The sequence below is a fragment of the Acomys russatus genome, chromosome 23 (genome assembly GCF_903995435.1).
Source record: "Acomys russatus chromosome 23, mAcoRus1.1, whole genome shotgun sequence".
Lineage (NCBI taxonomy): Eukaryota > Metazoa > Chordata > Mammalia > Rodentia > Muridae > Acomys > Acomys russatus.
In genome coordinates this window covers 9,008,039-9,078,460 of record NC_067159.1, presented here as the reverse complement: position 1 = coordinate 9,078,460, position 70,422 = coordinate 9,008,039, and the positions used below count along the sequence as shown (strand labels likewise).

General features: G+C 45.5%; 4 protein-coding genes across 5 annotated transcripts; 2 read left to right on the top strand and 2 right to left on the bottom strand.

Moving 5' to 3' along the window:
* Positions 1-1,717: 1,717 nt before the first annotated feature.
* Wdr77 (WD repeat domain 77) lies at positions 1,718-9,894 on the bottom strand. The gene is made up of 10 exons (XM_051165842.1): positions 9,712-9,894; positions 9,268-9,453; positions 7,664-7,805; positions 7,361-7,410; positions 4,591-4,661; positions 4,442-4,496; positions 3,967-4,038; positions 3,238-3,346; positions 2,695-2,763; positions 1,718-2,086 (listed from the first exon to the last, which is right to left on the bottom strand). Exons 1-10 carry the CDS (start codon positions 9,824-9,826, stop codon positions 1,927-1,929), a joined length of 1,029 nt encoding a protein of 342 aa, XP_051021799.1. The 5' UTR covers positions 9,827-9,894; the 3' UTR covers positions 1,718-1,926.
* Positions 9,895-10,089: 195 nt separating this feature from the next.
* Atp5pb (ATP synthase peripheral stalk-membrane subunit b) lies at positions 10,090-22,253 on the top strand. The gene is given in 8 exon segments (XM_051165855.1): positions 10,090-10,253; positions 10,514-10,550; positions 14,203-14,348; positions 16,540-16,703; positions 18,819-18,944; positions 20,893-20,955; positions 20,957-21,073; positions 22,009-22,253. Coding segments are annotated over 8 exon segments (771 nt in total). The 5' UTR covers positions 10,090-10,213; the 3' UTR covers positions 22,087-22,253.
* Positions 22,254-33,417: 11,164 nt separating this feature from the next.
* C23H1orf162 (chromosome 23 C1orf162 homolog) lies at positions 33,418-35,351 on the top strand. The gene is made up of 4 exons (XM_051165856.1): positions 33,418-33,705; positions 34,202-34,353; positions 34,912-34,961; positions 35,205-35,351. The coding sequence occupies exons 1-4, from the start codon at positions 33,548-33,550 to the stop codon at positions 35,346-35,348; spliced, it is 504 nt and encodes a 167-aa protein (XP_051021813.1). The 5' UTR covers positions 33,418-33,547; the 3' UTR covers positions 35,349-35,351.
* A 4,358-nt stretch (positions 35,352-39,709) lies between these two features.
* Adora3 (adenosine A3 receptor) lies at positions 39,710-57,379 on the bottom strand. Of its 2 annotated transcripts, XM_051165847.1 has the most exons (6): positions 56,887-57,379; positions 45,466-45,539; positions 43,794-44,138; positions 41,936-42,002; positions 40,365-40,465; positions 39,710-39,882 (listed from the first exon to the last, which is right to left on the bottom strand). In XM_051165847.1, the coding sequence occupies exons 1-6, from the start codon at positions 57,237-57,239 to the stop codon at positions 39,737-39,739; spliced, it is 1,086 nt and encodes a 361-aa protein (XP_051021804.1). In that variant the 5' UTR covers positions 57,240-57,379; the 3' UTR covers positions 39,710-39,736. The 2 variants fall into 2 exon arrangements, with proteins under 2 accessions (XP_051021804.1, XP_051021803.1); XM_051165846.1 differs by lacking the exons at positions 39,710-39,882; positions 40,365-40,465; positions 41,936-42,002; positions 43,794-44,138; positions 45,466-45,539 and adding an exon at positions 54,290-54,954.
* Positions 57,380-70,422: the final 13,043 nt, after the last annotated feature.

Genomic DNA, 70,422 nt, shown 5'->3' with positions numbered 1-70,422 from the left:
CAGTCTTATATTTTGTATAGAATGTACAATCACCCAAAATTAGGTTTGTCATTATTTGTGGCTTTTGACTAGATTGTACATTGGTGGCAAGCATTAATCATTGTGATTTTACCAATACAGACCTAAAAGGAAACACTTAAGATTTGTATGTGCAGGCTGGAGAGATGGCTCAGAGGTTAAGAACACTGACTGCTCTTCCAGAAGTCCTGAGTTCAATTCCCAGCAACCACATGGTGGCTCACAATCATCTATAATGTGATCCGGTGCCCTCTTCTGGCCTGAAGGCATTATACGCAGGCAGAGTACTGTATACTTACTAGCTTTGTATGTTGTATGTGAGTGATGGTGCCTATGGAAGCCAGAGGGATCTGATCTGGAGTTACAGGTGTTTGTGAGACTGGGAATCAAACTTAGGTTCTCTAGAACAGCAAACGCTCTTATCCACCTCACTCTTAATGAAAATAGTTTAAAAACTTAGTTCTCTTTGGTATCTTTGTTGCCATTCTAACATATTTGTTTATTCAGGGTTTTTTCCCTCTATTATCCAAAAGTCCAAAAAGCAGGCTATGTAAGTGCACTATCTGCCCTTCTTCCCCAAGTGAAGAGCGCAAGCTTTATGTCTGAGCAGACACCGACTCCCCCAACTATCTCATTCCTTCCCAGAACTGAAGACCTTCCTTCCACAGTCCCAGCCCCAGGCAGCCAAGACCACAAATTTTTAAGTGTTTTACTTGAGTGCAATCACAACAGAGGCTCAGACTGGCAAGAAGAATGGAACCCCATACTCCTTCAGGGTGCCTATTTTATGTGCTTTTTCCTAAGCAGAAGTTGGAAAGTCTAGTATAATCAGCTTTGATCCATGAACTGTAAATGGAGTGGCTAGTCCACCAATGCCAAATATAACTAAGTCCTAGCTAACTAGCTCCTCTGGGAGCATTAGAATACAGACAGTGGGCAGTAAGACAACTGTGGTGGCTCACATAAGCAAAAGCAGGTAGTAGGTAACAACAGCTGTGGGGGGAAGGGGTAAAAAAAGAGGGAGGTCAACAATGCAAAGTCTTTATTTCACCTTACGATATTTCTGACCGTTTCCCTGATGCTGGATCTCAAATCTTAGGAGTCCACAAGTACAGCATTTAGACTTCATATCTCCAGAGGAAGGTGCCCAGAGGCAATCAGGCCTCAGGGTATCTTTAGATGGGAAAAATACAAAGATTCTCCATAACAATCCACGTCAGCTTGTCACTTCACTGAAACACCTTTAAGTGTTCCATCATCCCTAAAGCTTTTCTGTGAAATCTAGGATAGGAAAAGACTCACCTCTCTCACACACAGCACCACAGAGGGAAAGGGTGAACAAGCACTACATTGCAACAGCCAGATTATTCACCCAGAAAATGAATTTGATTCAGTTTAACAGGGACTTGTGGGAAAAAAAAAAAAAAAAAAAAAAAAATCTAAGTCCTGTGTGTCTTCTCAAGGTACACTGGGCTAGACTTTTATATATGTATTTCCCATAATAATGAATTAAACTCTATATAAAAATAAGTTACCCCGTCTCTGAGTAATGTGAAATATTCCTAAGAGTCTAGGGATACCCACATTCCATATCCCAAACACAGCCAATTCCCGGACATGGGAAGCATAACCCTCTGGTCACCCTGTGGGGCAAAGAGCAGTGCTTTGGGAAAGCCCCCACCCCAAACTACGTAACACTCACACACACACATCCATTTATAAAGGAAGGTTTTCCTCCTAGTCACTAGGGGATGCAGCCTCCCTCAGGCTGAGAATCTGCCTACTTACTGCACGGGACTAGGGAGTAAACATGCTCTACAGGGCTCCTGTGCTCTCCTAAATGGAAGGCAGGGGCAAGCAAGTAGACTCTTGCAGGTGGAGGACTTGCTGTTTTTTCTGAAATCCATTCTACTCCACAACACGCTCAGGTCCAGGGGCTGAGAGAGGCTCCAAGGGCACAACATGGTGGATGACCTGATGGTCCCAGCCAACTGTGGTAACAAGGGAGTGATTGAGTGGAGACCACGTAGCATCTCTTACAAAGTCTCTGTGTGCTCGACTTCTAAACCTAGAACAAAAGGGGAAAAATGGGAGTGTGGTAAGAGACAAGAAAAAAACCCATGTGGGAATACAGAAAGAAAACCTAACATACTCAGAACACAGTTTTTGAAACATTTCAGCATCTGAAGAGCCTTATTACTAGGACAGTGAGTGATCAATCATCCGATCCAGTCTACTTTCTCCACGTCACAGAAGGGGTCCCCTACATGAGGCTGGAATGCTAGCTAGACCTTGCCTATAATCAGACTGCTTCCAGCACTCAGTCTCTGCAGACACATAGACACAATTGGGAGATTTTGCGCGCGGGGGGAGAGAACCTCCACAGACAAAATTGGAGAATTTTCTTACATTTACATTTTTTAAAAAATAGTGTCTCCGTGTGGATGTGGATACGTAAGTGTAGATGCCCACAGAAGCTAAAGGCATCATGTGTCTTGGATCTGGAGTTACAGCTAGCTGTGGGTGCTGGGAACACAGAGGAAGTGTTCTTAAGTGCTGAGCCATTTCTCCAGACCCAACAAAGGAAGAATTTTGCATGCATGTTTCTGAAGAGAAAATGAACCGGCTTGCCCATTGCTCTTGATCCCTCTACACAGGATTCTACTTCAAACTTACACCTCAGAAAGGTTTGAATCCAGCACAGCGAGTGAGCAGTCTTCGCTGAGAGAGGCCAAAAGGGGAACACTAGGAGAGGACACAAAGGGGAGAGAAGATCAAGTCTGTGAATTCCACAACCAAATTCTGACAGGGCCAGCCCTAACCCCACTGTAAACTCAGGCAGGGGAGAAGGCAGCCTGATGCCCACTCTGGGTTAAGGTCTCACCTCCATTATAATTCCAAGAAAAGACAAAGAAAACGGAACAGAGCCAGTGCTCACAGAAACCATGCTAGCAACCAACCACCCCAATGTATCCCTCTGTATATTAGCAATTACCCAGAATCACAGGCTCCTCAATCACATGGTGCTGTGTTAACCATCAATGAGATCACATTCAGCTCTTTGCAGACTATAGCAACCTAGTAAGTACTACAATGACTAGCTTAGGAGACCAAGCTAGAGTACTGCCCCAGCTAACGCTTTACCCACAGACCCTCCCCGTATCACCCCATTCCTACTCCTTTACCCCAGCCATTCCTTCCAGGTCCCTAAAACAGTACCTGTGTGGAGAGAATACCAGTCTAGTGACACCCTGGGAGTGCACAGCTGAGCTGAGGGTACAGCTTGCGTTCTTGGTGTCCACAAAGGAGACAGATCCATTCTCATCGCCTGTAGAAGAAACACAGCATATCGCAGTGGTTAAGAATATAGGCTTCAGGCTGGGCGTGGTGACTTATACCTTTAATCCTAGCATGCGTAAGGCAGAGGAAGGAGGATCGCTCTAAGTTCTAGGTTAGCCTGATATAAAAATCAAGCTTCCAGGACAGTCCAAACTATATAGATAGATCCTGTCTTGGGGAAGAAAAAAAAAAACGGGGGACAGGGGGAAAGGCTTATATCAGCCAGACCTGAATGTGGACAAGCTCACCACCCTGAGCAACAGTTTCCCTTTGTGATGTAGAATCAGTAAGTCACCGTGTGGCTGTGACAATACTGGTAGTTATTGCTTTAACTACAAGCTGTTCCCACATGCAGTCACACCCACTGCAGAATAAGGCCCTAACAACAAGCACTTGCTATGTGGCCCATTGGTTTCTAACCACGCCCAGAATAGAGGAGCTGGAACAATGAGGAATCAAATCCACTAGGAAAAACTATGTTCTCCAAAGTTAAATAAAACTCGCATAATTCATGTTGTGCCCAAATGTGCTGACACGAGCATGGACACTGTGAAGGCAGCACTTTGTCATCCTCCCCATGCCCAGAGTTGATATGTCATGCTGCCTTACCAAAGACAAAGACTTCACTCTGCTGAGGATGCCAAGCCAGGGAGGTAGGGAGGTAGCCAGAGGCATTGCAGCCTGGAAGGGAGAAAAGGGAGGTTCGGAACAAAAGTCACAACCTAGAAGAAGCAGTCTTTCAAAAGAAGTCACTAAGCCCTGGGAACACAGTCACTGGGTTTCTTAAATGCTGCTACAGCAGTCATGCATGCCCTCATCCGAGCCTCACCACCTCCATCTACCCATCAGTCTCCTGTCATCTGTGGGCCCTTTTGTCCAGCTGTTTGCGAGCGCACCACCCACCCCACCCAGCAGCTAGCCCTTCTCCTTGGTACTCACTGCAGTATGGTCAACAGAGCCTCAAAGAGATAGAATGTGGTTCAGTTCTATCCTGGGGGCGGGGGCACCTGGCAACTCTGCTGCCTCTGGCCAACAAAAGCCTCATCCAAGTGTGTTCCCCTTTATGCTTTCTCCGCAGACTCACCTAACTGTGATGCTGGCTTGGGGCAGCGGGTATCCCAGAGTAAAATTCTACTGTCCTAGGAAGAGGAACAGAAAGGGTTTCATAATGCAAACCAGCCCACATCGCTGCTAAGGTTCAGCTGTGGCTGGGAAGAAGCCACTGGATCTTACCTCACTACATGAAAGGAACACAGAGTCTTTGTGGGGAGAGGCAGCAACACAGGTGACCTGTCCTGCATGAGCTGTAAAGGAGAAACACGGCAGAGAAAAGTGAATGTGAAAAACAGGCCTGCTTCATCATGTAACGTAATAAATACTATGACAGGTTATAAACCAGAACAAGCAAGAAGAAAAGTTGATAGCTGTAAAACCTGAAAAAGCTAGCAGAAATAATGAGCTAGTAAAGACAATGGCGCTCAAGTAAGAACAGGGAAGGAGTTTGCAGTATAGATGTCGTAAAGGAAGAAGCTTCCTAACACTAGAGCAATGTCCATAGTAACAGAAAAGCTGTTGTGGTGTTGTTCTAAGCAGCGTGAGTTTTTTAATATGCTCTCTGCTAAGACTGAACTGCCTGTGCTTTCCCATCACCCTCCCCACACTTCACAGGCAGAGCCCGTCCCTCCCTTGAGCCCAGGTCTTCCCATGTCAGTGCTCAGAGCCTGAACACCTACAGCTCTCAAACTGAGAGCCAGACAGCAAAGGAGCCTCCTCAGTGGAGGGAGTGAACCTGTCTCAGTCACCGACAAATACAAGGGTGGCTCTGTGGCTTGCCTGTTTCTAATAGTGAGACCTGGGGAAAAAAGGGGGGGAGAGGGAGGGTTGCAGTCCTAAGGACATAACCAATTAGCTTACGTGAAGTAAGACACCAAGCTGGACCAAGCTGAACTTTTTCGAAAAGTAAATGAAATCTAACGCTGCTAACAGTACCAAAAAAAAAAAAGTTTTTGTCATTAAGCTATTTGTAAATAATTTGTATAAATAGGTTATTGACTTTAAAAATACATGCTTAAAACATACGTGATACACGTATAATACGTGATACACTAAAAAATTCACTTCTTGGCAACTACCCATTTTTTTTTTTAAAGAAAAACTCATTTATTAAATGTGTATGTATGCACATGTGCTGTAGCACAGATGTGGAAGTCAGAGGAAACCTTGCAGGATTCAGCTGTGTTCTTGCACCAAGTCGATTCCAAAAACCAAACCCAAGTCTCCAGGTCTGGCAGCAAGTACCTTTACCCACCAAGCAGTCTCACTTGCCCCACCCAAATTTTTTTCTTAACAGTTTAAAAATATACATGAGGGTATAGCTTTTAAATTCTTTTGGGAAGCCTACATGCAATAAATAAATAGGCAGATACATAAATAAATAAAATATAAGTCATTGCTACAAATTAGCTAGAGCTGAAATCACTGAAGCCATTTAACCTGCCCTTCCAGAATAGCCAAAATGGTTCTGCCTTAAGGAATAAATCACCCTTCATCCTTATGAATTCAAAATTCATAAAGAATTGCTACTGAAACAAAGTTAACTGCTAGTTCTGTTAATGAAGCAAAACAGAAGGAGCATTAAAGTGATGAAATGTCTCAAAAAGATATTTTATAGAGGTTAAAATTCAAGAGTTAGATTCAAAAGTCTTAGGCAGGAGAGATGGCTCAATCTAAAGTGCTTTCCTCACCAGCATGAAGACCTGAACTTACCCCAAAAGCCATGTAAAAAGCTATGGTTGAGGTTGGAGAGATGGCTCAGAGGTTAAGAGCACTGTCTGCTCTTCCAAAGGTCCTGAGTTCAATTCCCGGCAACCACATGGTGGCTCACAACCATCTATACATGATATCTTGTGCCCTCTTCTGGCTTGCAGGCACACATGCAGGCAAAATATTGAATATATTCTGAATAATAAGTAAATAAATCTTTAAACAAAACTTGATTTAAAAAAAAAAAAGCCATGGTTGGTGGCACTTGCTTGTAATTCCAACACTGGGGAGGCAGAGACAAGTGAATCCTTGTGGCTCCCTGGCTGGTTAGCCTAGCCTCATCTGTGAGCTCCATATCCTAGTGAGAGAATCAGTCTCAAAAAACAAAGTTGACCTTTAGCCATCACGCGCACGCGCGCGCACACACACACACACACTTATCCTTTGAGAATAGCAAGGCTCTACTGTGGGTTAAGCTGGTGCACAGCTTACGGTCATAAAGAAGGCGTCAATGCTGACAAGAAAATAGGATCTTGATCTGTAGGCTACAGGACACCAATGAAGAACCAGGAGTCAAAGACTACAGGTGAAGATGAGTGTGACTGTCTACTGCTAAAGCCTGCCGGTAAATGGATGTAAGATATGGACGGGCAGAGACTGACCAAATGGAGACTCAATACAACCTGATGAACCCTGAGCTAAGAGAATAGAGGCTGTTGGGCCTCTGTAGTCTGGATGGGAACAGCCCCCACAGGCTCATATAGTGAAAACGTTGGCTCCCAATTGGTGGACTATTTAAGAAGGATTGAGGGGTGTGTCACTGGGGATGATACCAGACCCAGGCTGGCTCTTTATCTGTCACATGCTTGTGGATTAGGATGTAAGCTCTAAGCTATTGCTCCAGCCTTGCCTGCCTATTGCCCTCATGATCCTTGCCATGAAACTGTAAGCAAGCCCTCAAATAAAGGCTTTTTTCCGAAAGTGAACTTGATCATAGTGTTGTTTCACAGCAATAACACAGTAACTAAAACACCCATGTAGTCAAAAGGCTATGAAACTATCGACAGAGACACAGAGAAAAGAACAGGTGGCAGATAACGAAACCTGACTGTAGTTGGGGTAAGGAGAGGCCACTCAAGAGAACCCAGACTTGCTATTATTATCCAAACAAAGTTCAAGTGTCCCAAAGGAGAAAATAAAAGGTAACTATAGTCAGAGCTGCTCAAGAAGTAATACTCACCCCGGTATGAATTCAGTGACATCTGCTGAGCCAGGTCCCAAATTTTGATGCTACAATGTAAAAAGCAAACAGGAATATTGGCTTGCACTATCAACATAAAAATGTACTCAAACAAGAACATATTTGACCAACATGTCCACTATCTGCTTCCTAGCCTCCTGCTGTCTTATTTACAATGCACACCCCAATCTCCGAGGAAAGAAACATCCCATTATTCACTCTCTAGAAGCAGCCCAAAGCATCACTTAATGAAATGAGCAGGACAGTAAGGCTCAAAATGGCACAATGAAAGCAGGGACCCACCACAAGTCTTTGCTGCCACTGACAGCTTGTGTGCCGGAGCTCAGGACGGCGACAGTGGACACAATGTCGTCATGCTCATACTTGCAGAACTGGCTGACAATAAGTGTCTCGTTTTCATCTAGCTCCCACAACTCAACAGCACCTGTTGGGGACAGAGTGGCACGGGGTGTTGGCGAGGGAAGCAGTAATTCCCGCCTAGGATCCAAGCAAGCACTGTTACTGAACTAACAACAAGTTGTTCCTATAAAAGTAAAGTCCACATCATGAAAAGGCTAAGCTAACGTCCAGGCCATTTGGTTTTAGGTTACCCTTCAGCTTTCGTAACAACTGCCCAAATGCCTACGTGAGGAAAACTAGAAAGACGGGGAAGTAGATGTAAAATCAATCAATCAAGGAGACAAAGATAACGCCTTACACAACACAGTCGAGTGCTGATATCGCTTCCCAGTTATGCAGACACCAATAGGTATTTGATTGGGCTGCTTGAATAAATGTCCTGCAACATTTTAATGTTCAAGCTCAACTGTCAGAGAGGCTCAATCTTCAACGTCTTACTTTTCACCTTCCATGCCCTATCTATCAACTTAATGTGTGTGTGTGTGTGTGTGTGTGTGTGTATTTTAAGCATATAGGTGTTTTGCCTTCATGTATGCCTACTCACCAAGATCGTACAGTGCCCATGAACTCAAAAGAGAGGGCACTAGGTCCCCTAACACTGGAGTTACAAATGGTTGCTAGTGGCATATGGGTCCTCTGGAAAAGCACTCAGCACTTGTAACCACCACGTCATCTCTCCACAACCAAAATGAAAGTTTTTACTTTCATGTCTGAGACAGGTCTTCCTATGTAGCCTTGGCTGGCCTAGAACTGGATATTTAGGACAGGCTGACCTCCAAATCACAGAGCCGTCTCTTCTGCTGGGAACTGAGGTGACACCTTCACCAAGCTCCCACCAACTTCTACATTCTGACTTTCTTTAATATGTTTAATTCTTTGGGAATTTCATATGTTCATACAATGTCCATATGTTTCATAATTGGACCATATTCACCCCTAACTTGTCCAAGATTCACCCGCCAGCACCTCCAACTTCCATTTTCTTTTCTTTTTTTTTTTTTTTTTAATGCCAAAGCCAGCATTGCTCAGCCTGACACTCAAAGAAAGTGGAATTAAGGGTTGTCCAGTGGCAGAGCCGCTGCCGAACAAGGTGCCTAGGTTCAATTCCCAGCACACAACAGCAAAAGGAAACAGGAAGCCAGGCATGGTGGCACACGCCTTTAATGCCAGCACAAGGGGTAGGCCGAAGCATGAGGAAGACCTCTGTGAGTTCAAGGCCAGGCTGGTCCACTTAGTTCCAGAACAACATTGGGAGACCCTGCCTCTAAATAAATAAAGAAAATAGGAAGGCAACACCTCTTAAATCAACATCCTCTTTGGTCCTGGGTGGCCAGGAACCAAGCGAAGATTACAATGTTTCTGAACGTTTGGTGTGAACTGACCGGACATTGGCCACCTAGCAGATTAGAACCTTAGAAAAAGAAAAAATACCTTCCCCCATTGCAACCTTTATCCAAAACTTCAATTCCAGGGGCGGGGTAACTTACCTGAATCAGAAGCAACTAGGATACCTTTGTCTCCCACCCAAGTGAGGTCAGCTACTCCTGCCTCCGTCTGGACACCAGCAGAGCAGAAACCTTCGTTGGGGGCCACACTCGCATCTTTGAAAAACCACAAAGAACCGGCCCAGCAGCGACCACTCAGACTGGAGGCCCCGAGCAAAAGGGAACCATCTACCGCCGGGAGAGAGAAATAACAAGGTGTCAGACCGAAGGCCCGCTCGTTTCCATGGTAACCTGTAGGCCCACCCACCCACCCCCACCTACCCTACGCGGGACCAGACTGGGTCTGAGATCAGATCTGAGGGGTAGCCCCCGGGGAACCAGTTAGGAATCCGGAGGGCTCACGGCACTGGGCGAACTTGGGTCAATACCGGGAAAGGGCGCCCATGGCTGGGTATGGGGGCTTCCAGGCCCGGGATCTTGGCTCACCAGACCGGTACCGTGCAGCCTCCAACTGCCGTTCCATGCAGGCTGGTGCATTAGGGGGCAAGTTCCACTCGCGGGCCGCGGGGGGCACGAGCGGGGGTGGGGTCTCCTTCCGCATCTCCACGATTCCAAATGCAACCTAGACCCAGCCTAGGCGAGACCCTGATTTCGCGCTAGAAGAAACCCCCCACTACACACACACACGTGGTGCACCTCGGCGCCTCCGCCCCTCTCCAAGTGATACGCTCTACCTCTCGCGAGAATTGGCTCTACACTTCCAGCTCGCTTTTCCGCCTGCCCTTTCCGCAGCGGGATTTCAGACTTTTGGGGGCGGAGAGAGAGAGGGCGCTTCTCGCGAGGGGAAAAAAAAAAAAAAAAGAGCAGGACGGAAAGTACGCTGCTCTCTCCTCGCGAGATATGTGAGCGGCCATCTTGTTCCTGCCCCTGACAATATCGGGTCGGGGTCACAGGGACACTGAGACAGCTGTCTGGACCTTCGCGGACGATGCTGTCCCGGGTGGTACTTTCTGCCGCCGCCGCAGCGGGTGAGAGATGTAGACCCTAAGCTGGCCTCGCAGGACGAATGGGAAGGAGCTGGGCCTGCGGTTCCAGGGAGGCGGAAAGTGGGTGAAGAAAGGACAGCAGGCAATGTTTGGGCCTGAGCAGAGGAGTGATCTGAAGAAGAGCTTCCTGACAGTGTAGGAGGGATGCACGGGCCGTAGGGATCGCGTCTCACAGAGACTGGGGAAAGGCGAAAACGGGATTTCACCTCGACTTTGCTAACCTGCACCTTATGTGTTTGCAGCCCCGTGCCTGAGGAACGCGGCCGTCCTGGGACCAGGGTGAGTGGCACCACGCTTTATTTCCCTCTTTCCTTTTTCTTAGCTTTGAGCCAGAAATTGCTGTTTTCCTTCATTTTAGCAAGCATAAAGCCTCAGTCAGACACTGGTTCTTCTAATAGCCTTAAATGCTGTCATAACCGCCGCCACCCCTCACCGTGACCTTCAGGGACACAAAGCACCAAGTCAGTTACTAGATTACCACCAAGAACAGATCAGGTTAAATATAGCAAAATAAAGCATGTTGTTTTGGGTGTCTCCCAGATCTCCATCTTCAATTGCCATAGCAGGAATCAGAAATCATGTATTGATGTGTAAATGCATATCTTAACGGCCACATAATGAGAAAGACTGTGACTAACCTACACCTTTATGGAGCTAAAAGCAACCGGAGTCCTAGAGACAGCTATTGCATAGTAGCAGTTTACAGGCCACAAAGGCGGAGCTGGCTCCCCCACTTAGCTGTGACACCTTACTTAGAGCCATATTGTGGATCATGAGACTTAAGTCTAAGAGAATTACTTCTTGTAAAACTCAGAAAATAGTGCCTGGTATATTGTGTGTGCTTAGAAATGTTGGTGCTTGTTGCTGTTAAGATTGGCTTTTTAAAACATGTCAAGGTGTGTATGTGTTTTAACTCCCAAGCTTAATCATGAAGCTTTCAAAGTTTAGTAACTACAAAACGCTTAGGGGGAAATATGGCCTCATTTATGTGCAAATGTCTTTGTGTGTAATAAAGTGAGACTGTAAATGACTGCTTTCAACGTATAGAAAAATGACTCCGTGCAGTGTACCTCTTTGATCCTTTGCACTGCCAAAATTGATTTATATATATTTACACACATACATATGACATAAGTAATAAGGGAATTACATACAGAAGACACAAGGAGCAACCTTCATGTCTCTGTCACACTCCTTTCTCTAAGGCGTCAGCAAGACTCTCATCGTGGTTGTGTTAAAGGAATTGTTATTTATGCATTTGTGTGCACACAGAAGGGTAGTAGATCTGGAGCTGGAGTTAAAGGTAGTTGTGAGCCCAGATTAGGTGATGGGAACCAAATTCTGGTCCTATGGAAGAACAACACGCACCCTTGACTGCTGGGCTGTCTTTTCAGCCCTAAGCTCTTTGATTGGTCATTAAGCTTGTGTTGAAGAGGTTGAGGTAAGGCACTAAGGAAAGATAAAGATAGAAAATTTGCAGGGACTAGGTCATCTGTGCTATATTGTTTGCTTTCTGTAGACAGCAGAGAGCCTGCTGAAGAGTTCTGAGTCAGATCGCGTTTTGGGAGCACTGGCAGTAATATGAAGGAGCTACACTTAAGGAATATCTGGCAAAAAGAAAAGTGGTCGGGTTTCAGGATATTAAAATAGTTTGTAAAAAGAAAATGAAGGCTTCAACCGAGATGGCCTTGGCAAAGTTCTAAAGACAATTTTCTAGTGTTATGATCTGAATCAGTAGGATTCAGCCATCAGCTGCTTTTCCAGGCGTCGTTTGGCAGTGTCTGAAAGGGGTTTTGGTTGCTACCATTGGGCAGCTACAGGGATACTTAGAAACATTCAGCAGTGCACAGAAGAGCCATCTCTCTGCAACGACCATGAGTGAGGTTGAAGCTGAGAACCCCTAATTTAAATGGAAGGATCTTTAGCCTGGTTCTTCAATTTCAAAGCTTTGTGGAATCACAGATTCTTAGAGGCATAGCATGACAATCAAAGGAGAACATAGAACTGCAGGAATAGCTCGCGATAAAATGTCTGCCTGCATGTATGAGGGGCTGGGTTTACTTCATAGCACTATAATACATAAGTAAATTAAGATCCTATTAAACTCTTATAAAGTGCATGGGCAATAGACATGTTAAGAGTAAAGGAGATTTGTTATTGTCTTTTAACTGTGGAATCTAGATTTCACCACCACCCCTCCTCCCCATACAAAACAAAAATCTGGAAAACTTTGTGTCAGGCAAGCAGAATTGTGAGGGAACTTCAGTGTTTACCCTAGATGTATATGAGTGTTATCTTACATAAACCAGAAAAATAAGAACAAATGGGTTGAGGTTCCACAGATGCAGCTCAAAGATGAGACATAATTAGAACCACTGCAAACTGAAGAGGCCTGCTTCATAGAGGATAAACAGCCCGTCAAAGGTAGTGTTAAAGAGTCTTAGCTGGGCGGGGTGGCACACGCCTTTAATTCCAGCACTCGGGAGGCAGAGGCAGGCGGATCATTGTGAGTTTGAGGCCATTTTGGTCTACAAAGTTAGTCCAGGACAGCCAAGGCTACACAGAGAGACCCTGTCTCAAAACAAACAAACAAAACAGAGTCAGAGTCTTAGCATCAGGTTGCTTATAGCAGACTTGGCATTTAGGTAGTTACTCATGTGGAACCCTACTATCTGGAAAGCACCATTCTAAGAATCTTACATTATATTAACTCAGTCTTCAGAGTGCCCTGTTAAGTAATATGTTCTGTTCCTTACATAAAGAAATCTGAGATTAGACAAACTTGGCAAGATGGCTTAGCAGTTTAAGGTGTAAAACTAACTTATTCATGTTGTGTAATTGTCCTCTGGGGGCTTACTGCCTCTTTTCTGCTAACTAAGCCAAATCCTGGAAGCTTCTAGCCTCTGTACAATCTTATCTATGCCTAGGTGTTTTCAGCCTCCACAACTTACTGCAAAATAAGCTTACCCTTTCTAGATCTTTCTGTACTCTGGCTGGTTCAACTCAGCTGTTCCAGCTCAAATTCCTCTCCAAGCTGACTGGTTCAAACTGGCTTCTCTCAACTTCGACTGAATTGTTCTGCTTGGCCTCAAACTAATAGCAATCTGTTCTAATCTTCTGCCTCCTTCTCATTCTCTGGCACATCTGTCTTCACCTGTGTCTAGCATGTTCTCTCTACAACCTGTCTCTGTAAAACTCCCCTCCCCACCCCCTGCACTGCTCTCTCTTAAGTCACCTCTTTCATCTCTGTTCTTGAGTGTTGGACATATTCTGTCAAATCTTTCTCTGATTAGTCACTTTGTCTGCCTTTCTGTTAGACCTCACTTTCTTACGTTGGTGTTCCTACAAACTTTACCTTCGTTGTTTGGGATTAAAGGTGTATACTGTGGCCGTGTCTGTGGTCTTTGGATGTGATCAGAGCAGCCATGTTGGCTGGATTAAAATTACTCTACATTAAGATAATTGCCACTAAACTTGACAGTATACCTAAGTTCTGTTCCCCAGACTCACGTGGTAAAGAAGAGAAACAACTCCTACAAGTTAGTTGTCCTCTGACTGTCACCTGCGTAGTGGGGTGTGTGTGTGTGTGTGTGTGTGTGTAGACACAAAAAAAGAGTAGAAATTCAAGCCGGGCATGATGGCACACATCTTTAATCCCAGCACTGTAAGGCAGAGGCAGGTGATCTTCATGAGTTCCAGGACAGCCAAGGCTACACAGAGAAACGCTGTCTCAAAAAATAAACAAATACATTCTTTGCCCAAAGCCTAGTACTCAGTCTAGACTTACACTAGACTTTCTGGGCTGCTGTCTTACCGTTGTGGCCGCAGGAAACTACTCAGTCTCTATCACCATTCATTGTTTTTGCTCATTGTTTGTGCATTGTGCTTTCTTTGAAAAATTGGTTTTAAATTTGTATAATGGTTGCTTTAGGGTGTTACAGGCAACAAGGGTCTTTCACACAGGACAGCCACGTCTTGCCCCTGTACCGCCTCTTCCTGAATATGGAGGAAAAGTACGTCTTGGGCTGATTCCTGAGGAATTTTTCCAGTTCCTTTACCCTAAAACTGGTGTAACAGGTGAGCACTACTGCTCTTTGGTAATACATTTAAGTGATGCCATTAAAATCAAGTCAGTGCTGTTTCCAGATGACATTACAGTGATTCCATATAAAAAAATAACTTGGTATAACTTGTAGTTTTACAGCTTTGTTCCTATATATTGACATGCTAATTTCTTTGATTTACAGCTAGGCATTGTTCTAACCATACAATAATGGACTAAGTGTCTAATATTGTGGAACATGTATTTTATTATAGGATAAAAAAATTTAAAGTAGTACCTTATATCCTACTCTGTCAGATTGTAAAAGGAGCTATGAATAAAAGGCTGTTAAAGAGATAGAGTGTGTCATACATGCATTTCTTAACAAGTTGGACCATCTTCCCTCATTGGTTGTTCTTAAAGAAAGGCATAAACTTTCAGAACCACACTTTTACAATGACTGATTTCACTTTTGTTATTTAGTACTTAGATGTTCCCATGAAAACATTTTTATTATCAAGAAGACCTAGAAAAAGTGACTTTCAAGGGTGTCTTACTCCCACTTGTGGCTGAACTGGATTGGAACTCAGGTCTCTTTGATAAGTTAGTTTTCATTTGTCTCTACACATTGCCGTTCATGCATGGAACACTGGAAACCCAAGATGTGTTTCTAGCTCTACACTGAAGTTGAAGAAGATGAGTGTCTTCAGATCTTGTAAATCAAAATGTTAATACAATGGGGCTTTTATATTTTTTACAAACTCATATTTAAAATGTATATACTAAAGATGGAGGGGGGCCTGAAACTTTCAGAAATCTACGTTCTATATAATTGGAACTGTAACTCTTATTCTTATGATACATGTTAAAATTATTTGTCCGTACTGTTACTCAGACTTTAAAGCCTTTAAAGCCTTGTGTCCCATCCTAACATTTAATAAGGTCCTTTTTTAAAAAGTTATGGAAATATTTATGTTCTAAACACTGTAACTTCAAAATCATGTCAGTGTAACATTTTTTAAGACACTTATATGGTGGCATATCCCTGTAATCCCAGCCAGAAGCTGACAGGAAGTTCAGTGCCAAGTAGGGGCACATAGCAAGACTGTCTGAAAGGTGCAGGAGCCCACTTTACTTTAGTTCCACTCTCTGAAGAAGCAGAGGTCCACTCAAAGCACTCGTGTAAATTTCAGCTTTTTAAGATTTACATTTTTATGTATGTGAATGTTTTGCCTGCACGTGTATATGTACACCCCTAGCATGCAGTGTTCTTAAAGGGTATTGAGTGTCCTGGAGCTGGGGTTTAAAAAGGTTGTCAGCTGCTCTATGGGTGCTAGTTCAAACCTGGGCCTTCTGTATGAACAGCAAATGCTTTTAACAACTAGATAATTTTGCCAGCCCTATAAATTCCAACCATTTAAAAAAAAATCAAGAAAACTATTTGTGTCCTAAATCTTCCTATTTTCTCTTCTTTCTTAACTCATGGCCTAGTTTTATTTTTTTTTAATATTTTATTTAATTTTAATTTTTGTGCATGTGTTGGTGTAGGGGGTGTCAGATCTTGGAGTTACAGACAGTTGTGAGCTGCCATGTGGTTGCTGGGAATTGAACCAGGGTCCTTTGGAAGAGCAGGCAGTGCTCTTAACCACTGAGCCATCTCTCCAGCCCCATGGCCTAGTTTTAAAAAAAGAAAAGGGAAAAAAAGAAAGGAAAGGTAACTATATTGTAAGTATATTAGTTGCCTAAAGAGGTTGAGAATTCTGATAACTTAATCCTTGTTATGTGTATATTTGTAATAGTTCCTTTTTGCTTGTGCTTTATAGCTCAGCTTTCTTATAAACGTAGGCAAAGAATTGGCAGGCTTTGTCCTGGCCCGTATTTCCATTCCGCCAACAGTCTGTGCTGCTGGACAGGTTACTCCAGCAAGCAGCTAGATGTCTGTAGGACAGCCCCTGTGTGTTAGTGCTTGACATTTCCAGTGTTGCTGTTTTATCAGCCTGGGAAGAAAGGACTGTTTCTCCTTTGAGGAAACAAAGTTCAGAGATTGTTTTGATGTTTGTTTCTGATAGGCTGTAGAGTCACAACATAGATTCCTTCAGTCTCGGGGCTCTACATTCTACTTAATCTGTATATGTGTAATCTGATTGTCGTTTTTACTTTGCCTTGAAGTAGCCAAATATGCAGTAGACAACATATAAAATGTAAAATAACTCTTGGTTCTTCTAGGACCCTACGTGCTTGGGACTGGGCTTTGCTTGTATTTTTTATCCAAAGAAATCTATGTGATCACCCCAGAGACGTTCTCGACCATATCAGTAGTAGGGCTGATTGTCTATGTGATTAAGAAGTATGGCGCCTCCATTGGAGAGTTTATCGATAAACTTAACGAGGTAAGAATCTTAAACTTTTTATCTTATAGAATTATTACTTTTGTGAATGTTACAGGGAAAGGCACAACAATAAATATAGTTACTATGGTTATGGTCATGTTGCAGTTAGTTAATCTCTGAGCTAGAATTCACAGCTATTCAAACTCTTCAGATTTCCCTTATTTTTTTTTCTCATTTCTAAAAATCAAACTATATTTCATATTAGACTTTTAAGTTAAAAAGTAGAAAAAAAAATGTGTGTATAGTATTCTCAAAGTATAATCTAGAGCATGCTTAATTCTTTACATTGACTATCAACTGGGATAAATTGAAACACAGATATTTCTTTAGAATTAAGAAAACAAACAATGTTTTCATTTGTGTTGTCTGCTTGATTGGTTGGTTGGTGATGTTGGGACCCTGGTGAGGGCTCCCAAGTAGCACAAGTGATAGTAATTTTCTGTAAAGTCAAGGCTGACCTTGAATTCCTGAATCCCTTAATGTCCATCTCCCAAGTGATAGAATTTTATTTTGCCCTTTTGAGATAGGATCTCTATGTAGCCCCTGCTGGCATGGGGCTCTCAGTTTGTGTACCAGGCTGACCGTAAACTTACGGACATTCTGCTTCTGACAATTTCGTATACGTACTTTGGTCAGAGTCATTCTTCATTACCCTCTTCCTCCTCTCCTCCCGTTTCTGCTGGACCTTTTCCCCAACAAGCCTTTTCATGCTTTTTTGTGGCACCCTGAGTTTTACTAGTGTCGCTTGCGTGAGCATGTTGGGGTTTGTTTACAGAAGCATGGGCTGTGCCACGGAAGAAAATGACTCTCCCTCAGCTCGGAGTAAAGAGGGGGCTTCATGAGTGCTCCCCATCCACGACTGAACGTTGACCGCTCAGCCTTGAACAAGTAAAATAACCACAGCTCCTCTGAATTGCTTAGTGCAGTGACTGTGTCGTGTCCAGAAAACAGCATTTCCCAGTGTTCTCCGTAGCCACCAGCTGTTGGATTCATTCCACTTCCTCAGTGATGTTTCCTGAGCCTTGGAGGAGGTGATACAGATGTCACTTTAGGACTGAGCACTCCACAGTCGTGTACCCTTGGCACTGTGTCTGGTTAACAAGTCTCATAATTACAACTCCCTGAAAACAAGCTTTTCTGATGAAGGCTGTCTGTGACTATAACATGCATGTGCAGAGAAGCGCTTTGACACTGTATTCACTTAGCAAAATATCTCAAGTACGTTATATCCTCCTGCGCCATGGAATCTGGACTAGATTTATAGAACCATGAATAAATTCCTTCCTGTGGAGTAGATATTAAATCCAAGCAGAAAATAGTTGATTACCCCATAATGGTCATAACACATATCTTTGGAAGGCCGATGTTACAGCTTGAGGGGTTCTAATCTAGGGAAAAAATATTGATGACTTTCCTTCCTCTGCCTACCTAGTGCCTTCAGGCACTGTGAAAGCTAGCCAGCAGAGAGAAGGCTTCTTCCTTCCCAGATGGAAGCTAGGTTTCTCTGTGTGCAGCCACAGTGAGGTCATTTCGGCAGTAGATCTTAACCATCTCGTTCTGGTGCTCAGTCAAGAGTGATGGAAACAGGTTGGACTGGGGCCCTCGGAGCTGCTGCCCAACAGCTTAGCATCTCACACCTGCCACTGGGGATTTTTTTTTTTTAAGTAAACTATGCCTTCTAGGAGGAATATTCTCCTAGGCAGGATTTCTCGGTTCAAACTCTTTGTCATCACTATGCTCTGATTAGCTTACAGAACAGCAGGTTTTAATATCGTGTTTTCATACATCCTTAGTTTGAGTTGACCTTCCTTTCTTGGTCTTTCGTTTGGCTGGTTGGTTTGGGGTTTTTGTTGTTGTTGTTGGGTTTTTGTTTTTTTCTTTTTTTTCTTTTTTGGTGGCGGGGGGTTGGGGGATGGGGGGCGATCGTGGCACAGTTCCAAGACATGGTTTCTCAAGGTAGCCTTGGCTGTCCTGGACTCACTTTTCAAATTGTGTGTTTCCCTTTATTTCTTTCTTTATGGGCATTTTCATAGATGAGGGATAAAACTGGGGAAGCATAAAATGAATCTTTTTGATACTATTAGTGCTTCAACTGATATAATATTATAATTGCAGCAAAAAATTGCTGAACTAGAAGAAGTAAAGCAGTTGACCATCAAACAGATCCAGGATGCAATTGACATGGAGAAGGCACAGCAGGCTCTGGTTCAGAAGCGCCACTACCTCTTCGACGTTCAGAGGGTAAGTTTCAGAACTGCTGAGATAGTGTAGTTATTTGTGGTGGAGGGGGGGGGACACAGCAGAAAATTATTTACCTGGGGATGTAACTCAACTGTAGATCACTTACCTTCCATGTGCAAGAAAGCCCCCGCACTACCCAAAATAAGTTAGGGCTGTTTTTTTGTTTTGTTTTGTTTTGTTTGTTTGTTTTTTAAGGCAGGCCCTATTTAAGAAAACCAAAGGTATGCTGGGCGTGGTAGCCCACGCCTTTAATCCCAGCAGAGGCAGGCGGATTGCTGTGAGTTCGAGGACAGCCAAGGCTACACAGAGAGACCTTGTCTTGAAAAACCAAATACAAGTGACCTAGGAACACAGATTCAGGTTATGCCAAATACTGTATTCCAATAAAAGTATCAGGTTAGTTATAGAACAAAGGAAGTTATAAATCAAGACTTTTTCAAATACATTGGTGGAGGAGCTGGAGAAGTGCTCAGGCAGTTAAGAGTGATTGCTGCTCTTGCAGAGAACCCAGGTTTAGATCCCAATATCTGCATGATGGTTTCCATCTGTAACCCCAGTGCCAGGGAATCCAGTGCTCTCCTCTGGCCTCTATAGGAACACACATGCACAGAGCACACTTACATGCATGCCGTCAGAACACTCAAACATACAAAAACACAGGCTATGGCAAAACAAGAAAATCTCTGCTCTAGGCCTCAGATATATATAAACTGATGATTATTCTTAGGCGTTGGGTTGCTAAAGCCTAGGGTCTGTCTATATATCCTAAGTATTTACCGAACAGTCAGAAGGATATTGGTTCATCAGTAGAGTTGAATAATAAATGGCAATTTAGGAGCTAAAATAGCCCAAGATGGTTTGGGTCTGAACCTATAACTTAACCATCATCACTCAGGTTTTAATTGTTAAACAGCCTTGTTAGACGGTTTGGTACTAATGTGTCCCCCTCTCCCATGCCCTGAAAACTTCGGCTTATACTTTATAGCCAGGCTCGGAGGATCAGAAAGGGAATACTTGAGTAGATGTGACTGTCGCTGAGTAGTAGTGCTTAGGAAGACAGTAAACTACGAGTAAAGCAAAAGACAGTGCAAGAATGAGGAATGACTAGTTTGTAGGGCAGTTGGGGAAGATGTCTGATGGGATGTCTGAGCGGGGACCTGAAAGAAGTAATGGTCAAATTACACCAGTTTCTAGAGAAATGGTGATCCAGGCAGAGACAAAAACAATTGCAAGGTCCTCACCAAAGAAGTTGTTTTCTATAATCAAGGGACTCAGAATGCCAACATGGCTAAAGTTAGAATGGGTGAGTGAGAGAATAAAGGGAAAGAGGAGGAGCATAGCCAGGGCCTATAAGGACTTGACCCAAGGTGACCGAGAGGAAGTTGTGATAGGCAGAGGAGTGATGTGGTTTCACTTAGAATTTAAGGGATCACTCTGGCAACCTTACTGCAAATAGCTTTCAGATCACCTTGAGAGTTAGCCAAGAACAGATCCTAAAGACCTGATTGCCTGTGTCAGATCTTAGCTTCACAGTGTGTTATTAGCTTTGTAACCTTGGGCAAATTCAACTTCTGCCTCAGTTTCTCTCTGTACAATAGATACACTGGTACCCCATGATGTACTTATAAAACGTGACTAGATTGACACAAGCACAGAATGTTTAGAACATGAGCTACCATTCAAACATAAGATAAAGATGACACATGTGCACACACAGCACTATTTGTAGTAGAAAAGATTGGAAATAGCCTAACCTATTAGCAGAACATGGTTAAGTGATCCTGGACCACTGAAACACAGTATAGTGAACATCAGTTTATCTTAAAACTGAGATAAGTAATACATACAGCATAAAGGAGGTGATGTGCATATGCATATGTCTGTTGTCTGTGTTAAGTATTTGTGGGAACTGATGTAAGAAAACATTTCTTAACCCCGCCCCCTCCAGAATAACATTGCCCTGGCCTTGGAGGTCACTTACCGAGAACGGCTGCATAAAGCATATAAGGAAAGTAAAGAATCGCCTGGACTATCACATTTCTGTACAGGACATGATGCGTCGCAAGGAGCAGGAGCACATGATAGACTGGGTGGAGAAGCGTGTGGTGCAGAGCATTTCTGCACAGCAGGTACATGATCTTTTGCAGCTTCCGTGGTGGGACTGGTACTTTGGCAGTCACATGTGTTTGTATGTGTATGTGTATGTGTGCACATGTAACTCACAGTTTCAAAGGGTAGTAGAGTCCATGACTTCTTGGCAGACAATAGGCAGGCAAGCAGGCATGGCACTGAGCAGTAGCTGAGAATGTACTTCTGATCCACAAAACAAAACCGGGGTGGGGGGGGGGGGGACACTGGGCTTGGCATAAAGCTTTTGAAATGTCAAAGCCCAGCCCAGTGACAAAATACTCATACACATAAGATAAAATAACTCAAAAAAAAAAAAAAAAAAGAATTGATGAGAAAGAGGAAAAGCATTGTGATATGCACCTTATTTTAAAACTTAGAAAATACCAGGAAACTATAGGAAAGAGATAGATACTTCTGTTTATTTAATAGGTATTTTTACTGTATCTGTCTGTCTGTCTGTATATTCTCATGGAGGCTAGAAGCTTCAAATCCTCAGGAGCTGGAACGACAGATATGGGTGCTGAGAACCAACTCAGGTCCTCTGGAAAATAAGGAAGTACTCTTGATTGCTGAGCCATCTCTCTATCCCCAATTATTTCCATTATTAATATTTTTGTATTGCTAGTGTTTGTTGGTTGGTTTTTTTTTTTTTTTTTTTTTCAAGAAGCTATGACTACCGAAACTAACATCAGGTAAAAGTGGGTATAAGCATATCTGGCCTTAAGTTTTTTGTAAGTTGTACACATAAAAGTTGTGGCTAGGGAATTTTAGCATCTTGCCTGTGTTCTACAATTATTTCTCTTGTAAACTTGTTAGTAAGCTTTCTATCTTAAGCAGTAATCTTGAGGTTCTGGTCTATAGGAAGTGTCTTAGACTTATGTCTCCCTCTCATGTTCTAGAGCGATCTAACTCGGTTTCTCTGTCCTTGTCACAGGAAAAGGAGACAATTGCCAAGTGCATTGAGGATCTAAAGATGCTCTCACAGAAGGCTCAAGCTCAGCCAGTTATGTGAATGTATCTGTCTCAATTGAGACGGCCAGAGAGAGTTAACTAGTCCATGTGAAGAACTCTTCCTGAATTGCTGTCTATTGAAATTACAGTGTACTTTTCCTAAGAAATGATCAAGGTCCATTCAGTGGTTTAACGCTATTGGCCAGTAAGGTATTTATGACCCTTGCTTAGTATCTGGAATTGTCTGGTGATCACTTTTGAATAAGCAATTTGCAGCAACTTGTTGCCTGACTAAAATTACGAAGTCATAGTTTAAACTGTAATTAGTTATACCATCTTGCAATAAAATGACATTTGAAACAGAATTTGTAAGTTCTTCATTGTAAGCACTTCATTTATTACATGATTTAAAATACCTTTAACAGCAGGTGTAGCCGTGGTTAAAGGGTTATTGCCATGTATTCGTAAGGACCTGACTTCAAATGCCCAGAACCATGTGAAGGCTGGGTACAGTAGCAAGCATCTGTAATCCCAGAAGATGACAGACAGAATTCCCACAAGCTTGTGGGCCAGGATGGCATACACAGCAGCAAACAAGAAGCAAAGCAAAAGACACGAGGGTTGTCTTCTGACCTCTATATATGCACACACAAACTCAGAAGCCTGACTTCTCCATATAGCCAGTTAGCACCTGGTCAGTGAAAGTGGGCTCTTTTTTCACTGGGGTTCCCATTCCACCTGATCTGGTAACCGCCAGCTCTTGAAAAGAGTGTCACATAGCCCTTGAGAAAGATTACAGGCACTACCCTTTCCTGATACGGAGTTTGTTCAACTAGCACAGGGAATTTCTGGGAGTACCCCACCCTATGCTGAGGAGATCCTAGCCTCCAGCAAATGAGCTTTAGTCATACCTAGAAGACATTCCCTCACCCACAGCATAATTAAGTATTGTTTTCTCCTTATGAGAGTACACCCCCCTCCCGTAAAAATGTACTGTACTGTATGTAAATTTAAGTATCCTGGCACCCCCTAGCCCTAGCCAGTCAGACATATTCACCTTTAAAACCCCTCCTCACTGCCCAAGATTTATAAAGGCTGCCTGGTATGCCCAGGGGTTGCTCTCTTGCTCATCATTCTACCACGACTGAGACACCATTTATTCTGAGGAATACTCACCACTGAATGCCCAGGGCTTAACTGCCAATTCAGGTAGTCCAGGCAACTATAGCAGAGCTGCTTTGGCAGCCACTCTACCAGCACTGGCTTTGTGCTGACTAGTGAAACACCACCAGACCTGTGTCTCCCTGGACCTGCCTGCCAGCAGGTTTCAGATATCTATCTGCCTGCTTTCTCTGCTGTGATTAGCACAGCAGCTCAAACAAGGAGCTGTAACACTTGATTTCATCATGAGCTTGTGATGCTCCTAAGTTTCCACTCTCTTCTGATACCAGCATTTTCATTCTTAAAAAGATAAACTGTAATACTCCGTTAAACTCATTTTCCACTTCTCCCAGTAAGACTGCAAACCTGGCTTAGTGTCCCAGCCTCAGGCCTCGCTCCGAGTTCTCTGTACTGCCCCTGAGCAAGAAATGGGACCTTGGGACCCTTGACTTCATCCATCAGGAGGCAATGCCTGGAGCAAACTGAGAGACCTGGAACCTGGACCAACGACCCACGGGCAGTAGGACCCAGGTCACCCTGCCAGATCCTGAATGACAATCTTACAAGATGTTCTAGGACAGCATAGTACTAAGTTAAAAAAAAAAAAAAAAAAAACCACACACACAAAAGAAGAACAGATCTCAAAGAGGTTCAACCAGAATGGAGGAGTAAAAAGACTGTGGAATAATCAGTAGAGTCCGAAAGCAAGGTGGATTACTTTATGTAGGAAGAGTCAATAGTAAACAAAATTTTCAGGTTGTGTAAGAGAACAGAAAGTATGAAATAAAGTTCGTCGTTCAGAGGTCTTTTGCCAGTAATTTTTGTTGGAATCTAGAATAGATAGATAACAACTTTGGGCAGAGGGCAGGGAGTCTTATGGAAGAGTTGGGATAGAAGGACCTGGAGGGGACAGGAGCTCCACAAGACCAATATAGCAAACAAATCAGGGCCCTGGGGCTAGGGGAGGGAGGCATGGAGACTGATGAACCAAACAAGAGCCATGCATGGAGAGGACCTAGGCCCCTGCTCAGATGTAGCCAATATGCAGCTCAGTCTCCATAGGGATCCCCTAGTAAGGAGAGCAGAGGTGTCCCTGCCATGGACTCAGTTGCCTGCTCTTTGATCACTTCTCCGTGCCATCCCCCTTCCACCTCAACCCCCACCCCACCCCCTGCCCCCAGTCAGGGTGCCTGACCAGGCCATAGAGGAAGACCATGCAGGCAGTCCTGATGAGACATGATAGACTGGGGTCAGTTGGTAGGGGAGAAGGGCTCCCCCTTTCTGAGGACTGAGGCAGGAAGGGTAGGACTGGAAGGGGGCTATGATTGGGATGTAAAATGAATAAATTTTTTAAAAATAAATTTAAAAAGAAAAAGATGACAAGATTAAAGGATAAGTGGTTGAGACATTAAACCATGTAAGTGATTGTGGTATTAAAACAGGGATAATAGGACTGGAAGAGCAGGCTCAGTGATTAGTAGGATCCTGTAGAGGACTCAAATTTGTTCCTCACACATTGGGCAGTTGACAATCACCTGTAAACTCCAGGCCTGGGGTATATAATGCCTCTGACTTCTCAGGCACCTACATTCAGGTCTTCCTACCCACACACAGACTAAAGTAAAATCTTTTTTCAAAGCAACCTTAGTGATGGGCACATACATACAGGATAAATTTAATCTAGTATAGGGGCTCATGAATGTCCTGTAATGAGTTACAGTGGTATCTAGGAAAGCTCATCTTATGCAAAGACCCGTAATACACACTCCAGTGCTCCAGCCAACAAGATTGATGTCTTAATTCCAAGTCCAGTCTGTTTTCTCCAGTCCTTACCTCTAAGCAGCATTTGACACTTGGCCACAGCCTTTTCTTCCATCTCTCCTCTAAAGTATCCACTCATGCTATTTCTCTCATCACTTTCTCAGTTTCCTTAGCCCACTCCGACCGTCTGCCTCTCTCCTCATTACTGGGGTTTCTCCAAATCCCCTCCTTCGGATTGTACTGCATATTCTACCTTTGATAGTACCCAGGCCCACAACTTCAATCACATGTACACAGATGGGCTCCTTGTCTCTATCACAAACTTAATCAGGATGCCCAGGGTTGAAAGAATAAGGTACAAATTTGCCCCAAATTTCAGCAGCTTATATGGACGAATTTGGGATTTTCTCAGAATCTTGTGTGGGTTTGGGTGACTCTACGGAAGTCCTCCACATAGAGAAGTCAGACGTTTTAGATTTATGAAGGGAGCAGGCAGGAGGGCATGGTGCATCAACAGTTACATCCTTTAACCCATTGGTCAGGATTTGTCGGCAGCATTACCTAGCTACAAGGGGACATTCCATCTCAAAAGGAGTGAATTGATTAGCACTGAGGAACAGTGTGGTCTTGGGGTTTGTGTGTGTCTGTTTAAGAGGCAGCCCAGAACCCAGAACTCTTCTACTGTGCAAACCTGGAGCTACCCAACTTTCTCACAACCTTTCTGAGTCTTCATAAGCACCCAAAATTGAAAGTGAAACTCAACATTTGTGCACAATTCTACACTCGTTCTATGTCCACAGTGTTGATCAGTGGTGGACACAGTACAGAAAACTTCCCCTCGACAATTGACTGGGCACATGAGATGTCTGGCCCATTTTTTCTCCCCCATATTCATGGCCTATGTTCAGACCATATGGAAGGACCCCCCCACACACAGTCCTGTACCTCACCACTCCCCCTACACATTCTGTAAGCCCAAAAGAGATCATGTGACTCTTCAGTAGACTCTCCATTGCCTATAAGGTAAATTGGTTAGAAAGCCACCATTTTTTTCTTATCCTTACTCTTCTCCTCTTCTGACCCTCCATTTACATCCTAGCTCCTAGGCCCACCTATGGTGAAACACTGTGTTTGATCCCTGGTACCCACAAGGCGAAAGAAGAGAACCAACTCTCGTAAGCTGTCCTCTGGCCATAACACACACGCCATGGAACTATGCACTCATATACAAATAAGTGCATAAATAAAGAAATGTAAACTTAAAAGAACGGCAGATGGCACTGAGTCAATGTTCAGTAAGTCAACAAGTGAATAAAAATAACACAGACACTGAGATTCAAAAGCTTAAGTGGCCATTGGCTTGTGCTGTGCTTTAAGCACCTTGTCCTCCAGTCCTATTATGCCTGTGGTTTTCTACCATTCCTTTTGCCTAATCCTCCCTAATTGATGCACAGACTATCACCATCACTCTCAGCTGCACCCACAGCTTTTATACGGCACGCTCCAACCTTCCTTAGAGACTGCATGCTCATGCTGTATCCCAATCCAGACTTCCATGCAGGAGGGAGGGCTTTGCAATCCTCCATCCCCAGCTGAGGAGCTATTCATAATTGAGAGGCTCTGGGGGAGGAAAAGTCAGTTTTCCTTAAGGGTGTAGCCCCTAGTAAGTTGACTTTGCCCCAGTGGACTGCCCATACCCAGGAGAGTACGGAGAACACAAACTAGACTAGATGAATTACTTAAAGGTAAATAAATAAAAGGACGTGAAGTTGGGAAGGTGTCAGGAGCCATAGGACCTTGCCTGACCTGCCCCAGTGGCTGAGAGGCCCTGCTGGCTGAAAGCCACAGCTGTCTGCATACTTGAGATAATTATTCTGCCTGGCAACCACAAAGATCCAGCGTGACCTTGAGAAAGAGAACATTCCGTGTATCGAGACTTCTGTATAATCGCCCCACTCCACACCTGCTGTCCTTGGGCCTGGCCCAGAAGATTTTCTTACCTTCCACTGCATTCCTTCCCACCCCCTGCCCTTTCAAAAGCTTACTATAAATTTGGATGCCCCCTTACAATAAACGGCCCTCGATAAGCAAAGTTTTCCTGGGCTCGTGCCTTTCTTTCGCCTAATTCTTTATTCACAGGTCGCGACCCTCCTCGCCACTCCACGAATAACTGAACCCGCGGGTTGGGAACAGGAAGGGATGAGTTAGGAATAAAAGCAGCGATCAAAAATACATTGTATGTATAAAATTCTCACCAAAACCACATTTTAAAGTGCTTGGGCTATAGAAATGTCTCAGCAGTTAAGAGCGCTGACTACTCTTCCAGGGAACCCAGCTTCAATTGCCAGTACCCTCGTGGAAACTCACAACTGTCGCTCAATTCCCAGCACCCATATGGTGGTTCACAACTGTTCATAACTTCAGTTCCGGGGCTCTTCATGGGCTCTTCATGGGCACCAGTATGCATGTGGTGCACAGACATGTACGCAGGCAAAACATTTAAACACCAAAAAAATGTTTAATCTTCTATGCGTGTTTTTTGAGCCAGGATGTTTGCTTTCTTTATTTCTTAGCAGGGGTAGGGGAACTAGAGAGATTAAGAAAAGTTTGTTTTGTGCGTCAAAGAACATGCCCAAACAGAAGAAAATTTATTCTCCTTGCATATGGACAAACACTGCTTTCCCACTTTCACTACAGTTTAAATACAAGATAATGTTGACAAAATGCATCTCTCTGAAATACAGTGCACTCATCTGGACCCATGGGCACTCCATGGGCTCTTGTTTAAGGTGACAGGAACTGTCACTTTAGCCTCAACAACAAATTTAAAGTAACAAATGCAACTTGTCTTAGCCCTGTGGCAGGACTGGTCACTAAGAAAGCGCTCAGCAGTGACGGCCTCAGACGTTTACAGCTCATGACGATGCATTTGGTTAAGGGGCTGCTGACGCTAAGGACTGTGACATCTGTGAATAAGGAAGGAATTCAAAGTCTGGATGTCAAGTTTAGAGCAAAGGATCAATAATTCACATTTGCAATATCTAGAAATAAAACGCATGGATCAGACAAGAATGATATGCGTAATATTTAATAAAAAGTGCATACCGAACTCAGGCATACTTTTCCACTAATGTTGTCACTTATTCTGGTTCAGTAAAATGCTCACAAGGAAAATAGCCACTTACGGCAGAGAATTGGTTAGATTATTGGTGGTGAGACAATGAATATTGATCAACTTCCCTGTTTTAGACTCAGTCATTCATCTTGAAACAGATTATTTTGTGCAATGGAACATCCGAGTTATGCCTCGAAAAGTCAAAGCAGGAAGTACAATCATAGGAAGCCGGAGACTCCGTCAGCACAGCTAGGCAGAAGGCAGCTTGTAGTTTTCGGTTTCCAAATCCTTTCTGCCACACATTGCACAGATGCCTTTTTTGTATGCACAGCTTTGACAGTAATGAGAGCGTGGCTGGTGTACAGAACTTTTACAAGTTCTGCAAGCAGAGAATGTATTTTCTTTTCCATATGGATCAAACCTTGCTTTTTGTTTTTTTAAAGTCAAAGCTTTATTTTCATTCAGCTTCCTTCCCCCACTTTCTGTGATGTTCCGTGCACCATCTTTCCATGTATAAACTGTGATAACTGTGCCACATTTCTTTTCACATTTTTGCACACCATCCTTCCACTAACTGTCCCCTCAACTGGCAAAGCGGCAAAAAAAAAAAAAAAAAAAAAAACAAAAAAAAAACCGCAATTTTCTTTTATAAGCATTAAATACAGTCACATAGCACATGATAGCCAACATTAGTTCACATATACTACATGGTCTCATACGTTTTAATGAGGCTAAAATTTCCTTTCATCCAGTGACATTGGCTATGGCAATGTCATGTTTCAGAGCATGACTTTCATGTTTGCAGTGATGTCAAGGTAAAAATAAAACATAGCACATACATCTGCTATAATGCACAGGAATTGAAAATGATGAAAGGTAATGATAGTGATAAGATGATACGGTGAAGCTTTGGCCACCATTTTAGACTGTACAGCTACCTACAACATGCAGCGTTACGCTGGTAGCACCCTCATTCATCTCATGTTTATCAAATCTGCAAAAAAACGGTCTGGCTTATGTCACCCAAGCCCTCAAGCTTGGAAATCCTCCTGTCTCATCCTCCTGAGACCAAGACTCATAGATAGACACAACAACCACCACACTGTCTTGATTGCATCTGGAGGCCGTATCTATGAGTGATGCAGACCATCCACATTTGCATGAGTAAAGCCTCATCTTCACACATTAAAACCTAAAGACTGCATACGTCTTGCTTGAATGTAAAGACCTCCATACTTTGGCTCCAGCCCATCTGTGTTTACTCTCTACTGCCTCCCCTCCTACCAGTGCCCACTCCTGCCCATGTCAAGATCCCAAACCATTGCCTAATCCCAGCCACCAATCCGTGGGTGGTGGTTCCATCTATCTGATGAGTTTAGTCATATTGTTTTCCTAATAAATGCTTATAAATAAACAAAGCTTCTTGTCCCCTCAAACGGTATTTCATTGCTCTGAACACACCTATTGTTTAATTTTGGAATTGAGCTTCATTTTTCTATGTCAGCATCATCTCCTTAATCAGACCAGAAGCAATTATAAAATCCTTGACAGTGCTGATGTCATGCTGATGGTGTCACCAGCTTCAGGGAGGTTAAATAATAAACAAGTCACTAGAAATAAAAATTTCCTCTATGTCACGTGCAAAAATGTATGCCGGCAACTCTCATGGCTTACAGGGTCTTTAGAAATGCAGCACTGCACTGGAGATATGGCTCCATTGGTGGAGTGCTTGCCTAGCATGTATGACGATCGGTGTTTAGTACTAGTACCGCATAAGCCAGGCATGGTGGTGCATGATGCAATCCTAGAATTCAGGAAGTGGAGGCAGGAAGGTCAGAAAGTCGATTTCATCCATAGCAGTTTGAGGCCAGCCTAGTCTCTGTGAGAAGAGACCCAATCTAAAGAGAGTAAAGCCAGGGAGAGGAAAAAAATAGGCCTCAAAGAGGAAGTCTGTGTCTTGGAGCTTAAGCATATCTTTGCGACACAGCTTGATGGTAACGGTAGCTGTAGGAGTACTTTGTTTCATCATTTCTGAAAACCAAGACTTGGAACAGAAGCCAGTGAAAAGTTTAGTCTTCAACAGCTGCGCCTTATAACTGGAAAGGTAAAGACTCTTCTAGTCCAGACTAAGTAATTGTTCATCAAAGGACACTTTGTTTTTACTTGATGGTTTTTCATGTGATTTTCTTATTTGGTGGGGTAAGATTGCATTTGGGTGGCTGTGTGGCACAGGTCTCACATTGAGGGGTCTCTCTTGCCAGATCACACTGCAAACAGCAATATTTCTGGTGCTTCTGTCAGATCTTTGGATTACTGTTATGTTCTTTAGGGATTAAAAAATTGTGTGTGTGTGTATGCCTGTGTATGTCTGTCTGTTTCTGTATCTGTGTGTGTGTGTGTGCCTGTGGGTGTATCTTGTGTGTGTGTGTGTGTGTGTGTGCCTGTGTGTGTCTGTCATTGTCTGTATCTGTGTGTGTGTGTGTGTGTGTGTGTGTACCTGTGGGTGTCTGTGTCTTGTGTGTGTGTGTGTATGCCTGTGTGTGTCTGTCATTGTCTGTATCTGTGTGTGTGTGTGTGTGTGTGTGTGTGTGTGTGTGTGTGTGTGTGTACCTGTGGGTGTCTGTGTCTTGTGTGTGTGTGTATGCCTGTGTGTGTCTGTCTGTGTCTGTGTCTGTGTCTGTGTCTGTATCTCTGTGTGTGTGTGTGTGTGTGTGTACCTGTGGGTATCTCTGTGTGTGTGTGTATCTGTGTGTCTGTTTGTGTGTCTCTGTGTGTGTACGTATCAAAAACAACTTTCCGGTCAGTTCTCTCCTTCCACCTTTACGTGGGATCTAGGAAACTCAGGTTTCCAGAGCTGTGGGGTATGTGCCTTTACCTGCTGAGCCATCTCACTGGCCCTTATTTTGGTTGGTGTTTTGTTTTCTTTTGTTTTGTTTTGTTGTTATAGGGTCTGTCTCACTATGTAGCCCTGGCTGACCTAGAACTCAGGCTGTCCTTGAACTTAAAGAGAGCTGCCTCTCTTTATCCCACCATGCCAGGCTCCTTTTGGATTTTTGAGACAGAGCCCATGTCATCCAGGCTAGCCTTGACTTTACGGCATTTCTCCTGCCTCAGCCTCTCAAGTGAGTGCCACCATACCTGGCAGAATTGTTATCTTTGAAGATAGATATGTCTGTTGGTTTTTTGTTACCTGGATTTGTAAGTAGCTGCCTCTCTGTGCCGTATGACTTAGTTGTCGTGTGATTTAGTCTGTCAGGGTAGGGTGGCCTAGGATTTTTGTGTGATAACATTCCTTTGGATTTTCCTTTTTGTAGAGAACTTCTACTGCAGAAGCAGAAGGTTATCACTAGCTCTAAATATAAGGTCTGGTGGAAATTCATACTCCTCAGGAAGATATAGTTGCCTTGCTACTGTTTCAATGACACTGAGGGACAGGAATTCTTTTAAAAGTCTCCCCCATATCTAAGGATTGGGAGATTTACTTATAAAAGCTGAGTGATTAAAACATGTGAACCATTAATGGCATTTTCTGTCTACATAAATCACCTTAAGATTCAGTAGAAATTATAGAGCCCCGCTTCCTTTTTTTTTTTTACCATGGGTTTGCCTAAATATGAATTAAAATTGTGGCCACCAAAATAAATAAATAAATAAATAAATAACCAGGGTTGCAACTGAAATTTTATATATAAAAGTACTTGTGTCGTTGTTAGTTGTTAAACATGTTGGAAACCATTTGTATAAGCGAGGAAGTGGTTAAGAAAGCTTGTGTTAAGAAACCCCATCTGTGCGGGGTAGCATGCTTTCACATGCATTTGCTTGCCAATTTCAGTTCTTTTTGGTCAACTGGTATTTGAAAAAAATGAAGAACTTCCAGAAATAAGCAATCCTATGGGTTGGATAGCTTTTATTATGGTCTACTGCTGTAACTGCTCTGCCTTGTGTTAGTTTTGTAGCCAGTCTCTCTTTGTGCTTCTTTCTAAGGAACACTTCACAGGTATGCAACATAGAAGAAAATGCGTGATCTATATTGTGCAGGGCTTGAGACTGTAGTTGGTCTTTGACACCTGTACAAAGTCTCTCTCTCCTCTCTCCTCTCTCTCTCTCTCTCTCTCTCTCTCTCTCTCTCTCTCTCTCTCTCTCTCTCTCTCTCTCTCTCTCTCTCTCTCTCTCTCTCTCTCTCTCTCTCTCCCCCCCCCCAAAAGTCCAGCACTTTGATGGCCACCAACCCAGTACCACGATGTGGCTTTATTGCACCTGGTGGCTCCTCCATTGTAACACAGAATGGCATGGGGCTTCTTTAAAGTAACATCTCAAAGATAGAGAGAGAAGAGAGGAGGGAAAGGAAGATGGGGGGGGGGGAAGGTATGGGAGAGGGAGAGGGAAGGAGGCTGGATCTTATATAACCAAACAGCTAATAGGTTTCTTGGTTTTGTTATTTTCATTTTATGTGCATGAATGTTTGCCTGCCTGTATATATGTGCATGCGGTATGGGTGCAGGCCAGAAGACAGTGTCAGATACCCTGGAACTGGAGTTATAAATAGCATTTGGGTGCTGGGAACTGAACCCTCGTCATCTAGAGGAACACCACGTGGTCCATCACCTCTCCAGCCCCTTCCTTTGTTTGTCTCATGTTACCTGCGCTAACCTGTGTCGAGGCTGACAATGAACTCCTGATCCTTCTCCTTCCATCTCCCCAGACTGTGCTTAGACTTACGTGACCACACCCATTGAACACATCCATGTGAACAGAACACCAGTGATGCCCCTTTGCACCCAGAGTGGGATTAGCCCATTCTAACTACCCCCCACAGCCCCCAGTGAGCGCACTGCCATGCCTCCAGACCAAGCTACCCCCAGTGAGTACACTGCCATACCTCCAGACCAAGCTAAAAGGTACCTGTTTTATCCTCAGGAGAAGACAGCATGGGATCTGCTTCCTCTACATCTAAACCCACAATCCGTGAGTTGGGGACAGAAATCCTTTCCTTTGCTGTTTACTATGGTAAAAGGAGGAATTGTGTTGCAAGGCCCATGGGGGACACTGCTGGCTAGAGCATTTCTGAGCTAGAAGAACTCAAGGGAATCAGAAAGACCTGACCAGCCCTCTGAGCTGAGTAGATCAGCTGGTAGTTTATGAAAATCTGGTTCATTTTTCTTCTTTTTCCATTCCTTGTGGATTAGGCACTGGAAAACACACACACACACACACACACACACACACACACACACACACACGTACCTGAGGTCAGAGGAACAACATCACCCCCAGGGCTTCCCACTAAACTTCTGCTTCTTTAGTTTGAATGGCATCCCAAATCCAGCTCTACTTCTCAGCTTAAAGGCCTCCGTCCCATGGAGTGTATCTCGGTGGTAGAGGGCTTGCTCTGGTATACAGAAGGTTCTGGGTTCACTTGCCCAGGGCTGGCAAAAGGAGTCACTGTTCTCCCCTGTGCAGAGTTATAGGCAATTTGCAAGCCCCCATGGGTAGTGGTAGTGCTTGGGGTGTTATCCTAGAGGGGTGGCAGGAGGTCAGAGACACTGATCCCACCTCCAAATTGATACCTTCCATGTTCCCTGCAGGCAAAACCTCCACAGAAGCACCAGTGACCAGCTCTGCGCCCATTTCCTTCGGGACCAAGTAAAGGAACACATTTTATCCAGGCCATGTGGCATTGGGGGTTTCGCTGACCATTTTATCTTGCCCTTAGGAAGGAGCAATCTGAGTGGGAGAAGAGACCAGAAACCTTGAAAGAACTCAGTGTTGGCTCTTAGCAGTCCAGTTGTGTGTTCTGTTCTGTTTTGTTTGCAGGGTATATATCACAGTGTAGCCCAGGCTGGCTTCCAACTTGCCAGAATCTTCTTGTCTCAGTTTCTCGGGTGCTAGGTTACAAGCGTATGAACTCAGCATTGCCTAAGATTTGAGAGATCATCAATCCTCTAAACGTACAGTGTTGAGGTGGGGAGTATTGGAGACAGGACTGAGGGAAAGGCTCAAATGCCTCTGGAACCCAGAAGCAAAATGTCCCTTCCCAAGCAGTGGTGGGAGCAAGTCCATCAGGCAGTGGAAAAGCCTAAGTAAGAATCACACCAAAAGGAAGTTAAGCTTGGCTTCCCTCCCCCTGCCCCCCCCACAGAGGCTTCAAGACGCCCCCTGCCAGCGGTTCATCTCCTCCCTTTCTTTGTAAAAACAGCAAGGAACATTTAATCTTGGCCTTTTTTGCTGGGGTTCTGCTGACATTGCTACTTGTGGCCTGTATCTTCATCATCATCAAGAGCTGTAGAAAATGTAAGTTTAAGATGAGCCTTCCCTCGCAGTCACCAAGAACAACATGAGCAATGAGTTCCTGGGGAAGTGGGGAGAGGTCTGCTCAGTGCACTTTCCTCACAGATCCACCACAAGGCCCTTCCCTGCTCTTCCCTGCTGCTTTACACACACACTTACACACATACACCACATACACACCAAGCACACATACACATACACACACCACACACACACCACACACATACACCACACACACATACACCACATACACACCAAACACACACACATACACACACCACACACATACACCACACACATACACCTCACACACATACACCACATACACACCAAACACACACACATACACACACCACACACATACACCACACACATACACCACACACACACCAAACACACACACATACACGCACCAAGCCCCCATACATACATACCACACACACACGCCACACACACCCTTACCCATTAACCTTCACCCAAAGTTGAGGGAGAGAGAGGCTCCCCACTCCTCCAGAACCCCCAGTGAAAAGACAACATTCTTCTTTCTGGTGTCTGCTGCAGGTAACTCCAGGGCCCACACCCAGGACCCTCACTCAGAACCTCCCACCAAGGTAAGACCATGCTGTTGTTTTAGGGCTTCAAGAGGGAATTGAGTATGATAAAGGTGGCATACCAAATTACTTGAGGGGAGTTGGTTTATTTTCTGTCTTCTCTATCCTGGATTACTGACTGGAATGTTGGTGCCACTTTCTGGACTCTTTGGGTCCACGCTTAGGGAAAATTTCAGGTCACTTTTAAAGAGACACCTTTTACTATGAATTAAATTCACTGTTTCTCCTCTTTCTCCTCAAAAGCTTTCATCTATATCAAAGGAATCACTTACCTATGCCAGCATGACTTTCAAGTCCTCGAACGAAAGCAGCAGTGACTTGACTAAAAACCATCCCACAGCCTTGGATCCCACTGTCTATTCTCAGATTAAAGTGGCAGACCCATAACTGCCTTTCCAACAAAGAGAATGCAGCGCCCCAACTCAGGTCCACCGACAGACGCATTGCTTTCTGGTTTTGCTGTTTTCTATAAACTTCAGGCCACAGCCTATGTGAAACTGCAGTCAGAGTGCTTTAGGCTTGATCTAGCAGTGTTGCCATCCGTCATAAATGACCAATGGCTAGTAATTTTTTCACCTCCCAACTGGCAGCAACAGCCCCTTGAGGCCTCACCTTCAAGCTGTCCAAAGGGGGACAGTGCTCAGATAAACTCACTGATGATAACCAGGGAGGAGCCAACTCTAACAAACAGTTCAAATAATGGTAGACCCGCCTCCAGTCTTAGCCCCTTCTTCATCGGTGATCACTCTGTCCTGTTATCTTCTCCAGAAGTCAAGACCAAAATTCTAACCCAACACAAAGGTCACGTTGTATAAAACACTGGTAAAATGTGAGTTTTTATCCCCTTTGTATGGCATTAGAGATTTGTGTGACAACCTTGGCTGAGAGCCAAAGGTAAAGATTAAACATGCTAATTTACAAAGGGTCAACCATATAATCATATAAACTGCTCTATTTTAAAAAATCACTAAGATTTTTCAATCCCAGCACTTCGGAGGCAGAGGCAGGAAGATCTCTGAGTTCAAGGCCAGCTTGGTCTACGGAATGAGTTCCAGGACAGCCAAACCTACACAGAGAAACCCTGTTTAGAAAAACAAGCAAACAAACAAAAGAATTTAACAATTAATATAATTAAATACTGTGGTCAGATTTGCCAGCACCCAGTTTTCACTCATGTGGAATGCAGTTAACCCTTGGAGTCTACTGGGAAAGACTGGGACTGATCAGGAGCAGATAGAGAGCTCTGTGTGTGTGTGTGTGTGTGTGTGTGTGTGTGTGTGTGTGTGTGTGTGTGTGTGTTTGTGTGTGTGTGTGTCTGTGTGTGTGTGTTTGTGTGTGTGTTTGTGTGTGTGTGTTTGTGTGTGTGTCAGTGTGTGTGTGTGTTTGTGTGTGTGTCTGTGTGTGTGTCTGTGTGTGTGTGACTGAAAATATGAGACAGGCTACAAGGAAGCATGCTGGTATGACAGCCAGACCCTTGGACTTTCCCTTGGGCTGCTAAGGGTCTTGGAATTTCCTCCCTATAGAAAGAAATCAGGGTGGAGCCTGAACTATGCTCATCAAAGAGTCTGCAAGAGTCCTAATCTAACCTGACACGATACATACAGAACTCAATCAACACCCGATCTGCACTCCAACCCTCTTCAGACCAGGGCACCACATACGGATTGAGGCTGAGGCTGGGCCTACATCCCACTAGAAGGGACCAACCATGATATATCAAACAGTGGGCTTCTGGGACTAGGGAAATGGCTCCATCAGGGAAGGGCTTGCCTTGAAGAAACAAGAACCTGACTTTGGTCCTCAGGACCCATGGGAAAATGTAGAGCGTGGTAGGGCATTCTTGTAACCATAATGCTGAAGAGATGGAGTCAAGAGGATCCCTGGGTCTCATTGGTCAGCTCGCTTAGCTTAATCATCAAGCTCCGGGCCATGGAGAGACCCTGTTTCATAATACAAGATGGGCAGCTCTTGAGGAATGACATCTGAGGTTATCCTCCAGCCTCCTCGTGTACAAGAACACACACGAATGTGCACTTCCTCCACGGAACAGCAGGCTTCTTCGGAGGGCAGCAAAGGCAGTGAGAAAACAGGAAGACACCATGTGGGGGAGGGTTGCAAGTTACATGGGAACACATGGGGCAGTGCTCATCTTATACCCATGACAATATAACCCTGTTCGCTGGGTTTCTTAATTTGAAAACATGGGTCACTTGTTATCCCTTGGTTATTCATTGGTCAGAAGTAGCCAAACTGTCTGGTGGCAGTTTCCCATTGAGGATGTGCTTTGAGGTCCACAGTCTTTTCACCAAGAGAATAATGAGAACCACAGACTCAATCTGTTTCCTATTTTTAGGTAAAATATTTAATACCAATTCAGAAATGCATTGGAATATTATGCTTTTTAGGAACATACTTTTCTAGTGATGATAACCTAGCAGAAGTCAGTCATAGCTGCGGGCTCTATCAACAGTATTCAGATATTTATTGGCTGATAAATAAAATACAAGTCATTTCCCCTTGTCCTAGATTCTGTATCTCTTCTTCACTAATCTAGTCTAATGCATGAGAGCTAAGGTCTCATGCATAAGGTCTGAAGATATTCATTGGCAGCCTTGCTTGGTATGGTCTAGCAAAGCTCTTCTCAGCGCCACTGTCGTCACCTTGCCACTAAAGATTGCTGCAAGGTCAGACAGTCTTTTAGAAATCCTGAAAGGTCAGAATCAGTCTCTGAGATGCAGGCCAGTCGTCATGGAGAGCCTGCTGTAATGACATCACTTTATTTAGGAGGTAAATGAAAGAAATCTTCAGTCACACGCGTTCAGTTTGAGCCATTTCCTTGGGTCAGGACATATAGAAAGGATTTCGAATTGTTGCCTACTTTGTTGGGAAATAGAAAAGGAACATTGAATCAGGGATTCTTGCCTGAGTGTTTGTCAGCAAACAGCCACAAACTTCACTTTTCTGAGCCCATTTTCCTCTCTTCTAAATTGAAGATTATATTCCCGTGCTCCCCATGGATTTTTCCCCCAAACAAACCTAAGTACCCCCAACCTCCCCGGTCCCCACAGCTTCTAGACAGCAAAGTTAAGGAATGCAGTGGAAGCCACTCCTAACACCCGTGGGCTACCTGGGAATAAACATCCATTTGGGTTGGTTTTTTTAAGTGGGGTGTGTGTGTGTGTGTGTGTGTGTGTGTGTGTGTGTGTGTGTGTGTGTGTGTTGGACACATGAGTGCTTCCACAGCATGCATGTGGAAGTCAGAGGACAATTTGACTGGTTCTCTTTCTGACGTCAGAGTCCTGGGGATTAAACTCAGGTCATCAGGATTGGTGGGTGGTAAGTACCTCTACCTACTGAGCCATCTTCCTGGCCCTCAAAACACCAATGTTTGTTTTCAGGGCTGTGATTTGATGTCATCACTGGAAGACTTGTCAGTCAGCTGTGGGAAAGCTTGGTACCTAGGGCTTGCTGTCCTTTCCCACCGATATGACATAATGAAGTAATGATGTAAATGCATTTGAACTCTAGCGCCCAAGAATGACGAAACTAGAAGGGACTTTAATTCAGGCTGCTAATTTTGCCCAATTATGAGGGAACAGTCCATGGCTAACACAGGTTGCTGGCTCCTGGCTAAAGAGAACAGCATTAGATTCTATTGTCCCATAGTCTATAGTATTGCATCGCCTTCACAAATTTTACTTGTCAAGCTATGTGTTTGTGTGTGGTTGCTTCTATCCCTCCACCACACGACACCACACCACTTTGTTATTTATTTTTGAGACAAGAGTCTCACTGTGTGGTATAGGCAGATCTAGAACTCACTGGGTAGTCCAAGCTGGCCTTGAACTTGAGATTCTTCTGCCTGGTTTCTGGGTGTACCACGGCTGCCCAGCTATTTTCCTATTTTGCATCATAAGCGCCATGAAGACATGCTATTTATATTGCTTGTCTTTGTGACCTCAGAAACTACCGTGTTTCTAGTTTCAAAATGAAGGATGCATGGGCAGGTAGGTGGGTCATGGGTGAATGGATGGATAGAAAATCCAGTGGAGTATAAGAACAGAGCATTCAGCATAGATAAAGAAACTGGCTTGGGAAAGAAAAATTTTGCCAGGATCATTTGTTAAAGAAGTGATGATAAGTTTCTGAAAGAGATATACCCTACAATTGTATCCTAGAGGGCCAAGAACCAGACATGCCCTGAAGGGTGCTGTTTTGTACACAGCCCTCACCTCAGCTGTTCCCAACGCTTTTAAATGCCAAAAAGTCAAGGATGCTGTGGGAGCCATTCCTTTACCTTACAGAGCTTGCTCTGCATCTTCATGAGACCCAAACCTCACAGGAGCAGCCCCAGACCTTGTAATCTCACCTTAACATCTCAGCTCCTCCTTGAACTGGCCTTTTGTGTGTCACTAGCAGGTCTGGTGATAGTGGTGGCCTTCTGTTTTAAGGTTTTTGTTTGTTTGTTTGTTTTATCTTAATTATTATTTCTCTGAAATGTTGTTTTTCTATTGTTTCTAAACCCAGAGGGACTGGGATCCATTTTGTAATTATGCCTACAGTCTCTTCATTGTCCAAGGTGTTTCTATGGTTTCTGATCATAAAAATACAAAAGCAATCAGCATTGCCTTGATTGAACAGGTGTTCACAGTGCTCTTTCAACTGTACAAATTCTTCAGAGCTTAGCAGAATCACCATGTGGTGACCTAGAGAACTTTCCAGATGGTAGGACCTACCAGCATCCCAGGCAAAGACAGACAGTTACCGCCCTCTCTCTATGAGAGGGGAGAGCTAAAGACAGGGTTCTGAGGGGGGTGAGAACTCAGCACTGAAGAATTAAGGAGGGAACTTACCAAGTGTATGGAGACCACAGACGGAGTTTGGCTTGCTTGGGGGTTTCTAGTGACACTTTTGCCAGTAACTACCCAAGGGAAAACAGAGACACAAAGCTAAGGGCTGAGGTGTCTGGGTTGGGCCCACCTGTCCCACACAGACCCCTTGTAAAAGGAGACCTTTCTACAGCTGCTGGCCCAGCTGGGAGTGGTTACAGAAGTTCCATCATTTGACAAGTCAGGCAGTAAGGCCACTAAGCTGTTACCCAAAGCTTGTGTGCTGGGGAGGTGAGTGGCCCTACAGATAAGGAACCCAAGTATGCTTAACTTCAGCTTCCCTCCTTCCCTATCTGCACCTTCCTCCATTTAAGACCCCAGTGTTCCTTCCATCACCTCTCATAATGCCTTTGTCACTATGGGAGTGGGGGTGGGAATTACACCCTCTTCAGACTATGGGCTCGCCAGCTGCCTTGGTACTTCAGTGACTAGGCAATGACAGGAGTGTCACATTCACTCATGTGAAACATACTCCTTGACCTCCCCACCCCTCCCCTAACTCCAGGCTACTTACCTCCTCTAGTCCTTTGGCTCCTCCTTCCCCTGGACAAATGACTGGTTATAAAGATGATTCCCAACCCGGTAATCAGTATGCAAATGATCAGAATGGACATTCTAGTAGAAACCACATCAGATATCAGGTCTCTTGAAAGGAAACTCATCTTGGCTTTCTTCTCATGCCACTCCCAGCCCAGCCCCAGTATCTCCTGACAGCTACGTTCTGTGAGAGTGACCCTGTTCCTTGGCCTGAAGAGGGTTTGAACAAGCTGGGCCAACGTTCCTTTCCTCAGTGGGAAACAACAATCTTCTGCCATTCCTTTGAATAGGGGAGAATGAAACGGAAAACTATACATGGATATTGCTGCTGAGGCAAAAAAGAAAAGAGGGAAAGAGCGAGAGGGAAAAAGAGAAGAAATACAGGCTGGGATGGCACTCAATTGGTAGAGCGCCTGTGAACTACCTCTGCTAGCAGACACCTGCGATCCCATTGTTCAAGAGGAGGTAACAGGGCATCAGAAGTCTGTGGTCAACCCTCAGCTACACAGAATCAGAACCCGTGGCCACTTAGGAACTTGGGAGGAAACTTTTTCAGATCCTGTCTCAAAACAAAAGAGAGATATCTCAGAAGTTAGGAGCACTTGCTGCTCTTATGGAGGACCTGGGTTCAGTTCCTAGCACCCACGTAGTAGCTCATAACTATCTTTAGTTCCAGTTCCAGAGGATCAGAGTCCCTTCTCTTGACTCCACAGGCACAAGGCACAAACATGGTGCATGCTCAAGCACACAGACACACACATGTGCATGTATGCAAAAGAGCCAGCATCAACATTTATATAAAGTAAAAATAAATCAAACTTTTTAAAAGGACAAAATAGACCAAGGGAAGCGTGACATAGGAAGATAAGGAAGCAAGCACACATGAGAGTGCCAGATAAAAACAGAGATGGAGGTGGAGAGAAAGTCCTGATGTAACTCCCGAGAGTTTGTGGTGCCTGCACCCTTGTCTGCATTGCAGACACTTCTCTCCCCTTAGGGTAATGTCTCTTTTAAAGTAACTAGATGCAGGCAGGCAGTGGTGGTGCACGCCTTTAATCCCAGCACTCAGGAGGCAGAGGCAGGCGGATCGCTGTGAGTTCGAGGCCAGCCTGGTCTACAAAGCGAGTCCAGGACAGTCAAGGCTACACAGAGAATCCCTGCCCCAAAAAAACCAAAATAATAGTAATAGTAATAGTAGTAGTAGTAGTAATAATAATAATAATAATAATAATAATAATAATAATGTATCTAGACGCTATTTTTGGCTGCTTTCAAACAAAAAGTTTTGGTCTTTCTTTCTTTCTTTCTTTCTTTTTTTTTTTTTTTTTTTTTTAAAGAAACCAACCCATTACCATGAAGATATTGAGGCAGAGAAACAATAAACAGCTAAAATGTAGAAAGTGTAACCCAGTCACATTGTGTTATGGTTCACTCCATCCGAGGCATGAGAGTGCACGCCCGTGTGCACGCGAGCGCGCGCGCGCAGACACACAAACACACACACACACACACACACACGCCCAGCCACCTCCTCAGATCCCAACTCACCTGTAGCCCTCTCCCTTTTGGAAAGCTTTTGAAGCTCTACAGCTCCGGGTCCTGTTGCCTGAAGGGTCTGAATCAGAAAGGAATTGCTGAGAATAAAGTTCTAGAAGAAGAGCCCTTCCTTTGGTTCCAGCTGCATCCACTGTCTTTCTTTTGCTTTCCAGAGACTAGTGCTTTGATGGCCTTGTGTGTGAAATAATGACAGCACTGACTGCTGTATAAATGTACCTTGGACAGGGGAAAAGGCTGAGGAGACAAGTAGGGGTCGAAATCCAGCCCATAGTGCACCTGCTAAGCCATGCACCTTGCCACTGGGGCCTCTGCACCCAGAGGAAGGGACATCTTTTCCAGATGTGTGCATACTAGAAGCAGTTTGTGATTAGAATCCCAGGCTGGGTCATTCCCAAGAGAAGGAAAAAAAAAAAAAAAAAGTCTTGATGTACCAAATAGCCAGTCCCATCTTTAGGAAATGGATCAAATCGATAGCATAGCTCCTTCTGATAGGTACCAACAACCCATTGGGGGAGGGGGGGAGGGGAGGAAGATGGCACATCTGCCCACACTGCTTCCTCTGTGGTTCTTTAAAGAAGCAGCTCTGGCTAAGACACCACTCTTCCTGAGATTAAAATTCCAGAAATGCTATAACAAGCAGAGATGCATGGGACACACAGCCAGTGTGGATGCTACCCACTGGGTGGGACGCTTGCCAAATCAGCTACCAGTAGATTAAACACGAGCAGCTCTGCCCAGCTCCAGAACTGGAGAGGTATGGTGGGTGTGAGGTTTCTCTCATGTCCTTCCAGTGTGTTTTCCTGCTGTCATTGGGTTCCAGACAGTGATAGGAAAACACATTGCTTCTCTATATGGGAACAATGTGAGAACAGTGAGTGTCTTCCTCAACTCTCTGCCTCAAAGACAGGCTTACAGGTGCTAAAGAGTTTTCCAACCTCCAGAGGAGGCACCTATGAACATCAGGAGATCCCAAGAGTTAGTTAGAGCTGAAAGTCACGGTTACTTGGCTTATGTAAGACTTTCGTGCCCTCTGGTTCCAGTCTTTCCCAGTAGCCTCCGAGGATTAACCGCATTTGGCAATATTGACCACAATATTTAATTATATTAATTATTAAATTCTTTGTTTGCTTGCTTGTTTTTCTAGACAGGGTTTCTCTGTGTAGGTTTGGCTGTCCTGGAACTCATTCTGTGTAGACCAGGCTGGCCTTGAACTCAGAGATCTGCCTGCCTGTGTTTCCCAAGTACTGGGACTAAAGGCATGCCCCACCAACTGCCTGGCTAATTATTAAATTATTTAAGATGCCTGGGTCTGTTTTTGCAGCTTCAGTCACTTAAGAGGCCAATCTCCAGGGTTCTAGACCTGCAAGGCTGGACTTTCACAACACCCCCAAGGCCTTGTCCATGAGTTCAAACATCTCACTCCTAGGAGACCTTGCAGCCTCTTCCGAGTTCTGTGAGCTAGGCTGCTGTGAGGAAAGGGAAGTTACACGCACTATGAAGTTCTGCCTAACTTTCAGCCCCATCATTCTTCGTGGGCTCGAGAGAGCAGATTACCTCAAGAGGAACTTGAGTTGGTGACCACTACCCTCAGTAAGGTTTTTGTTTGTTTTGTACTTCGTCTGGTTTTGGTTTTGTGTTTGTTTTGAGACTCACTTTATAGCCTTGGCTGTCTTGGAACTCACTATATAGACCAGGTTAGCCTGGAACTCCCAGAGATCCACCTGCCTCTGCCTTCTTCTAAGTGTTGGTATTCAAAGTGTACACTACCAGACTTGGACCCTTCAGTGAGTTTCTACCACCTCAACAAACACCCAATTACCCTTCAGACATCCCTTGCCAGTCTCTTTACCAGTTGAAAAGCCATCGGCGTGGTGGCCTTCTCTTTTGTCAGTCACGATGAGCTGTGTAAAATCCATGTCATCTCGGGCAAAGTCCCGCTGGATCCCACACCAGTACCAGCCTGTGTCTTCCTTGACCAGGCAGGATACAGTGATGATGAGTTGGCTTCCTGTGTCCCTCAGGGCCACACGGCTGGTGCTGTTAGGGGTGAAGGCCATAATATGGCACGAGTCCCTGAAATAGCCCCGGCACCAGTACTTGGTGTGGTCCTTGTAGTGGGCGTCATAGTTACAGGTAGCAGAAGCTGTATCCAGCTCAACGCCTGACGTCACCTTTTCGTCCATGACCATGGCATCTGTGAACACACAAATACATGCACGTGCACATGCGCGTGCGCGCGCGCGCACACACACACACACACACACACAGAGTTCATTATTCTTGGAAACACTGAATCTCCTGGGCCCAAGAGTCTAGTAGTTGGGTTTTGTCTATTTGGGTATTTGGGTTTGGTCGCTATTGTGGACTGAGTTGTATGTCATTTGTGTGTTTGAAACACTAATCCCTATATAGAATGTGATGTGACTTCTTTTGGACACAAGACCTTTGGAGAAATCTTTTCTCCAAGCCTTAGAATGTGTGAAATGTGGACATAAGGATCCTTGAAGGGCTTGAAGTTTGCCTTGCCATCTAGCCCCTTAGCTCTGCCTCTTGCTCTCTACCTTACCTTGGCAGCCACTGAAGGGAAGTGAAAGGTTAGGAGGCTTGTTCTGGTTGCCGAGGACTGAGACTAAAGGGACTCATGGTTTAAGAGCTGAGAAGTTGCGATACAAGAACAGTGTAGGTGCAGGCATCTTTTTGTTTGTTTTTGTTTGTTTGTTTCGAGACATCTCTCTCTATGTACTCCTGGCTGTCCTGGATCTCTCTCTGTAGACCAGGTGGCCTCCTGAGTGCTGAGATTAAAGGCCCACACCTCCGCTGCCCAGCTTCAGTGTCGGCATCTATATTATGTCAGGATATTGCATAATGAGGAAGTCACACATGCAACTTCCAGCTTCACCATGGCTTGGAAAATATCTACTCGAAGAGGAGAGATGGGACAGCAGAGCCCATCACTCTCAGTGGTCCAAGTGTGTGTTGGGGGAGCCTTACTCCCAGAGGCTGCTTCCAGGGTGTCTCACGGGAGGCAACACACCCATATAAGTCAAAATTCATGTCCCAAGTGTCAGTTACTTCACATCACACCCAAACAAGAAGATCTTGTGATCCTCCTAGGCAAGGATGCTGACTCATAGAGAGCTTCAATGAGTCTTAAGAGAGCATGACCCAGCTTGGGGGCAAGTCCAGTTTCTGAGTACCATCTTTGGTGCCAGGCTTAGGCAGAAAGGAGGTAAGCATGCCTGCCTATGTCTGTGCAAGCACGTGAGTGAAGAAAGAAGGGGGCGAGGAGAATGGGGACATTGGAAAATAACCCTGCAGAGGCCGAGTTTTAGCAAAGGGTCTCAAGTTTCACACAACTCCCTTAGCAGAGGTAAGAACCTAGGACCTGTTCACATGCCATATTTTCACCTCTTCTTTTCCTCCCATCCAGCCGCTGAGGGGCTTTAGACTGCCTCACCAAGCAGGAACTTTTACATAGCTTGTGGCTTAGAGGGCGGAGGTGTTCCTCACCAACGTCTTACCTGAAAAGAGAGCCACGGACAGCAGAACCAAGAGCTCCATGGTGGCTGGACTGATAGGGAGGATCTCAGGAGCCCTGTTTGAGGGAAACGCATGGTTGAATTTAAGGTGGTTTTATCCAGCAAAGGATGACCCTGAATTCCTCAGCCTCCTTCTCTCATTTCTGAGGTGGCGGAATTACAGTGTGTGGCATCTCTGGGCAACTCTGTTTTGTAGCCAATATTGACAGAGATAAGGACTGCATTTTTTTTTTTTTTTAAATCAGTATTTTAAGCTGGGCACAGTGGCGCGTCTTTAATCCCAGCACTTGGGAGGCAGAGGCAGGCGGATCGCTGTGAGTTCGAGGCCAGCCTGGTCTACAAAGTGAGTCTAGGACAGCCAAGGGCTAACACAGAGAAACCATCTTGTGGGGGCGGGGAGGGGGGAAGGTGGTTTTACCCTATGCAAAGAGAACCACCAGTTATTCTGAGCAATGCGGCTATACAGGGCATCAGGGCTGTGTCCTGTGCAAGGGGGACTCATCAGAGGGGTATCATTCGTGAAGGAAATGCTGTCTTTGCAGCAACTGTGAAAATCTCAGCTCCAAAGCACCAAGAGAACCCCCTTGTTGATTAAATCCACCTGACATACACACTTTATAGACGCACAGAAGTCACATACACGTCACCATCGCTTCATATGAGCAACTGCACCCTCCCCCTCTCTTGCTATGTGTTAAAAGAGGCTGTCTCTCTTGTCCCCGCCCCCTACCCCCATCATTCTCAGAGGCCCAGTTCCTATTCAGATGGGAGAAATCCCAGGGGAAAAAAAAATCCTTAAGTAACTTAAGTCCCAAACTGCAGTGAAGACGTAAGGAGTGTGGTTTGGGGTGGGACATCTGGCTGTCTGAAGCACATATGCCTGCAAGCTACAGTACATGAGCGTAGCTGTCAGCACCAGCTGCTGGAGGGTCCAGCTTCTAGAAAGCTTTCCTGAATAGAGCGGGGATGCATCAAGAGGAACTTTTCATGCTGCAGCAGCTGCAGCTTCTCCTGATTCCTGATAGATGCACATGTTCTGACCGCTAGCTTTGAAAGTCCGAATTCTTGAACCACCTCAAGTTCTGGAATATAAACTGGGTGCTCTTTCTTATAGCCTACAGCCAGCTAGCACTTCCCTTCGTGGGCCAGGTGTAGATTGCTTTTCCGCATTGTGCAATAACAGCCTTTCTTGGGAAAGGGGGTACCTTCCGCTAGTTCACAGGAAATCAGCACAAGCCCCTGTGCCAAGCTTGCAGTGTGGTGGGGTCTTACGTACACTATCTGCTCCTCATTTCTCTTCTCTCTTTCAACCAGCAAAATGTGTGGACAAAAAAAAAAAAAAAAAAAAAAAAAAAAAAAAGACTAGAAAGAAGAATCTGTATATTTAATTAGGCTGAGTGAGATACAGTGCCTAGATAGTTGATGCTCTTAATTGTTCATCTCGTTTTAGGTATGTTAATGGTATCGTGACAGCCTGTTCTAATTAGCCTCCCTGTTGCTATGGTGAAAATACTGACCAAAAGGTGCTTGGGAAAGGAGAGGTTTATTTCAGCTTTCAGAGTAGAGTCTGCCTTTAAGGGGAGCTGGGGCGGAGCTAAAGCAGAGACTATGTAGGAATGCTGTTTACTGGTCTTCCCTCCCTGGCTTGCTCAGCTGCCTTTCTTATACAGTCCAGGCCCACCTGCCCAGGTATATAACACCACCCATAGTCCGGGCCCATCTACACCAGTTAGCAACCAAGAAAACACCCTCAAAGACATGCCAACAGGACGGTTTGATGGAAATAATTGAAACTCCCTGTTCTCAGATATGTCAAGTTGACAAAAACTGAGAGCAGCCATGTATACCACGTTTCTCTCTCTCTCCTCCTCCTCCTCCTTCTCCTCCTCCTCCTCCTCCTCCTCCTTCTTCTTCTTCTTCTTCTTCTTCTTCTCTCTCTCTCTCTCTCTCTCTCTCTCTCTCTCTCTCTCTCTCTCTCTCTCTCTCTCTCACAACTTTATTCAAAGACTTGGGGGAACGGTTGGATAATCCCACGTTGTCTGCTCTCCTTCGCAGGGCAGATCTTAGCGATCCCTCCGTCGCTCTACCACACGTCTTCTGACACACCCGCCTTTATGTAGCCTCTCTGAAGGTGAATCAGGGATGGCCCTGATGATAAACAAAATTTAGTAGAGGTATGATGCGTTTCTTTCAAAGGCGGTACAACTTCCACCCCAGTCTTTTCTTCTGCTACCTTGGGGATGTTGGCCATCATCTTATGAGGACTCAAACGGGCAATGGGAGACTCACATGAAAAGGAAACAGCTTGCCAATACTACCCTGTCGTTCATGCCACAGTCACCTTGGTAGCGGCTATGACCCAACTTTCAGATGTCCTACCCAGCACTCTTAGGAAAGGTTATGACTATGAACCATCCAAAAATCGTGCTCCTGAACTTCTGACCCGTACAGACTGGAAGGAGACAATAAAGGTTTACTGTTACCCAAAAAATGAAAATACTGACTTTATTTTATTTTATTTTATTTGACTTTTCAAGACAGGGTTTCTTTGTGTATCCTTGGCTGTCCTAGACTCACTTTGTAGACCAGGCTGGCCTCAAACTAACAGAGCCACCTGTCTCTGCCCTCCCCCCCCACCCCCAGTGCTGGGATTAAAGGCATGCACCACCACATCTAGCTTAAAATACTTTTTTTTTTTTTAATGCAGACTTTATCTCTGTCAATATTGGCTACAAAACAGAGTTGCCCAGAGATGCCACACACTGTAATTCCACCACCTCAGAAATGGGAGCAGGAGGCTGAGGAGTTCAAGGTCACCCTTTGCTGGATACCAAGTTCAAAGCCAGCCTGAACTATAGGAGGGTCTGTCTCAAGCTGAAAAATCAAATAAACAAACAAACGAGAAGACAAGGATATGATGATGCCTGCAGTCAGTGTTAGCTGGACTGTTCACTCTGTTCCTCTCTCTTAAGGATAGGCTTTATCTTTAGATTCAGAGAAGAAAAAATACATGGGTCACTGAGAATAAACCCAGAAATACTTTTTAGAACATCTTTTATAAAGGTTTATAGAAGAAATAATTTGATATAAAAAAATTTAAGATAACAAGGGCAGAGTTAAGTGGATCTGGTCATAAGTGAAACAAGAAAGATCATAAATCAATAAGTACTAGACCAGTCTTTATCATAGGCACTCCACTTTATGACTTTTAATTTTGACCAAATAAAAAGCAACACAAGAGGCCATCAAGATGGCTTAGTGAGTATAGGTGCCTGCCACACAAGCCTGCGAGCCTGAGTGTGATCCTGGAACCCACACGGTAAATCGAGAGAACCACATCCACAAAGCTGTCCTCTGACCAGCACTTGTGCTGTCACGGCTATTACGCATGTCCTCCCACACATACACGCATACACAATAATAACTTTTGTTAAGAAAAAAGAGGACTCTGGCATGAATGTTATTAGTCCCTTTTATAAGTGAGGAGAGCAGACAGTAGTTTAAGTAAGTGGGTCCAAGGTCACAGAGTCAATAGAACTAGTGTGATCTGATGTGAAATCTAGCAGGGTTGGAAAATAACAGCAATGAAAATCCCTTTCCATCACATTATGTCACACACACACACACACACATACACACATACATGCACAAACACAGAGACATGCAGTCACACACACACATGCACAAACACACATACACAAATACATACACACTCACATACATACTCAATCACACACACTCATACACGTACATATACACACATACACAAGCACACACACTCACAAACACACACAAGTACACAACACACTCACACACATGCCACAAACCTACACAAACACACACAGCCATAATACTACAGAACTGTAGAGCACTTTAGAGTTTACAAAGAGAAACTGTCAACTGAGTAAGCCATGCTTCTTGCTCCTGTGCTACCTAGTTATGGTGGTTAGAGGCAGTATTTTTTTTTTTTTTCTACCAGAAAACATGCCTGGAAAGTATGCATGTGGACGACGATATCAGCATAGGATTCTGATTCACAGCCACTGATCTGCAACACACAGTACACCAGCCAGCAGACAGTGGGATCTTTAGGGAGTCATGTTATCTCCGGCAACAGTCTCTGGAAGTCAAACAAGAGCCCTGCTCACAACTACCCTCAGGTCGCCAGAGCTTGTCTAGTAAGTGGTAGCATCCTCGGTTTTTGTTCTCATTGCAGCTTAGGGCCAATCAGATGTGTTCCTTGTTCTGTAGCATCCGAAGGGCCAAGTGCCACGCCCTCCAACAAGGGCACAGCTCAAACCTCTTCTTGTTTTCTCTTCTGCTTCAAAATAATTACTGGGCTGAAATGGCTCCAGCACCTTGGGCTCCTACGTTGTCAAATTGAAAATCAACTCTGTATACACTATAGAATCACTGTTAACCCTTAACCCTTAAACCTTAACCCAGTAAGCCACCGCCAAAGGCAATTGACCAACTGCCAAGATAACCCTCTAGCAGCAGACTTACTACCTTAGCCAATCAATGCATTCTGTCGTACTTCCACCAAGACGTTGTAAAAAGCCTCTCTACCTATCCGTTCCCTGCAACATGGAGCCACTTGCAGTCTGAGGATGCTCTGTTCATGAAATCCTTCAATGCTCAAGACAAACTAACATTTCAGTGTGTTTTACTAACTTGGTCTTTTATTGGAGGGACGGGCGCTCTTGTGTAGTCTGGTCGCTCACTCTCCTGCCTCAGCCCGCAGAGTACCTCTAGCTGCAAATGTGCACCACCACATCTCTCTAAGTTTCTCTTAAACACTGCTATTCAGCCTCCTGCTCTCCTGCTTGCCTGATCTGGGCCAAGTGTTAGAGGTGGTAGCTCATGCCTGTAAGCCTGGTACTGGGAAGGCTAAGGCAGGAGGATTACCCATGGGTTCTAATGGTTGTTTAGGCTAGATAGTGAACTCCAGTCCAATCTGAGTGATAGACTGAAACATACCTCCCCGCCCCCAAACACACACACACACACACACACACACACAAATACACACTCACAAAATATTATAAAAATGGAGGAGGAGAAATAGTTTTTTGCTGATTCTTGGTAGGCTAGTCTCTATTTCCAGTTGATTTTTTTTTTTTAAATCAAAGTAGTAAACCCATGTGTCCAGCACCTATGTTTGTTCAGTGTCTTCATATGGAAGAAAAGGAAGCCATCCCTGGATTTGTTTGGGTGTCTCTGTACATTTTCCCTTTAGAGAAAAGGCCAGAGTTAGCTTTCCTTCAGGGCTGAAAGTGTACTGGCCAGAGGCAGGCCTCCTGGGAAGATCCCTAACATGCTAATCTCTAACCCTTTGGTTCACCTTTTTTTTTTTTTTTTTTTTTACTTCCTGGTAAAAGGGCATTTTTCACATGCTGTGCTTCAGTTTCTTCTGAGCCTGGAGTTTCAGCTTCTTCCTATCGCAAAGAGATTCTCACTTGACAAGAATGAACCACCCAGTTCCCAGAAAGCCACCAGCGACAGTCAGAGGGGCAAGGAAAAAAAGTAAAAGTACTTCTCAAGCCGGGCATGGTAGTGCACACCTTTAATCCCAGCACTTGGGGAGGCAGAGGAAGGCAGATCGCTGTGAGTGCGAGGTCAGCCAAGACTACACAGAGAAACCCTGTCTTGAAAAACCAGAAGGGGAAAAAAAAAAAAAAAAAAAAACTTCTCAGAACCTCTTAGCCATGGTCTGAGGACACCTACAGGCCCAGCCCAGATTGCTTTTCTGACTGAGGGGTGGGGGTGGGGGTGGTCTTCACTTAAATCAAGTCTCTGGAAAGGGGAAACTGAGCATTGCTATGACAATGAGGCTAGAGACTGTAAGTTAAGAGGCACAGTGCAAAAAGTACCAGGAAAGCAAGACCCTACATCACTTCCCCTCACTATCCAGCCAACAGGGCAGGGGTTGTGACACCCCAGAGCAAACCCAGGGCCTCTTCCTGGTGGTGCAGGTGAACTAAACCAGCGATGCACCAAGGAGAAGCCCTGAGTTCTTGCTGCTTCTGGGGTGACAGGATGAGAAATGAGGAGCCTCTGCTGGAATTGTTAACAAGAGGAATTAGGTGAGCGGGCTCTGGCATAGGATGAGGCTTCGGACACGCTTCAGAGGAGCTAATGTCACTTTTAGATCCCCACTTCCCTTTACTTACTTGGAACTTGTCTTGACGGTCTCATCAAGTCAGTACTTTATCTCGGGGGTGAGAGCCCATGGGGAGCTTAGGCAGGAAAAGACAGAGGTGGCAATGTGGATGTCTGGACCTGCAGGGCTCCAGCCATGTGACTGACACTGCCCAGTATCTATCCCGATTAGCTAGAGGACAGCAATAGGGAATAAGGGAAAAGCCTCTGCGATGGTCAGTCTTCTTTCTGTTTCCTCCTGTACCACTCTCCTTCTGTCACAATCTCACTATGCAGCCCTGGTAGCCCAGTACTTGCTACGTAGACAGGGATAGCCCTGCATTCACAGGGTTCTTCTCCCCGACAGTATTGGGAATAAAGGTGTGTCCACCATGAACACATACAGTGTTCAACATCTGCTTTCTGGTTGCCTCACACTCACACCATTATGCCTCACCCACCATGACAGATTGTACCCTCACACTGAGATAAAAATAATTCTAGAACCCATTTCACAGAATTTCAGAAACAAAGGGCACTTAAAATCTCAGTGCCTAGAGAAAGATTGACATGCTCAGGAGAGAGTTTAATCCATAGCAAACCACAGACAGACAGACAGACACACACACACACACACACACACACACACACACACACACACAAAACTTCACACTATGGTCTATGCTTGGGAGAGAGTTTAATCCGTAGCAAACCACAGACACACACACACACACACACACACACACACACACAAAGCTGCACACTATGGTCTATGCTCAGGAGAGAGTTTAATCCATAGCAAACCACACACACACACACACACATAGACAAAGCTGCACACTATGATCTATGCTCATAATCATATCCCTGGGGAGACTGAGATAGGCAGATACCCCGGCCTTGATGGCCTAGACTAATTGTTGAGCCCAAGGCCAGTAAAAGAATCATTTTTTGTTTTGTTTGTTTGTTTTTTAAGAGAACAGTACCTAAGGAAAAGAGATGTCTGAGTTTGTCCTCTGGTTTCCACATTCAAAATTCATGTACACACTACCCATACCCTCCACCATACACACATGCACATGGGCAACTTCTCACTTAGGAACATGTGCACACACAAATCCAGGAAATGATAGTAGGTAGCTTTTTGCCTTATACTGAGTAGCAGAGTTATAACAGGCACTTAAAAGATGGCTTTTGCTAAAAAGCACTGCTTCTTCATCCGAATTCACAAAATAACTAGGAGCTCAGTGAAAGCCTGGCATCCCTGCCTGCATTGTTTGGTCTGTATCTTTTGGGCAATCTGATTGTCTGCATATAGAGCATGTTAATTACTCAACGAGTAGGTGGGTGGTTTGGATTAGAAATGGTCCCCCATAGGGGGGACATTTAAACACTTGGTCCTCAGCTGGTGGCGCTGTTTTTCAGAGGTTGTAGAAAGATGCACCCTTGCTGAGAGAAGTGCAACGTTGAGGGTAGACTTTGGGGGTTTAAGGCTTTTTTTGCGCTCCTTCCAGCTCACTCTCTCTGCTTCCTGCTTCCGGTTGAGATGTGACCGCTCAGCTTCCAGCTTGTGCCACCATGCCTGCCTGTTGGTGCCACGCCCACTTTCAATCATCATGGCCTCTTATCCCTCTGGAACTAGAAGCCCAAATAAACTCTTTCTTCTACAAGTTGTCTTGATCGTGATATTTTGTTACAGCAACAGATACAGATACAACTGCGATTTTAAACAGATACTAGCTCATTCCTCTATCCTGGCTGGAGCCACATAGCTAAGAAGGAATATCTAAGCGTCAGGGTAAATGCCGTGTTCCAGACTTACACAGCACACCTAAAGATCTCCTGTAGCTGGGCAGCAGAGGCAGCAGTACATGCTTTTAACCCCAGCACTCAGGAGGCAGAGGCAGGCGGATCTCTATGAATCTGAGGCCAGCCTGGTCTATAGAACAAGTTCTGGGGCAGCCAAGGCTACACAGAGAAACCCTGTCTCAAAACAAACAAATAAACAAACAAAAAAGATCTCCCGTTGTCCAGTTGTCCTATAGCCTTGGATTCCAAGAACATCACAATCTTTCATTACAGACACACACACTCCCAGAGGACAATCAAGTACAATGGGTCCCCAAGAGAGGCTAGTCATGAGCAATGGTGAGGCCAAACCTTAGAACAGGGGTGATTGTGTTCCAGGGAGCAAGCAGAATGAATGCCAAGAGCAGCCCAACTGTGTCTCCAAGCCCCAAGCTATCCCAGCAGAGAGCTACACGACAGTTGGCCAACATCTTTTATTTGCTCAAATACACTCACACAGGTGAATTTAGCAACTTAAACCCTCTTTAAATTCAGCTCTCTCCTTCTGTTCCCAACATCCTAAGGAATCTTTCAAAGCAGGTTCTGTGCACATTCAGGCCAGCTAGAGTCTTTCCTTGGTTAGATGAGACTCCCTCAGGATTTCAGACGCTCCTTGTGTCTGGGAAGGGAAAACAGTCCGTGATAATCAGTAATACGTTGACTGGGTACACAGAATTGGGTTAGAGAAGCTCAAGAAAATAAGTGAAGCAGGGGAGGGGGGAGGGAGGCAGGGAGGGAGGGAGTGGGAGCTGTATGGCAACCAGCCAGATCATTCCACGGCAGTGGACGGAAGCAAGAATGTCCGACAGGTCCTGCAGTGTTTGTTGGTGCTAAACGTGAGGGTTGATGAGATGGCTCTTTATCTGTCCTGGTAACTACTCAGTAGTCTGTTCAATATTTGAGTCCAAAGAATCTGAGGTCTGGCAGACCCTACAAGCTTTGAGGATCAAAAAGTAGGTTTCCTTGAACTTTTTTATTTTGCAGGCATAGACAATAGGATTCATCATGGAGTTCGCATGGGACAACAGGATGACCAGGCACATCACAGTGTCCGATATCTTAACTTGAAAGTAGAGAGCAAAGTTGATGATGGACAAGGGCAACCAGCACAAAGCAAACAAGAAGAGAACCAGAAACAGGGACTTAGCTGTCTTGAACTCGCGTCCATAAAACGCACGTGTCTCCCTGAAGCCAGACAGGTTTTGACAGAGTTTGTTGCGGATGACGTAGAAGATGTCCAGATAGATGACGCACATGAGAATGAGGGGAATGAGGATCCAGGTGACGAAACTGAAGAAGGCCATGTAATCCAGACAGACGACTTGACGGAAATTGCACGAAAGGGTGGTAAGATTTTGAGGGTGCCCTGAGGTCACTTTTTTATTCCAGCCAAACATGGGGGTTAGTCCCACCAGGAAGGACACTAGCCAACAAAGGCCCAGAGATAGCCATATTCTTCTTTGAGTAGTGACCGTCCTATATCTGTTTGAACAGGGAAAAAAATGGTGAGTTCACAACAGGAAATGACTGGTTGGGAGAAAGTGAGAAAGAGAAAGTAAGATTTCCCAATTCCCTAATCTGCTGAGAGATGAAACAGCCTTACTGTAAGGTGACTCTGCTAGGTATGAAGACAAAATGAGAATTAGAGGAAAATACAGAAGCTCCTCTGGAACATTACAAATGAAAACAAAACAAAACAAAACAAAAAACCCAAGAATTTAGAATGATCCACAGTAAGTTTCCAAGAATCAGGTGCCTACATGGTTCCACTCAACCATGGCTCCAAGAATTGCTTTTTAGATTTATTTAATTTTATGCACATGAATGTTTTTGTTTGAATGTATGTCTGTATACCGTGTGTGTGCCTGGTGCCCAGGGAAGTCAGAAGAAAACACTGGATCTCCTGGAACTAGCATTATGAACAGTGCTGGGAATGGAATCTGAGTCCTCTGCAGGAGTAACAAATGCTTTCATCTACTGAGCCATCATCACTCCAGCCCTCCCCTGTCTTGCTATGTAAGAGTTACCTAAGTCCTGGGAGCCCCAAACCTATGAGAACCTCCTCAAAGCCTGCTCATGTGTTCTGCTCTGCATTGTTTTGGTTGGCTACTGTACAGGAGCTCAGAGGGCACACTACACCTCCACACTACTCTCTGCTCCCTGTGCCCCTTTCACAGGGGCATCTGTTCTGGTGTCTGAGTTAACCAATCAAAACCTTGTTAAGGTTACATTGAAGTGTTTCAGAGCTCTTAATACTTTCATCCTGGGCAGTCATTATTTCTCCTTGCACAATGCTTCTTAAATAGACTAAAAGAGACTACAAAAGAAACTAAGACTTGACCAAACCTCACAGCTAACTAGAGATATTCTATGACAATCTCTATTCTATTGATGGCAGTGGCGTAGCTGCCATTTACAGAGCACAGACTCTGTAGCAGGACTCTTCTGATAACTTCACTATTATTAACTTTATTTACTTAACCTTATAAAGGTAAAATTATTATCTTCATTTAATAGGCCTCAAAAAAGTGTAAGCAGCATTAGGTTGTGAACAGAAGGCAGAAGTGGTGATAGAATTACAACTCTGCAGAGGTCAGCCACGTTCAGATGATCGGGACCACTCGGAGAAGTGGAGACTGAGGCAGGGAAAGCTAACGAACTTGCCCAATGTCAGTCAGATCACAAGATCAGGGAAAGGAAGGTAGACTTGTTTTCATCTACAGCTTGTTTGTAGTTTCCTAAAATGCTGTTTCCCAGGAAAAAACAGAAGGAATCAGGGAATGTGGTTTCTCATTGGCTGGCTGTTCTCTTTGCATGGTCACTGGAAAGGATGCTACCATTTTGCACACCAAAGAATATTTGTCTCAGGAGGGTTTTACATTTAATTTATTAAAAAAAAAAAAAAAGAGGAAAAAGACAGCATGCATTCTGAGAATCCTTTTTCAGCCTCAGGACAGACTCAGACAGAAGCTACAGAAGCCAGGTTGAGATCTAAGCCACATCTGCAAAGCCACATGTCTTTCTGCTTATCTCTTCTTCTAAAACAAGAAATCCTCTCTAATATGTCTCTATCAGTTTTGAAAACCTGAAGTCGGATTTTAAAACACTAAAAGATACATCACGTTTTCATCATCTTTGTCTACCCTGGACAGGAAGTGGACCACCATGGTCAGTGGGGAAGGGCTGGGGGGTCCCCTACTTCCTACTCCCACGTGTCAGCTCTTCGTGTCTAATCTTCCCAAACCATAGGGTGCAAAAATGTTTCGCTGGCCCTTTTAAAGTTCAAGGACCGCTTCCGGCTCATTCCTATTGAAAGTATCTAAAAGCAAAGTTCATAGAGCTCTGCTTTCCAGTCACCAATTTAACTGCTGATACCGGCTCCCCATCCCCATCCTGCTTCTTCAAGCGGATTACCTGACTGTCAGCTTGACTCGCAGGTATCGGTCTACAGCAATGGCCAGCAAGGACATGATGGAGGCGTGGGTGAAGATCAGAAGCACACAGGACATGAAAAGGCAGGCATAGAAGTGCATCTCCACCTCCAGGCTGATAACAATCGCCAACGGGATGACCAGCACCCCGACAGCAATGTCAGCCAGTGCTAGGGAGACGATGAAATAGAAGGTGGTTGTCCTCAGACTGGGGTTCAGTTTGACCACCCAGATGACCAGCATGTTGCCCACTACAGCACAGAGACCAATGACAACCTCCACAGTGATGTAGGTGATATGCGACCACAGCTCGGTGGTGGAATTGTTGGGTTTCATGCTGTCCTGGTGAAGCTTCAGGCAGTAGTTTGTGGTGTGGTTTTTCAGCAGGATGCGTACGGGCCAGTGGACCTACCTCTTGCCAGACATCTGCCTAGAAGTTCTAAAGCAGCAACAGTCGAGAACTCGCAACTTGATCATTCCTTAGAGACTCTTCTCAGGAGGGGCCCTTTCCAGGATCAGCAAGTTCAGCCACTTATATCCCTGGCCTCCCAGGAACCTGGAGGCCACAGCTTTATGCAGCTGAGAGTGCTGCTGGTCCCCAGACAGACACAGTCAAGGCTTCTGCCTCCCTCTGTCCCCCAGAAAGATCTTCAAGCTCCATCAAGATAAGCAGGCCTCTTTAGGGTGTTTGAAGAAGTGAGACAGTCCAAGAGGAAGTACAGGAGCAGGAGCCCCCAGAATAAAAGGATGTGAAGAGCATAGCAAGCTGGGTGAGTCACGTGGAGGAAACTCAGAGATTAGAGTCAGGACCCGGACACAGAAGGTTAAGGTGGGGAAATAACAGGGTCAAGGCCTGCTTTGGCTACAGAGTGAGTTTAAGGCCAGCCTTAGTAACTTAACAGTATCCCCAAACAAATAAAAACAAAAACAAAATGCAAGCTGGGGTGTAGGGAGCTAGAGATTTAGCTTAGTAGTAGAATGATTGCCTGGCATGCATCAGGCCCTGGGTATCACCCCACCGCAACAGATACACTACACACACACACACACACACACACACACACACACACACACACACGCGCATGCATACACACACACACACACACACACACACACACACACACACGAGCACACATGTGCATGTGTAGGGTAGGAAGTGGTAGAAATGGAAATCATTCAGGGAGCAGATGAGCTGTGGGCAGGACCGGATAGAAGAGATGGAAAAAATGACCATGTAATATTTCTACCCTTTGCCTGCCCAGCACAAAGATCTTGTGATAGACAAATCGGTGGCACACGCCTTTAATCTCAGCACTGGGGAGACAGAGGCAGATGGGTCTCTGTGAGTTGGAGCTGGTCTACCTATAGAGTTCAGGCAAGTCAGGTATGGACTCAAAACAAATTTTTACTTTATGTTTGTATATATGTGTCCACTTGTATGCTCATGTGTGTGCAGGTGCCAATGGAGGCCAGAGGAGGGTCATCAGGCCCCCCTGTGCAAGAGCAGCAAGCATACTTAACCACTGAGCCATCTCTCCAGCCCCAATATTTAAGTTGTCTTCTTCTTCTTCTCCTCCTCCTTTTCCTTCTCCTCCTCCTCCTCCTCCTTTTCTTCTTCTTCTTCTTCTTCTTCTTCTTCTTCTTCTTCTTCTTCTTCTTCTTCTTCTTCTTCTTTTAGGATTTCATCAGCCTTCTGTGTGGCCCTCCATCTTACTTCTGCTGCAACTGCCTTCTTTATCTCTTCTTCAGAGGAGGAAGTTACTGAGAGTAAGTACCAAGCACCAAGAAAAGCAGTTCTTACCAAAAAGCAACCTGAATCATGTTTGGTTAGTTACTGTAAAATTCTCCATCCTCTGCCACTCAGTCAGTACCAAGCAACGTCATGTGAGAGAAACATCTTCCTGGGCACAGGGTGATCCACAATGCCTGGATATTGTGACAGTTGTACAGCTAAGCGGCATCTTTCTGGAGAGGTTCAGCATGCCCAGGCATGGCTGGAATCCCAGGTTTAGGAAGTCCTAACAAGGTGGAGCTGGTGGCTTTGGTCTCTGTTGAAGGCTTGTTGGTCAGGCAATGGGCAGCTCCTACATTAACAACAACAGAAACAAGATGGCAGTCCACATGTTGTTACATCCAAAAGCCAAGTGGACAGGTTGGAGAGATGGCTCAACCATTAAGAGTGCTGGATGCTCTCCCAGAGGTCCCACGTTCAATTCCCAGCACCCAGATGGCAGCTCATAATCATCTTATAACTGTAGTTTCAAGGGGTCAGACTCCCTCTTCTGTCTGCCAAGGGCACTGCAGGAATGTGGTGCACAGACACACATGGAGGCAAAACACATATACACATACAAGGAAATAATGTTTTTTAAGCTGAAGGGAAGTGGGGGTGGTGGCAGGGGCTAGGAACATGGGTCTAGCCCACCACAAGAAACAGGCGTAATTAAAGGTACTCCTGACAGGTGGGTCTGAAAACGTGGTCATCTGTGCTTTCTGATGCTCTCTCCAATTGTTCTGTAGTGGAAGCTGAGGTCTTTTTAAAAATCAACTCATTTCCACTGGGTTGGGGAAGTCAAAGGGAGGATATGAGCCTAAGACAACACAATCTGTGGAACATCAACCCACTATGTGAGGAGGGAACAGAGGGCACACTTATGGCCCCCAACACAGCCACCCCATCCCACCTGGAAATGCAACTCCCAGAGGTCTCAGCAATGCCTTGGGAGCTTCTTTTCTCCGAAGGAGGAAAGTCCTTCTTTTGTGTTTTCTGAACAAACAGAGCATCAGTGCCCAAGGGTGAGTGGAGGGGTGAGGAGAAAGGTTTCCACAGTCACTCACCAGCTCTGCTTATGACTGGCCTAAATGTTCACTGGAGATTGGAATCCAAAAGGCAATCCAAGAAAGGGGACAGAGAGACCAGGACAGTCACCTCATTCACCTATTCCTTCACTGCTACTCACAGGCCCATTCTCTCACTTCCCCTGTGATCAAGTCCTGGCTCATTATAAAAACTCACATGACAGTCACCTCTAAGGCTCTTGCCATCGGCCTCTTTCACAGAAACCAAAACCCACAGCACCCAGCAATTCATGGCTCGGCCGTTCCCTTTTGCTTCCTCTCTTTTGGTCTAGCTGAAGGGTCTCTTCCTCAGGCCACCTAGGAAAATAAAAATTCTCTCTTCAAGACAGCTCTCCAACAGGAACTTGTAGACAGTTCCCTACACCACCTCTCTCTAGTGTGGGTCACCATGCTGTCTTCATGGCCTCCCACTCCTATCCCGTAAGCCAGCAGTTCCCTGAGACTAGGCAGGAACATTTCATTTTTGCACCACAATGCTGGGCAGACAACAGTACACTATCACTAGGAGGCTGACTAGAGATGCTTCTTAGCGAGCCAGGTGGCAGGAGCCTGGCAACGGGTACACAGTGGCAGAGACCCTCAGCCAGGACCCGTTAAGCACTCTCCAGGACACCAGCTACCAAGGGATAAACATTTTATTTCTCGTGGTCTCATTTAATGTCTTTTGAGGAAAAAGACGCTACTTGTTAATGACGCACAAACAACAGAGCCTCAGAAAGGTTAAATAAGTTGGCCAAGATAGCATGGTTAGGAAGTGGCAAGTTGGCATGCAAACCCATAGGGCTGGCTTCAAAGCCCTGGGTCTGAATGGAGGCCCTCCGAAAGTGGATAAGCAAATGATCAGCCACAATATGGAGCTGTCCCAAGTACAAGGAACCCCTCGGTTTGATGTCGCTACGTGACCGATATCAGGAAAAAGTTAATAGTACTAAATGTAGATATCCAGGCCACCAAGACCATGAGAATAAAGCACACATATAAAGTAGATTAAGCTCCTGCTTGGAGATTTGAAAGGATATGGTAGCAGCAGAGAGAAAGCCACATAGGCAGGCCACTGTTGACTCTGGATCTCACGGAAGACCATTTAGAGGACCAGAGTAGACAAAAACCATATTTCTAAAAAAGGTTTTAAGGCTGGGCGGTGGTGGCTCACGCCTTTAATCGCAGCACTTGGGAGGCAGAGGCAGGTGGATCTCTGTGATTTTGAGGCCAACCTGGTCTACAGAGCGAGTTCCAGGGTAGCCAGAGCTGTTACAGAGAAACCCTGTTTCAAACAAACAAACAAACAAAAAAGAAACAAAAAATTTTAATAGTGAATTGAAGAGCAAGTGAATTCTTGCTCAGATTTCCTTCTGAAAGGAGGGCTATCATGATTCTTCAGTTCTTCTGGAAGATTTTGATCTCTTCAAAGATGACAAGGATGGGCTGGGAGGAATTGTCAGTCCAGGAAAAGGGCTCCCCAGCCCTGGCCTGGAGCAATAGAGCACAGTTCAGCCACCAGCTGGGTAATACCATGAAAAGGCTCACTAGAGAGAGAAGACTCATTGGCTCTTTTGTAGATTCTCAGAAAAGTCTAGAAACCCTCAGCTGCCAGTCCCCAATAGGACTGGCCCCAGGACTTACCCAAGCTGCGGCCAAGGCAGCAGAAAGGTAGAGACTGCTGCCCAGAGCTCTGACTCGAGGCTGCGGGCATACTTGCATAAAATTGGATCTACTCACTTCCACTTGACACCGTCACCACTTCCCCCAAAGCCTTTCACAGACCTTCCTCTATTTCAGCAAACAGTGGGGTCTTAGAAGGACGCTGTGCTCAGCCATCCTTGAAGATGGCTCTCCTTGGTCCCTCTTCTAGCATGCTCCCTCCCTAGGGACGACAATAAACCTTTCTGGCTGCTCCCCATGCTCACTGACCTAGGTTCCCAGGTCCTTCTTAGAGCTAGGCCAAGGCCCCTTCAACTTGCAGGGCCCGGGAGTCTGAACACGCAGAGCTCTCTCAGAATCAGTAAAAGTGAGAGGGATGGGTGAGGCCCAGAAAGCCAAGCCAGGGTTCCTGTAACTCTAAGGTTCTAGGAAATCCTGCTCAGGGAAAGGGAACTGTTCGTGCGTAGGTGTCCACACCTTAGCTACCATGTCTCCACCCACCTCAAGTGCCTCCAAGCCAAAGAGAAAGTCTAGAGCAGTGGCTCTCAACCTATGGATCACGACCCACTTGGGGGCGTCAAACGACCCTTTCACAGAGATCACCTAAAACCTTCAGTCAACACAGAGATTTACATTATGATTTATAACAGTAGCAAAACTGAGGTTAAGAAGTAGCAAGGAAAATAAATTTATGGCGGCACACACCTGGAATCCCAGCACTTGAGAGGCAGAGGCAGGAGGATCTCCGTGAGTTCAAGGCCAATCTGGTCTACAAAGAGAGTTCCAGGGCAGCCAGGGGTGTTTGTACAGAGAAACCCTATCTCAAAAGAACCAAAAGCCAAACAAACAAAGAGAAAACGATTTTATGGCTGGAGCTCGTCACAACATGAGGAACTGAATTAAAGGGTCGCAACATTAGGAAGGTTGAGAACCGCTGCTCTAGAGATTCAGCTGCCTCTAATGTTCTTCCAGATTGTAGGCTCTCAAAAAACGTGGGTATGTCTTTCAACTCAGCTGTGTCTAGTAATGGGCCTGCGGGTGGAGCATTATAGAGTTTTCCGTTCTGGTATGGCGCCATGCTCAGAACTGGCCACCAGGTGGTAGCACATTTCCACAGTCCCCTGGAACACAGGCGGCCGCGCTGAATCAAAGAAACTGAGGCATGCTCAAAACCAGCCTCAGCCAGCTGCTTTGAGACTTTCAAGGGAGGGCAGAGCGAGGAGGATAGTAGGTAGAGCTGCCTGTGGTCAGTCCAGTCTAGTCCCACACAATATTCTGATCCTCTGGACTCAAGAAGGTCGCCAAGCAGAATGAACATCTTAACAGAAAGTTTTGCATTTTCCTCCGCAAGGTTAGGAACAACTGCCTCACAGAGGAGGAATCTTCTTAGGCCTGTCCTGGCAAAGAGTCTATTTCAGCATGGAGACCAGGCCAGTCTGATCAGGGCAGACTCAGGAGGTGTCTGCCGCCATGAGATGTCTGCCATAAGGAGATCTCACTGGGTTGTGCATTGTTGGTCCTTTCTTCGATACCCTCCTGTCCCTAACCTCTGGGGGACACAGGACCCTCTGATTACTCTCCTGGCCTTGTCTAGAGAGCACGCTTTCGAAGCCGATGCCATCTCCGAACGTCCTTGGGCCTCTTCGTACCCCAGCCTCCTCGCCCAACCCTCAGGCTTTCAGTTACCCACCCTGTTTTTTCACTCAAGTCAGGCACACCCACGGCGTCTGAGGCATATCTTCTCATGCCACACAAGTCAACTGTGGGTGCTGAGGTCACTTTCAGTGCCCTTCATGTAAACACCAGCAGGTGCTGGAGTGAACTCGGCTAGAGCCCTGCGGTCGGTAGATGTTACCGTGGGGCTATGCCTTGGCCCTCTTCCTAATGAGTTGGATGCAGGTCTCCCTGCTACAACAAGAAATCAGCCACCTCCACTCTTACTCCACAGAGCCCTTCAATAATTACTATGTGAAACCTGCCATTGACAGGCCGCTAAATGACAAGTGCCAGGCTCCTTGCTAGGTGTCTTCTACGTGTCACTTATAATCATGTGCCAACCCTAGTAGTAAGTTCGGCTAACTCATTTCAGTGACACGGAAGCTAATGCTTGACAGGAGGAGACTTTCAGCTAGCAAGTGGCAGAGCCGGGATCTGAACCCGCATTCGTTACTTCTGGTATTTCTTTGGTAACTTAAGGAAAGGAAGGAAGGAAGGAAGGAAGGAAGGAAGGAAGGAAGGAAGGACTGTTTTGGCTCCCGGTTTGAGGGTACAGACAATCATGATGGGATAAGGGGGCAGGAGTGTGTATGTAGCAGGCGGCCACATTTCACCTGCACTTGGAAAATGGAGAGTGATGAGCATTCATTTTCACTGCTCTTTTCTCTGTTTTACTCAGCCTGAGACCCCAGCCTACAGAATTGTGCCTCCTAGCCAGGCGGTGGTGGCGCACGCCTTTAATCCCAGCACTTGGGAGGCAGAGGCAGGTAGATCACTGTGAGTTCAAGGACAGCCTGGTCTACAAAGTGAGTCCAGGAAACCCTGTCTTGAAAAACCAAAAAAAAAAAAAAAAAAAAGAAAAGAAAAAAAAAAAAAAAGAAAGAAAAAAAAAAAAAAAAAAAAAAAAAAAAAGAAAGAAAAGAATTGTGCCTCCTAAACTTAGGATGGAGTCCTCCCGTCTTGATTAACCCAATCTAGAAACTCTCTCAGGTATGCTGAGAGGTTTGTCTCTTAGGTGAATCTAGAATTCTGTCAAGTTGCCAGTCTTAACTTACACAGAACCAAACTATCTTAGTTTCAAACCCAAGCCATTTGCAGTAAATTACACAAGAATAGACCAACACCAGTTATACCAAAGCTATTCTGCCATGGGACAGAGACTCTGCAGTGTCTGAATGGGGGTGGGTGATCCCTGGGTGATCCCTGGTTTGGGCCGGCCACTGAGGACAGCATATTTTGCGAGTTGCCTGGTTTCTGGCTCCTCATGTGAGGTGGCTGGGTAGTGGAGGGTAGCCAGCCAACCCTCCCTCAACTCTCTCCTCTCCCCAGCCCTGCCTCTAGTCCATGGTCAGACAACACCAGGAAACCACATTACTTCCTGCTGAAGTGTACTTCCAGATAACTCAATTACCTTCTGCATTTCATTAAAGCTATTATGCAGAGTGTGCCTCGGCATTTTATGACAACTAAAGTTACTATATTGTTAATGCCTATACGTATGTAAGGTTTCAGAGACCAATTTACCTGGGGAGTTCATTTCTGGGAAGGGCAAGACCTCCCTGCTCTGTTCATCAGCTTAGTAGTGCAGGTCACTTCCGCATGGGCAGCCAGGAGACTTGGGGGTGCGGGGAGTGGGGGTCAGTACAAGCCAGGCTTGTCTCAGCAATCGTATTTCACTTAAGACTGTGTAGAAAAATCTCAATATCAGGTTCCCAGTGTTTTGTTTTGTTTTTTTTAATTTTTAGGTATGTGTGTGTGCGCACACTTATGTAAAGGTTCTGAAAAGGCCGGAAGTCATCATTAGTCTGTTTGCAGCTGGAGTTGCAAGGGATTGTGACTACCTGGTGTGGGTGTTGGTAACTGAACTCAGATCCTCTGAAAGAGTGATGGTGTTTTAAGGTTTCTGTTGGTGTGAAGAGACACCGTGGCCATGACAACTCTTATAAGGAAAACATTGAATGGGGCTGGTTTACAGCTCAGAGGTTTCACCCATTATCAGCAGCAGGGCAGGAAGGATGGCAGCACTCAGGCAGCCGTGGTGCTGGAGGAGGAGCTGAGAGTTTTACATCTGGATGGGCAGGCAGCAGGAAGAAACCAGGAGCCACCAGCCCTGACTTGAGCTTCTGAGACCTCATAGCCCAACCCCCTAGGGAGGCACTTCCTCCAACAAAGCCATACTTACTCCAGCAAGGCCATGCCTCCTAACTGTGCCACTCCCTATGAGTCTATGGGGACCACCATTTTTATTCAAGTGGCAGGTGCTTTTAACCACTGAGTCAAATCTCTAGCCCTGGCTCCTGATATCTTAGCTCTGTCATGCCCTGTTCTTTTATTAGCAGTGTCACACGCTTTTTTGGAAGGATGCAAGCCACAAGTAATGAGTACATAGAAGGAACACTGGTACTTGTTCTCGGTGCACTATAGAGATTTGGGTAATTTCAAAAATAAAATACCTAGCCATATGTCATATGCACGCTTGTAATCCCAGAACTCAGGAGGCAGAGACAGATTGATCTCTATGAGTTCAAAGCCAACGAGGACTGCGTAAACATCAAACTATCACAAAGCTGTGTTGTTTTAAGTGAGTGTTTTGTGGGACTCAGTATAGAGCTTGGGATGCTGATTACCAGTGGGGTCCAGGATGGTGCCTCATACAGCACGATGCCGTGATCCTTGCAGGGAGAACTCATCACGATGTTTACAGCGCACTCCCGGGGAAGATCACAGACAATCGCGTCCTCCTTAACACGCCTGGCATGGGGGGTGGTGGGGGGTGGTGGGGGGGGAGGGGGTCAGGGAGGGCAGCTTCATGTTCAAGCTGAGTCCGTGTATTATTCTCAGCTCTGTCTTCTCCCTGCCCAGGTCACTGTCACTGTGACCATGTCACTGTGTTCAATAAAAACCTGGACGGATAAAGGAGGGGCTAAATTATGTTTGCTGTATCCTTTCAGTTCGATCCTAAACCAACGGCAGGTTCAAAGTGCCACATGAGGCGCCTCTTGGCAGAACCTGGCCTATTGCTGCACTCATCACTCTCCTTGTCCCAAGCCAATGTTTGCGGTGAGATCTTTAGAACACAAGTGCATTTGGAGAGGAATCAAACATGGGAATCAAACATGAGAGGAAACCGATGCCCAGAATGCCTAATTCAAGGGCCACAACTGGTCTGGTTTCAAGGCTAACCGGAACTTTCAGCTCCTCCTTCTGGTGCCCACCTCTCTGAACCCCCAGGTGAACACCCTGGGGCCACCCAAATAAACACACCGATTCATTGCACGTGTTTGGCGGCCCATCTCCCTGTCCTGTCCATCTAGGCTTGTGTGCCAGCCAGTCACATTACCTCATATTGGCAGCACCTTCCAGACCCTTCAGCATTCAAATCTATGCCAAGTGTCCTCAGCCTCGGTGAGATGCCTGCAGCCACTGCATGCCCCACACCACGTGTGTGCTGTACTTCTGCCTCCAGGTGTCAGGCCTGTCCCACTGTATTCATACCCAGAGGCCAAGCCCTAGGGAAGACATCACTATGGGCTGCCAGCATGTGACTCAGAAGTCGAACATGGAATGCGCCACGTCGTTCTTGTTTTGTGAGCCCCGTTTCTAAGTGGATAACCTTGACCACATTGCCTAATCTCCCATGTCCTGATTTGCTCTTTGGTGAAGGAGGAAGATTAATTCTCAGGGGACTGGATGAAGTAAAAAGGACCAAACAGCTACAGTGGGTCTTGACCACTCAGGTAGTTACTAGAAGAATCCTGCATCCATGATCTTCCATGTGGACCTCACTGGCACCCAGCCGGTGCCTCCTCGTGAGGTGCTTGGTGGATGCCAAACCAACAGAAAGTGTCTCTATACACACAGGTCTGTGAACTGCAAGGTCGCAGGTCACGGGGTGGGAGGAGGAGGTGGGGGGGCAGAAGGAGGGGGGTGCAGTGTCTATAACTGTCTTTCCTTGGCACCTAGCTCTTGTCTTTGGTTGGAGAGGCTCTTTGCTCCAAATCTTCCTTCGGTTCTCTTTGCTTCAGAAACCGGACTCGTCCAGAGACATGACAGGAAGGTAGTGACGTCTTCTCCTATCTCTTCCACTTGCCAGGAAGTGAGTAGCTTGTCAGCAAGAAGAAGCTTGTGCTAAGAGTTCTATAATGGTCCCGCCCTCCTTTGTGAGGCCTAGAGAAGATCCAGAGTAGGGTGTCTGACTGCAGGCAGTTTCTAGATAGGCAGGACGCAGCGCCCGCAGCCAGCTGCAGGGGCCCCTCGGACGCTGCAGGTGAAGCCCTCCCTCGGCTATCTCAAGGGCCAGCCCCACTCAGATCCATAATCACACTTTCCGTGTCTCGCCTGTCACTCATTCTGGAGGGCCTGGCAGAACATTTGGCACTCTGCAATGCTATAAAAAGGCCACCTTCTGGGCAGCGTGTGAAGGTTGCTGAATATATATATGGTCACCTCCTGCCAAAACAGCTGCTTGACAAACATGAAACGCAAAGCCCACAATTTATGATTTAATGTGCATTACAGTCATTTGTGCTTGCTCTTGATCCCAAATACCAACCAGCCTGTCATCTTTCATTAGCCCTGGAATCGATCCTGACTGTGAAGGGTCAAGGAACCAGAATATTTTATCCTCAGAGCCAGACTGTCCAGTCACTCCCAGGCCCCGAGGGGAATGCCTCTTTCTGACCTAGTCCCTCTTAGATAACCCAACCGACCCACTCTGGGCCCTCTCAGAGGGAAGGAAGCGAGATAGATGTTGGTTCGGTGGCCATGGCTGCAGCAGCGGCGGAGTCCAGCAGAAGTCTAGGTCACTACAAAGGGTCCTAGTCTTTGGTCCTTCCCAAGCCTTCCCCGCTCAGCTCCCATCCCTATCTAGTACCCATGACTGGGGCTTTTTGTGTCATCCTGAAGTTGGCACTCTCTTGCTTCCTGACAATAATGCTGGCTCTTGTTTCGGAGCAAATGGAACAAATGACCGACACAAACCCCATGCAATCTGCAAACTGGAAACATCTGGGGGGAGGCTAGCCCAGCTGCTGCCTGGGTGGGGCCACAAGAAACCACCCCGCCGGGAGGTCAGTGGAGGGAGAGGCTGTTCCAGAAATCTACCGTCAGTCTGCCAGGGGGCCTTGTGTGGGTCCTTCCGGGAGATGGAAAGCCAGTTTTATTTAAGGGCATGGCCCCTGGAAGGCCAACTGCACTCCAGTGGACGGACACACACCCGTGAATACATGGACAACACAAAGTAGACTCAATGGGTTATAAAAAAAAAAAATACTTTTTTAAAGGACAGGAAGGGGGGTGGGGAATGGGAGTAGACTTGGGAGGAGTTAGAGGGAGAAGTAGGGAGTGGATATAATCAAAACACAGCGTGTGTGTGTGTGATCCTCGAATAATAAATGTTTTTAAAGGGTTACTTCCTACAACTCTCCTTGCCTTCTTCCACTGACAGAAGATGAACTCCTTGCCACATCTAGATCAAATCAAAGGAGCTACGCTGTCCCTCGCCGAAATGCCATTTAGATGTTAGATGTACGAAGCTGAAGTGACTCTCATTTCACAGACTCAGAGAGGAAGCAGGTGCAGAGAAGGCCCGCCCACAGAGAGTCAGTGAGTGCGCAGGTGGGAAGAACAAATGTTCCTGCAAGTACACACAATACCGCTTCACCTTCCCTCAAGCTGTTGTGTAGCAGGCATGCCTCTTTTAGAGGCAGGACAGTCCTATGTCGTAAAACACTAACCTCCCAGCTCTCTGGGCCTGACATAGTGCAAGCTTATTATCCTGTTTTTTAATGTTCTCTTTGCTTGCTTTTCCTTGTACCAAGAAGCCCACCATCCACTTCATAACATCTGCTCTCACAGGTAAGGAAACTGACATCGCCCAAGGCTAAGGCGCTTGCTGGGTGGCTTGGCTAGCAGCTGCGAGAATCAGCTGACCCAAGGCATTCCTGTCTGTGACCACCGTGCCTGAATGCCTGGAGCAGGACATTTAATCCAATTGCAACTTTGCGAGCTGGATTTTCTTCAGTTCTACAGTAGCCGAGGTTGAATGTCAGAAACCTGCATTCAACAGAAAGATCGTGTAGAGCCGGCTCTTCAACTGCAGATGGAATCTTAACAACCTAAACCTATTTCTTTTTCTTTTTCTTTTCTTTTTCTTCCCGAGACAGCGTTTCTCTGTGTAGCCTTGGCTGTCCTGGATTCACTTTGTAGACCAGGCTGGCCTCAAACTCACAGCAATCCACCTGCCTCTGCCTCCCGAGTGCTGGGAGTACAGGCGCGCACCACCACGCCCAGCCTAAACCTGTTTCTTCACAGACACTCTGACTTAAAAAGAATTTTCCAAGCGTCACACGGGGAGTTGCTGTGGAAGGTGCACAGACTAGCTGGTTCTGCCCGATTTCTTTCACAGGGGCTGTTCAACCAGGACTTCCACCTGCTAAGAACTAAGCGGCATTCCCTTAGGCTTTGGCAAGGAAGTACTGGTTAGTTTTCCAGGCTTCAGCCTGACCCTGTATGAAGAGCTGGGGAGAGATCTTTGAAATCAGAAGAGGGTGGGGCTCTGTGATCCCTGTTAGGAGTCGGGGACCTTATCCATCTCCCAAGAAGACTAAGGAGGAGGGCCCTGGCAGGAGGTGGCCAGCCCTTGCATGAGAAGTCACAGACCTGCAGTATTGCAGGCAGCCTTTGGCACCAGCTGCGCTTGAGGGTCCCACTATGCACCGAGGACTAGAGGAAGTCAAAGGTATCAACAGAAACTCTAAGGAGGTCTCCACGTAGTGGTTTGTGACTGGGGCAGCCACTCCCCAGCCCCAGGAGCCACTGTGGTCTCGGCTCATCTCCTTGGCACTGTTGTAGAGGGCGAAGAGAATGGGCCTGTGGCTGACACATTAGCTAAACAGTTTGAGGATGCTGGTGATGCACCCGACCAGACATACTCCCCAGGAACACAGAGACACCAGAGGCATGGGTGCCCTCAAAGATTACAGACAGCAGCCAGGCCTGGTACCAGAAAAGAGAGCTCCGTGGAGGACAGACCAGTTGATGGATGACTCAGGGGCATCCCTATTATTAACTGGGCAGTGCAGATAGGGTCACAGGATTCCTAAGTGGCTGTTCTGGTGACCTCCCCACTCTGAGACTACGACTTAGCCTTGAAGCTGGGACTCTTCCCTCCTGCCCTGTCATGTGTCCAGCCTGACAGATCTAGCCCCGTTGGCTCCCCTACTCAGCCTTCGCCATTGCCCATAGGAAGACAGCTCTCGTCTTCCACAGCCTGGCAGGCTAGGCCAGAATTGGTCTACCAAGG

Excerpts from the sequence above, each read along its gene's own strand:
- Wdr77 (XM_051165842.1), bottom strand. The coding sequence starts at position 9,826 with ATGCGGAAGGAGACCCCACCCCCGCTCGTGCCCCCCGCGGCCCGCGAG. Across the intron at positions 9,454-9,711 it reads GGCTGCACGGTACCGGTCTG|ATGGTTCCCTTTTGCTCGGG; the intron begins GTGAGCCAAGAT and ends TCCCGGCGGTAG. Across the intron at positions 7,806-9,267 it reads CCTAGTTGCTTCTGATTCAG|GTGCTGTTGAGTTGTGGGAG; the intron begins GTAAGTTACCCC and ends TGTCCCCAACAG.
- C23H1orf162 (XM_051165856.1), top strand. The coding sequence starts at position 33,548 with ATGGGTAGTGGTAGTGCTTGGGGTGTTATCCTAGAGGGGTGGCAGGAG. Across the intron at positions 33,706-34,201 it reads CCCATTTCCTTCGGGACCAA|AGGCTTCAAGACGCCCCCTG; the intron begins GTAAAGGAACAC and ends CCCCCCCCACAG. Across the intron at positions 34,962-35,204 it reads ACTCAGAACCTCCCACCAAG|CTTTCATCTATATCAAAGGA; the intron begins GTAAGACCATGC and ends TCTCCTCAAAAG.
- Adora3 (XM_051165847.1), bottom strand. The coding sequence starts at position 57,239 with ATGAAACCCAACAATTCCACCACCGAGCTGTGGTCGCATATCACCTAC. Across the intron at positions 45,540-56,886 it reads CGAGTCAAGCTGACAGTCAG|GGCTCCTGAGATCCTCCCTA; the intron begins GTAATCCGCTTG and ends TCCCTCAAACAG. Across the intron at positions 44,139-45,465 it reads GTCCGTGGCTCTCTTTTCAG|ATGCCATGGTCATGGACGAA; the intron begins GTAAGACGTTGG and ends GTGTGTTCACAG.